The 65,522-nt window shown below is 52.0% G+C and overlaps 2 protein-coding genes across 4 annotated transcripts; both read left to right on the forward strand.

Annotated features, from left to right (window-relative positions):
• The first annotated feature begins 12,717 nt into the window (after nucleotides 1-12,717).
• Nucleotides 12,718-38,504, forward strand: CDK18 (cyclin dependent kinase 18). Of its 3 annotated transcripts, none has more exons than XM_030872784.2 (16): nucleotides 12,718-12,946; nucleotides 29,432-29,582; nucleotides 29,771-29,910; nucleotides 30,474-30,599; nucleotides 31,432-31,488; nucleotides 32,323-32,437; nucleotides 32,635-32,729; nucleotides 32,955-33,017; nucleotides 33,492-33,615; nucleotides 33,734-33,854; nucleotides 34,835-34,932; nucleotides 35,159-35,264; nucleotides 35,394-35,436; nucleotides 36,074-36,164; nucleotides 36,491-36,568; nucleotides 37,249-38,504. In XM_030872784.2, the coding sequence occupies exons 2-16, from the start codon at nucleotides 29,459-29,461 to the stop codon at nucleotides 37,281-37,283; spliced, it is 1,416 nt and encodes a 471-aa protein (XP_030728644.1). In that variant the 5' UTR covers nucleotides 12,718-12,946; nucleotides 29,432-29,458; the 3' UTR covers nucleotides 37,284-38,504. The 3 variants fall into 3 exon arrangements, with proteins under 3 accessions (XP_030728644.1, XP_060149537.1, XP_060149540.1); XM_060293554.2 differs by lacking the exon at nucleotides 12,718-12,946 and adding an exon at nucleotides 23,010-23,154; XM_060293557.1 differs by lacking the exons at nucleotides 12,718-12,946; nucleotides 29,771-29,910 and having other exon boundaries at nucleotides 29,443-29,582.
• Nucleotides 38,505-59,700: 21,196 nt separating this feature from the next.
• LOC115861869 (large ribosomal subunit protein eL21-like) lies at nucleotides 59,701-60,186 on the forward strand. The gene has a single exon (XM_060285454.1). The coding sequence runs from the start codon at nucleotides 59,704-59,706 to the stop codon at nucleotides 60,184-60,186; it is 483 nt and encodes a 160-aa protein (XP_060141437.1). The 5' UTR covers nucleotides 59,701-59,703.
• The last annotated feature ends 5,336 nt before the right edge of the window (nucleotides 60,187-65,522 follow it).

The following is a 65,522-nucleotide window of genomic DNA, read 5'->3' on the forward strand; positions in this document are numbered from 1 at the left end:
GGAAACCAAAGTGAGACACGGTTCTGTCTGCTCTCTCTGAATTTCTTGTAAGCAACAGCACGGGCAGAAAGGGTAGGCAGAGAAATACTTTCCGGGGCCTAGAAAACCATGAAATGATGAAACGGAATCTTTTTCCAGAGCATGGGATCCAGGAAACTGAACCCAGACCAATAAGCAGGATTGGGGGACCCAATAAAACATGAAAATGCTGGGCCCCTTATTCAAAAAGTATTAAAAATTTCAAGAAGGCAACAATGAAGCATTAAACCAAGCCTCCTAAGCGCGGGGCCATTCTGAGCACGGGGCCCCGGGTGATGCATGATTACATGCCCGAGAAGTCAGCCCTGCCAGAAACTCTACCATTTATTAAGCACCTACTATGTGCTAGACTCCTTATAGCCAGTATCTCATTTAAATCTCAAATAGCCCTATGAGGTAGCCATGATTAGGTCCTCTTCATGGATGAGAAAATCTAGGCTCGGAGAAGTTAAACCACTTGCCCAAGGGCACAGAGGCTAATGAGTGGTATCTGAATCAAGATTTTTCTGAGCTGAGGCCGGAACCTGTGTTCTTCTCCTGAGTGGTGCTGCCTCTGACGCACAGTCTCTGGGGGCTGCTGGGGTCACGACCTCTGCGTGTGGGCACTCTGAGGTGTGGCAGAGGCTCCCTCCCCTGGTTTGACCTGCCCTGTCCTGGGCTGTGTTATCTGGAGGGGGCCTGGAGCCTGGCTTGAGCATCAGGGCATTGTAGAAAGCACACATGCTCTGGACTCAGTCAGACCTGGATTTGTATTCAGCTATGCCTCTCACTAGGTAACTAGGAAAGTCACTCGAACTCTCGTAAGCTTCAGTTTCCTCACCTGTAAAACGGGATAACAATATCGACTTAATGTTATCATGACGATTAACTATGATCTACATGAAGTGCCTGACACACAACAGGCACCCAGTAAAGTCAGCTCCCGTCAGGAAAACACACCGGCTGCCACCCCTACCCCACCTTTTCTTCCTTCAGCAAGCCCCCCCCCCACCTCGCCCTCCTCCTTGCCCTCTTTTTTTTTTTCCTTTGAATCATCTTCAGTTTCCTTTATTAGTGTTTTTTTTTTTTAACATCTTTATTGGGGTATAATAGCTTTACAATGGTGTGTTAGTTTCTGCTTTATAACAAAGTGAATCAGCTATACGTAAACATATGTTCCCTCCTTGCCCTCTTTGAAGCAGCCTAAATTCACTCTTATCTCTAGGGCTTCTCCTCCAGGCCTGGCCAGTGAGGGAGATCTCTGGCTCCTCTTCCTTAAAGAACGTGGAGTTTCGAGGTTTCTTGCTAATCATGCCAGGGAGAATTACAATGCCTAATGTGGGGAAATTACCAAGTTTCTGGATGCTTACAGAGTCTCGGTGGGGCTGACTCCTTTCTGGGGCGGCCCAGCCCTGTTGCTCAGGCACCACCTACTTTCATTCTTCAGAGGGGCCTCACCCCAGTTCCCCGCTTTCCTCTTCCCCGCCTCCTTTCAGGGAAAAGCAGGACCTTTCCTCCTTCCATGGAAGCCTCCCACTGGGTCCTGGGCAGGACCTGGGGGCTTTCTTATCTCAAGGGAGAGGTTTGGGTTTCTGACAGCTCCTGGCTGAGGTCCCTCATCTACTCGACTTTCACCCTCTTAGGGACAATTCCCTGGGGACAAAGTCCCCTTCCAGTCCTTCCCAGCCCATGCCAGGAAGAGGAAGGAGATGGTTGCCTGGGGGCACACCTGAGGTCTGAGAAGCCCTCTGGTACCCAAGAAAAGAGAGCACATCCTCCCTTCCCCTCCCCTTCCCTCCCCCAGAACCCAGCCAACTGCAGCTTCAGCTGCCTAGGGTGACGCCTGCCCTTTTGCCCTCTCTCCAGGAATAAATATTGAATCAGGTTCAGTCATCAGCGGTTTAAGAGCGCAGCCGTGGGTTCATAAATCGCTGGGATCCTGAGGAAGAAATGCTGAGTGCTATTAACGTCTCAGAGGGACCAGGGGCAAGCTCACTGGGGCAAACTGTAGGCCTGGGGGTCCAGACTGTTCCCAATCCCTTCCTTCCCCTGGCTGCACCAGACACTGCCAGGTACCAACCTATGAGTCTGGGCTGTCACCTGGAGTAGCCGGTTCCCTGGAATAGGTCTTTCTTGCCAGGTCATTTGGCACTCAGGTCTGATTTGGGGGAGCCTGGTATATTCAGGTATTGTACCCAGTCACACCTGTTCACAAGGAGACACTTACCACCACTGCCTGGCCACTCAGGTGCATTTTCACCTGGTAGTACCTGGCACAGTCAGGTGTATTTTGATCAGACATTCCCATTCATTCAGTTGTAGGGGCCCTGGACCTAGCTGATCATTCAGGTATACCTGAGCTGAGCAGGCCTAGTACCTGCTCCATCACTCAGACAGGGAGTGTTCCTGGGAGGCCCTGCTAATCCATACCATTCTGGTCATGGGCTCACCCCAGAGAAAAAGGGATTGTGGGTATAACTCCCTACTTCTTCCTCACTCCTCTAGGTGTGCCCCCAACCCGGGGCCTGTCCAGATTGCTTCTGGTTCCTGACCCATGGTGACCCTTCCTCTCTGCCTGGCTCCCCTCCCACCCCTCAGGCCACACCTGGCTTCTCTGGAGCCCCAGCCCCTCCCAGGCTTCAAGAAAAGGGGAAGCTGGCCTGGGAGGAGCCCCCAGGAAAATGAGCTGTGGCTCCAGGGAACAATGGTCACCGGGCTGGGTTCACAAGGTGTGGTGGCAAAGGGCTCCCAGCTGGTCCCGGCAGCATAGGCTGGGTTGGGAAACGCGGTTCCTCCAGGCTGAGGTGGGAATGGGGCAGCTGCTTTCCCTCTGCCCTGGGCACCTGCCCCAAGCCTGACCCAGGGCTGCTGATGTGCTGGGATTCTGAGAGGGGGTGAGAGGAGCACGGCCTGCCTTGGCATTTCTCTGGGCTGTGCCAGCCTCAGAGGCCAGCACTGTGCGTCACCACTGCAAGGCTGTCCTCACCCTCCTGCCGTCCCCAGACTGGGGAGGGCTGGAGGGGCAGCAGCCTTGGTCTGGGGCCAGTCAGCGCCAGGAGGACCACCACGGGGGAGGGGCTGGCCCGGGGTTTCTGTGCACTCTTCTGATTCTCAGCAGAGTTAGCTCCCTGGGCTCTAGCTGGGCACTGGCCACCAATCCAGCTGCCCAGTTTAACATGAAATGCCTTGCAGATGTATGCCAAGCGGCATCTACCTCTATTCGTGCCCCAGTTTCAGCAGCTCTGGCCTCTGGGTCTCCCTGTCTCTGGCCCCAGTGAGCTGGCCATCTTGCCCGTGCTGAATGTTTTCTCCATGGCGCTGTCCTTCTCCATCAGGATCCAGCTGCCAGAGCTGGAGCTTGGAACGTCACACCATCCAGGCCCAAGCCGCTCAGGCAGGGGGAGAGGGGAGAGGACTCTGGGGGGCGTGGTGCCTCCTCTCCAGTCTCCTCTCTCCGGCCCCATCCTCACTCCGGGCCCTGCGCGGCAGCGCGGGAAGAAGGGCTACAGGAGCCTTGCAGCGTCTTCTCCGTCCTTCGGCTGGTGGCCGTGGTTGGCTGGAGACGTGTGGGCGTCCAGGGCAGGCCGGTGACCTGGCACCCCTTCATGAGGATATCTCTTCACTTGTTCAAAGTGGATTTAGAAGAGAAGCCAGGGGCTCCGTGGGGGTGGGAAGAGAAGAACTGCTGGGACCACCCTTGGCCCCTCTTGCCTTCCCAGTTGGCCTGTGCTCCCCACTCAGCATAGCAAAAGCTCTGCTGTTTAGCCCACCCCACTCTCTTGTCACTAGAGCCTTCCTGACGGTGAAGGGTGCTCACCTGTGCCCTAAGTGGCTTGTCAAATGATTTCTCCTACACATATCTTGTTATATTTCCATCTTGTGCACCTGTCTGCTGGCCCAGCCCTTACTCCAGTTCTGGCTACAAGGGCCTCTGGGGGCTGTATTGTCCCACCCCCTGAGTCCTCCCCTGCCCAGCTACCATCCCCATCAGTCCCTGGATGACTGAGAGCCAATGGTGTGTGTGTGTGTGTGTGTGTGTGTGTGTGTGGTGTGTGTGGGTGGTGTGTGTGTGTGGTGTGTGTGTGGTGCGTGTGTGTGGTGCGTGTGTGGTGTGTGTGTGTGGTGCGTGTGTGTGGTGCGTGTGTGGTGCGTGTGTGTGGTGCGTGTGTGTGTGGTGTGTGTGGTGTGTGTGTGGTGCGTGTGTGGTGTGTGTGTGGTGCGTGTGTGAGTGGTGCGTGTGTGTGTGGTGCGTGTGTGGTGCGTGTGTGTGTGTGGTGTGTGTGTGGTGTGTGTGTGTTGGGTGGTGGGGTGCTTAGATGTTTTCAGACACCTGGAGCAAAGACCTCACGGCCACCCCCCACTCCCCACCTTTCCCAGACTTCCTTTCCAGAAGTCCAACTCAGAATCTCCTGGGAAGCCAGTTTGGCCCATTTGCTCTTGGTCCTGGGTGTCCAGGTAGAAGGTGGGGTCCCTTCCCTTGTTCCATGCCCTTTCACTTCCTTTCCCTGAGGACTTCCCAGATCTCCTCCCAAGGTCATGGGAGTGACTGGGACTCCCCACTCACAACTCACGCCCCTCTAGTTTCCCTTCCCCTGAGCAGGGCCTATAGCCAAGCCTTGCCCTGCCCTGTCCACTGCCTCCCTGTCCCCCAGAAGGGGCGGGCGGGTGCCTTGAAGAAACTGGGATTTTGTGTTTAATTATGGAGCAGGCACTTGGCAATGAGTCGGCTCCCGGCAGGGCGTGCAGCGTCTCTGGCACCCTGGCCAATGACATAGTGCCGAGCCAGCTGACAGAGGAACCCCTGTAATTTACGGGGCCCTAATTGCCGTGGAGGTATTGCTTTTTAATGTGATCGGGAGCAAAGGCCTTCTTTTTTTTTCCCCCTTTAATCCGTCCAACTGGGAGAAAGGAGTTCTGGTCTCTCCTCACATGTTGTTCCCACCTGAACATGCTACTCAACGGCCACAAGGGGGTCCATTCAAAGTCTTTACTCCTGAGCCGTTGTTTAGAGCAGGGTCCTGAGCCGCTTGGTGCTCCGGAGATTCAGAGAGGAAGTTCAAGGTGCCATGACTGCCCTTCAGACTAATGCCCCTTTAGCACCCGTTACAGCATGCCCCACACAGGTCAGCACACAGGTCAGCCTCACCCACTGGACCACTCGCTCTTGGTCTTTTCTGGATCATAGAACCCTTTGAGAGTCTCACAAATGCTTCTCTTGCTCTCTTTCAAAAAGAATAATAGCTAACACTAATTGTCCTCTTATTTTGTGCTAAGCTATTTACATACATTTCCCATTAAACCCTCAGTATGACCCTATGAGAAAGGTACTCTCTGATCACCACCTCACAGATTAGGGAATTGAGGCACAGAGTGGAGAATAATTTGCCATATCCCACAGTTAAGACTTGAATCCAGCAGATTGACTCCACTTGAATACGTTTGTTTGTAGAGTCTCTCTCATTAAAACCGTGCAGTCTTTGTCTCTGACACACACACACAGAGTCAGTATCAGCCTATAACAGTATGGATTTTCAGATTCTCTGAAGCTCTCCTCTGCTCCAGGGTATAAAATTCCCCACATTCAGGAGCCCCGAACCCAGACTGTGAGACACCTGAGAGCAGGAACTGTACCCATCGTCACGACTGCTGGATAGGCAGCACTTAATTAGCGTTTACTGAAGGAAGGAAAGGGGGAGGCGGGGGAGGCAGGGAGGGAGGACGTGATCCCTGCCTCCGAGAAGTTCAGGATCTAGTTAGTTGGACAAGATACCCAAGCTCAAAGAAGACTTTTAAATAACAACTCAGAAGAAGAGAGGAGCCCCGACCCATCTGTGCAGGACCCATTGTGCTCACTGGACAAAATACACAGACACAGAGAATGGAAAGCTGCTGGTGCTGCGCGGATCTCAGGGTGGTGGGAGGAACAGCTGGGTGACAGAGGTGGCAGGTTCGGAGCCGCTCAGGAAGAAGTCACCCAGATGCCCACAGTGCTCCTGACACCAGCTCTGTTTGCTTTCTCTCCAGAGTGGCGGCACCAGGAGAGCCCCCCAGGCTTCTCCTGCTCCCCACTCCTGCACAGCCTAACAGCCCAGCAGTCGCCAGTACCCCCAATCTCCCTTCCCTACCTTCCAGTCACCCCTCGGCCCTCCACATAAGGCTTCTGCCCACCCCACCCTCCAGAACTGCCCTCGTCAAGGTCACCAATGTTGGGTGACCAACCACCTCCATTTGCCCAGGACTTTTCATCCTAGAACTAGACGAGTCCCAGGAAAACTGGGACTGTTCACTTCCTAGTTGCCAAATTCAATGATGCCTTTCAGTCCTTAACTACCTTGACCTCCAGGCTCCTCCTGATGCCTCTTTCCTTCTCGACACCCTCTCTGCTCCTGACTCCTGGCTCGTTCTCCACCTCCTTTGTCAGCTCTGTTTCCTCTGCCAATTCGGTCCCACCGTTTTGGTTCTCCAGGCTTATTATACACTAGGTACTGGGAATACAAAGGCTAAAGATGTGATCCTTGGCCTCAGGAAGCTCATACCCCAGTAAAGAAGACAGACACAGAGTCCCCATGTATTGGGGGACACTCAACGAGAGAAGTGTGTAGAGAGAACAGAAGCGCTTCACAATGCTGAGTGATTAAGGCTATCTGGACAGCATCGAGGACCCTGTCAAGGAGGTGGTGACTCCTGAGCTGGGCTTTGAAGAATGAATAGGAGTTAACTAGATAGCAGGAGGAAGCCCCTGTAGTTGGTGAGAACAACATATGAAAGTCATGAAGCAGTGAAACACAGTAGGTGTGCAAGGGAAGCACATGCAGTTTGATGTGACCGAAATCAGTGGGGGAGGTCGAGATGAGCTGACGAGGCAGGCAGAGGCCAGGTCACAGGGGCCTCATAGCCCATGCCTCCACAAGCAACTCCATGAATGAGACTGAAGAGGCCCAGAGCTCCCAAAAATGAATGAAAAATAGTGTGCATGTGTGTTTTTGATTCTAGGAAGGAAGTTCTTCGGCGTTCGTCAGATTTCGAAGGAGGTCTTAGGGGCCCAAAGGCCCACTGTTGGGGCGCTATCAGATGCAGCTGGGCAGAGGAGCCCATTGTCAGCTTTACCTTTTTAACTAAGATAAACGCTCTGGTAGCTGAAAGGAGGATTCTGGGGTATGGAAGCGAGAAGCCAGTTTAGCAGTGGGGCACACAGTGTTCAAGCCTCAGCTTTCTCGTTGGCCCTGAGCAGAGTCTCCCGAAGGCGGTCTGCCATCCCTACCAGCACCTGCCTCCAGGTCCACCCAACGGGTCTCCTGGACTTCCAGACTTCTCCACCAACACGTTCTGCAGGCCTCTCAAAGTCCACCTGGCCATAGCCAAAGTCAGCATCTGTGCCTGGCAAACGGTAGATACCAAGTAAGGTTTTCAAGTTGAACTGAGTTCCAACTCTATAATCTACTCATGAGCTGAATTTTAGTGTTTGATTTTAGATCTTTCTGGGGACCAATCAACTTTCTTTTTCTCAGAAGATTCAAAATTCTTCAGGTTTTCTGAAAAGAAAATCTAATGTTCCCATCCTTATTTATTAGTTGAAAAGTAATTACATGCTCTGAGCACATACTATAATACAAGCAGGAGCCTCTGACCCCATCTATAGATGAGCAAACTGAGGCCCATGTCTAAAAAAAAGCTATTTAGAAAGCCTAGGTGGACCAGCTGCCTCTCTTCTCCCTCATCCTGCATGGGGACCCTATTCAATGACCTAACCCCAGCCAGGGTTGCCTGCATTCTCACCCCAGTGACTGTCAGTCTCGTTGCTGAGGGCCACTTTCCCATTTTCTCAGCTCTGTGTGGTGGTTTCGTTGTTGTGGTAATGCAGCGACCTGAAGGCTGTGTGTGTGTGTGTGTGTGTGTGTGTGTGTGTGTGTGTGTGTGTGTGTGGTCTGTTTGGGAGGCACTGCTGGATACAGGGGTGGGGTTCTAATTGGTTTGATGGTTGCTAGGGTCAACAGGGCTGTGATTGGCTGACTCTGTTTGTGTGTCCGCCCTGTCCTAGAACCCTCTAGGGATGCAGCTGTTGCCCGATCTGAGGTCTGGAGTGGTCGTGCATGGGGGGCGCTGTGTGTGTGTACATGTGTACACACATGCACAAGTACACATGTGCCTGTACACTTGGCACAAACAGTGAGGAGAGGATGCTTGGTGCAGTGATAAAGTGCAAACTTCCAGGCTCTCTACCGGAATTACAATGGAATCAGGTAAATGATATTTTTCCCCACTCTCCACATATCATTGGAAAACAATGGCCTGGGTTTCTTCAGTGGAGGAGTAAGAACTGGCTGAGTCCAGCCACATCCTGCTTTTCCAACTGACTAGTACAGCCTAAGGAGCTAGGCCATAGGGGATTGGTACATGGGCTCAGGTCTCTGCTGCCACTTTCCCCCCTCCCTGTCAAGGACATACATGCCCTTGGGGAGAATTTCTCTCTGTTTTTACTTAGTTTCTCATTTCTCTTGTCTTCCCTTGTCTCCTAGAACCCTAAGAAGGGCTCTTTGGTCAAACACTAATGATCTCACCCACATGCAGATCTTTTTATAGTTTACAAAGCACTTTGACATTCACACTCTCATTGAATCCTCCTGAGAGGCAGGCATTCACGTTATTCCCATTTTGCAGAGGAGTAAAACTGAGGCCCAGATAAAGAAATGACTCCTGCACCTTAGGGGCAGAGTCAGGTCTCTGGATCTTCCAAGGGTTCCTGCAGTGCTTCTGGAGACCATGCCTGCCTGGGTGAGGGAGGGACCAGAAAGGAGGAGAGACTGCAGCAGTGTCGCAGGAAGGAGATTCTCTGTTGGCTGAACTCTCCGTCTGGATGCTGCGCCTCCCAGGAGAAAGTGGGGCGGGCTTGAACTTTGGTTTTTCAGAAGCTATTCAAATGCGCTGCCCACACAGTCTGTGAGGGAGAGCTGTTTCCAGCTTCCCCACTCAGCCCTCAGGCACCCAGGGATGCCTGTCCTAACTGCAGAGCAGCAGCGTGTCACTGGCAGTGGGGAGGAGGGACAGGATCAGAAGGAAGAGTGGGTTGGGCTGCCCCTGGGGCCCCCATGGTCATGCTGCTCAGGCCTGCCAGCCTGTTGTGCTAGGGCCACCAGAGCCTCCCAGGAATGCAGCAGACCCTTTAGGCTAGCAGAGGGGAGGGGCCTGCAGGGGAGAGGCCCCAGGAGCTGGAGCACCAGGGGAAACCCCCAGCTGAGAGAGTCTCGTCTGACCCTCTGCAAGGAGCCAGTTATTGGGCTGCAGAGAAGGGAAACAAGCATTGATAGGCGCTAGATTTACATCTCATGAAAACCTCACAACAGCCCCGAGAGAGAGACTATTACCATCTCCATGTTACAGACGGGCAAACCAGAGATGTGAGTAACTGCCCAAGGTTATACCGTCTATGTGACTTTAGAGCCTGAGGTTTTGGTTCGTGGGGCAGCAGCGTGGGAGTCCCTCCTTAGTGAAGGACACAGGTAGCGCTGCTTCTACTAAGCTGGGCTTATTGAGAGACGTATGGAAAGAAAATTGGCCTGGGAGAAGCGGGGGGTCACCAGAGGATTTGGAGGTAATTTTCCGAAGGGCAGAGAAAGGGAGCCGAAAAATTAGGCTGAGCCAAACACACACACACACACACACACACACACACACACACACACACAGGCTCTTTATCCTGCTAGCAAGCTCCACCCACATGCCTATGGTCACTCTTACCTGGCTCCCCCTTCTACCTGTGCATTTGCTCATGCCCTTCCCTGGGGCTGCCAAGGCTCCATTTGCCATACAGACTGCATATAGACACCCATCTGCAGCCCCTCCCCCTCCCCCAACCCCAAGGAGCAAGGCGTTGCCTTCAAAACTGAAGATTTCAAAGATTCTGAAATGCAATCCCATGTCAGGGGGTGGGGGGGCTGATGTGATAGTCTCTGAGCAGGTAGCTGACCCTACATCATTTAAGGTGTCACCTCTCCTCTGTGAAGCTGTCCCTGATTCTCCTGGGCACAGTTAAGGGATTCCTCCTGGAAGTTACCTTTGCCTTGCTAAGGACCTCTTCCTCTGCACATCTCTCTCCCTGGGATGCTGACCTGCATAAGAATGGGGACTGAGATTTAAATCCCAAGGATCCATCCGGTACAGACCCTGGCATGTAGCAGGTGCTCAGTAAATGTTTGTTGAATAGATAAACAACAGTAATTACATCTCCTATTTATTGAGTTCCTGTTACGAGCCAAGCCCTGTGCCTTGGCATACATTATCTTTAACATGCACAACAAGCACACACATCGATTTTAGCATCTTTGATTACAGATTGCAAAACTTGGCTCAGAAAGTTTAAGTCACTTGCCCAAGGGCACACAGCCAATACAAGGAAGTCCTGGGAATTGAGGCATCCCTAAGGAGCTCCCAGCTTAGCCTATCACACCAGTGGTTCCAACCTTGACACTCTCCACTCCCTTAACTTCTAGGTGCGAAGTTCCATGACCCTGTCTCCTAACTATCTCCCCTCCTCTCCTCCCTGCTGCCACTGCACTAGTCTAAGCTTGCATGATGTTTCACCAGATTCAGCCTTGAAATTGGGGTCCGCATGTTCAGATCTGACCCCACCATCAATCCTCCACTTGACTGCCAGAAGGATCGTCCTAAATCACAGACCTGGTGATACCTCTTTCCTCTGAAATGCTCCAGGTCGCCTTGTATTGTCAGGGGAGGGTCCTGGCTTGTTAGCCATGGTGTACGTAGAAGGGTCTTCAGAATCCAGCACCTGCCTCCCTTTACGAAGTCACCTCCAGCCCTACCAACTCTAAGCTCTGGCCTCACAGAGCTGTGTAGCTGTATTTTCTCACCCCTGCACTGTGTACATCTTATCCCTGCTGGAAAAACAGAAAAGCCCTTCCTCCCCTCCATTGTCCCCTCATCCTGTAACCCTCAGTTCAACCAGCAGAACCACCCCTCCAGGCAGCCACAGCTCTAACCTTGCCCCTCCACCCCAGAATTGGTCACTTACTGCCCCATGAGACGGTGAGCTTTCTGAGGGGGAGGGCTGCATTTCATTCTTCTTTCGTGCCCAGTAAATTGGCCGTTATTTGGCATATAAGAGATGTTCAGAAAACTTTGTTGAAACCTCTTGACCTCATCCATGCCCCTGGTTCCTTTGGCTTCATTCTCTCTAATCCTCTAAAATACAGTTGCTTAGCATAGCTCCTTCCCTGCCTCTGCATGGACTCCTCCCTGCAACCCTAGTATTCTTATCACACACGTGGATTACGGAGCCAAGAAGGTTGCTTCCTTTCCTGAAAGCCTGGAGACTCTGGATCCATCCGCTCTTTGCAACCCTTCAACACTCGGCAGTTTTATTCTTAGAGTGCATGTGCCCGGGAAATCTGCATGCCCCGGCAGGGAAAACATTAGGTAGCAAAGAGTTGGGAGGCCCTTTGCCAGGTGGCCCTGCAGACTCCCCACTAGTCACTCTCCTGATGGGCCCAGTGTCTTCTTCTCCCTCCTGAGTCCAAGCCCTGTGGAGTTGCGAGAGATCTTGTGCTACAGGTTGGATGCAGGTTGACGTTGGAGGGCAAAACTCAGGCCCATGTCTTCCAGAAAGAAAATTTTCCTATCCTCAACAACTCATTCTCTCTAGGGAAAGGGCCCCAGGCTCAAAGCCTAGGACTTAAGTGGCATTCACTTTTGATCAATCGTCAGAAAGTGTTCAACAGAAACACATCCCCACTGCAGACTTCCTTCCTCAAGAGACCCCTGACAGGGCCCCCAGACTGCGGAGGCCATGCCCACCAGCAGGACAGAGGACACAGACCTCCCTGATGTGGTGCCCATCTCTTCTTCAGGAGGAAGCAGGGCTGGGAGGGGCCCAGATGGGGCCGCTTCATTCCATCCCAGTTTCCTTCGATCCCTGAAGTCTGATGGTGGAGGGAGAGGAGGAGAGGCCACTGGCCTGGATCCTAATCATGGCTTGCCACTAACCTTGTGGGACTTTGGGCCAATCCAATATCCTTTCTGGGTCTCAGTTTCTCCTTCTCTAAAATGAAAGCTGGACTAGAACTAGCTATTCTGTAAGGCTTCTTAGATGATTCTCAGTTGGCCTGCGGGGTTTAATTCCAAAAGGACAAACTGCATTCCTCATCAGGGGAGGAAGTGGGAGCGATGATTACCTTTACTTACCTAAAGGTAAGTGACAAGTTCCACTGGACAGGACAGAGGGACAGCCCTGCCAGGAATACTGTTGTCAAGAACTCTAAGGGCGAAAATGACCAACAGGACCTGGCCATGCACATTGGCTCCTGCGGTGCCAGGTGCTGGGATCCAGGTTCAGACTCAGAAGTTTGTAAGGGCTACACCTAGGGGTGGACACTCAGCAAATCACCCCGTGCCCTGGCCCCAGTCCTGGGTGAGTCCGGAGGGCCTCATCCCCTAGTGTAGGCTCTCAAGGCCAGTCCCACAGGGCTGGTAGAAGCCAGGCCTAGGAACGAAACCGGAAGAGGCACTTGGACCCTGGTTCCCAGAGTGGGAGAAAGGGGTGGGCACCCGGGCAGAGGGAGCCCTGGGGATTGGCAGCGGCAGTGGGCAGGGCGGGAGGGACGGGGGAGGAGTCAACTTGTACGTGTGAAAAACTCTGGCGGGGGCCGGGCTCTTCCCTTCCTCTTCCTCCTCCCCCTCCCTCCTCTTCCCCACCTTCCTCCACCCCTTCCCTTCCCCTCCCCTTCTCCCTCCTCCTCCTCCTCTTCTAGCTCAGGTTGCAGCTTCTCTGGGGAGCCGCTCACCTTTCCGGAGCTGAGGAAGCCGCCCCGAGCCCGGGCAGGGACCCCAGCAGGGCGCAGGGCACGACGCCCAGACCCGCCGCACCCCGGCCGTCGCGGGCTGGAGCTGGCGCGCCGCGGACCCCAGGACACGCGCGGTGAGTCCCGCGGGCGGCGCGCTGTGTCCGGCCGGTTGGGCGGGCGGCGTGCCGGGGGAGGAAGGGGAGGTCGGAGGAGGGGGCACCGCGGCGCCGGGTGAACGAAGCAAAGGTAAGCGGAGCGGCTCTTAAAGGCGCCGTTCTGCTTTTGCCCTGGGGAGAGAGGTTGGAGGGAAATACCGGAGCGACATGGAGAGGTCCGAGATCACGAGGCGAGTGGACAAGAGTGTTGGGGGGTGGGCGATGCCCTGCAAAGGCCAGTCCCAGGTTCCAGGTGCTTAGGAGGGAGGACTGTTTTGCCTTCTCAGATCCTCCGCCCACCCCACCCCCACCCCCCCACTCCCGGGAGTCTCCGCCGGTACTCACTTTGGCCCCCGGGCTCCTAGGAAGCAAAGTTTTCCACCCCATCGGGAACCAGGCGCTTTCTCAGTTCCCTTCCTTGTGGGAAGGGCAAGCGTCAGGAGTCTCCGGTAACGGGAGAATCCGCCAGTGTGGGACCACATCCCGCCTTGAAGGCCTTTCTGGGCTCCGGTGAACTTTCCAGAGAGGCAGGCTGTGGCTGGGTGGGAGGCCAGGGCCCTGGGGTGAAGGTGGAAGGACAGGACACGTGAAGCCCTGCAGGTTCCAGCGCTGAGGGGTGTGTGGGGGGCTGAGTGGGGGCCTCTGGGGTTTACTGTGCCTCTTCTCTCCCTGCCCACCCGGGAGCCCAAAGGGGCAGTACCACCTCCCCACCCAGCAGCAGCGGGCAAAGGGTTAACGCAGCGGTGGGAAAGGGTGGGTGGCCTGTTGGGAGATGTGGCTTGAGGATTCTTCTGTCTCAGGGGAGATGATCAGGAATCAGAAATCTGAGGTCCGCCTTGCTGGAGGCCTCTGTTCTCTCCCTGTTAGGGGCAGGGGGTTTCTGGAGCTGTCTGCAGGCCTTGTGGTGGGAGTCCGGTTGTTGAGACAGTAACTGATCTTCTGTGCTTGGGGTGAACACCCTGCTAGGCACCAGTGACCTCTTTCTCATTCTCTCTGAGCCCCTTCCCGACAGCAAGGGTGGGATAGTTGGGGCTGTGAGGAGTGGGGGTCAGCTTCCCAGAACCTCAGCCCCACCCCCAGCCCAGCCCTCAGCAGTTCCCCAACTGTGTCCTGGGCCCTGTGACTCACTGACACCACCAGCCTGCCCCTCCTGTGTCAGCGCCCGCTGAGATTCGGCATGTTCGTGTGACGTTTTCCACTGGGCATGGGCACACAGCACATTCCCGGACACTGGACTGAGGGAGTAGAATCCTCGAGGACGAGGATGCCTGGAATGTCTGGCTGACAGAAATGTCCTCAGAGATCCCCTACCTTTCCTCTGCCTTGGCCAGGGCGCTGGGACCACCTTGCTTAGGGTTGGGGGAAGGCGAAGATGGTCCCAGGCAACACTGGCTCCTGGGTTTGGGTCTGCATCTTGAAGGTGTTCTGGAGAGAGGGTCACCTTGCTACAGCCGAGCTACTGTCTCGGGTTACCCTGCCCCAGTCAACCTCCTGTGCAGCTGATGAGCCTGTGAGGCTGACCTCCCCCCAGCCCTGCAACCCCATTGCCCACTGGGACTCTCCCCGCTGGCTGCCCACGCCCCACCAGGAGCCTTCATTCTTCCCAAACTTACTGGGGTTTCCAGAGCCAGAGTAGACTTCAGTAAGTTGCATCCGATTTCTGAATGCCTCAGTGGCTACCATTTTTTGATTTTAGTTTTGACTGGGCATTTATTATTGATTGGGTGCCAAGTAGTGTGCCACACAGCTTTATGAAGTAGGTATTATTATCTTCATTTTATGGTGAGGAAACAAAGACTCTGAGATACCAACCTTCCCGAAATCCACAAAGGTGGGATCCAGCCCACTTCATCTGACCTCAAGCCCCCTGGCTCTTAGTTCCTGCCCCATCAGGGGAGATGCCAGCCTACTCTGGAGTTGTCTGATTCTATAGCAGTCCTTGGAGAAGCAAGGATGGGGCTGGCGCTGTGAGTAAGGAGGCTCCCCCTTATCCTGTGCCAGGCAGAACCCAGCTTCTCCATGGATCGCAGGAGAGAGGGTACCTGGTCTGAGGAACAAGTGGGTTTTTGGTCTAAGATCTCATGGGACTGATGGAGCTGCCTGCCTTGGAAGCCTTCCCATCGGGCCTTGAGGAGATGAAGCTGCCTTTATGGCTGCATTTGTTTTCTCGACAGACCCAGACTGTCCTCTGCCAAGCTGGCCTTCCTGTGCCCACGCAGACAAGCCCCACACTGTAGGGCAGAGCCTCGCCTGGCTTCTCCCAGCTCCTACTCCAGCTGTGCCTCTACTTTCTGGGCTCACCCTGTTCTGGACTTTTGTCCAGCATCTCCATCCATCCCCCCGTGGATTTCTTCTTTCCTTCCCTGAGTTTGAGGCCTGAAGGAGAGGGCCAGCCCAGCTCCTGCAAGTATCAATACCAGCTGTGTGACTTCTCTCTCCCCAGCAAACTCTTGAGCTTCTCCCAGCCTCAGTTTCCTCGTCTGTGAAATGGGGATCATAATAAGGAGGTGTGTTGCATGAATTAAATGAAGTAATGCATTGGCACACGGCAAATGCTAAACAACCGGTCGCTGTATTTGTTATTTGGAAGGGAATTCCTAGTTATCACACTGTGCCTGGCTTTCAGGAGAGACGGAGGCAGGCTTTCTTAATCCCATCAGGCCGGGCCCTTAGAGAGTATCTTTCCTGTTCCTCCAGGTTGGGGAGGAGGGCTCTGTGTAAGAGAATGGCGGGTGGGGTGGGATACCAATTGGATGAGAACCTGCCAGGAGAGGACCAGGAGTCTGTGCTATGGGACTGTACCTTACCCTCTATCCCAGTTTCTAGGATGAGTGAGGTAGGCACTGGGACCTGGAAACCCAACAGCTCCCTTCTCTGAGGGCCTCTGGCAGGGCCTCCTTTCCCTGGGGTAAGAAGACCCTCCCCCAGTACTTAATTAATTGCAGTCCCTGTTCTGCTCTGTTGTCCAGAAGGGAGTGGCTGGCCTGGATCCAGACTCACCTGATTAGCTTCACCCTGTTGGGTGTGAGTCACATTTCTCTTCCCCCGTCCACCCTGGACCCTTCGCCCTCCTGGCATTAGCTGTTGAGTAGGCATTTTCCCATCTCCAGGGGGTGGGAGCAAACCGAGGTCTTGTCCTGGTCCCCACAGCGCATTTGTGCGCACACACGGAACCCAGCTCTGAGGCTGGACTCCTGGCAGCTCAGGCAGAGGGTCTGGGACCCAGGATCATGACAGAGCCAGTGGCTGGGCCTGGCAGGAGCTGGCCAGTGGCGCAGCAGCAGATCAGGAAGAGGGAAAGCTGTAGGCGCATCTCAGCCAGACCTCCTGTCTGAAGGAGAGCGCATCTGTTCCTGAAATCTCCACGGTTCTGTCTGCAGAGGAGGAGCAATGAGGAGGCGGGTGTGAGAATTGCCTTTGAACTGAAAAGGGTCTTGAGGCTTCCTGACAGCATGAATTACCCTGGTGAGACAGGACACCCTGGTCTTGGAGACATTGGCCCAAACTTTTGAAGGGACAGTGGTGAGACCCTCTTTCTTGGAACTCTGGATAATGGTTTTACCCTGTGCTCCCACCCCACTCTTCAAACATTAAATAAAGTCTTCCCTGGAAATAGAGGGGTCAGTATAGACAGCATGACCCGACAATGGCCAGCTGGTGCGTTCATCAAGGGTTTTTTTTTTTTTTTTTTTTTTTTGCGGTACGCAGGCCTCTCACCGCTGTGGCCTCTCCCATTGCGGAGCACAGGCTCCGGACGCGCAGGCTCAGCGGCCATGGCTTACGGGCCCAGCCGCTCCGCGGCATGTGGGATCTTCCCGGACTGGGGCACGAACCCGTGTCCCCTGCATCGGCAGGCGGACTCTCAACCACTGCGCCACCAGGGAAGCCCCTCATTCATCATTTTTGTGTGTGGAGTGTGTGTCTCCTGCTCACCGTGGGTGGGGGCAGTGTATGGACTCCAGGGTCAGTGCAGATCCTGCCGCTGTCGCTCAGTAAGTGGTTGCCTTAGGTGGAGGAACTTGCTCACCCAAGTTTCAGTTTCCTCATTTAGAAAATGGAGAGAGTAATAGTATTACCTCATATGGTTGTGAGATTCCAATGAGATAATGTCCACAATATTCCTTGAATTTTGCCCTGCCTGGTGTCATTATCCAGGGTGGTGGCAGATGGATTTAGTGGCCACATTTGGCAGTTCTCAGGACCCTGGCCTCTCCTTGATCCCTGTAGAAACCAGGGCTCAGGCCCTCAGTTGGGCAGGAAACTCTGTTCTTAAAGCATTTCTACCCTCCCTTACCCTGAGCGCCCTCTCCATTTTATCATTATTGTGGGAAACTCTGGCAAAGTTCCAGAATGATTTTTGTCCTCACACCTTGCTCCCCTAAAGGAGCCTCCCCTTTCCTGCCTTTGGGGATCCCCTCAGGAACTGGGGCTCCTTCTCTCCTCTGGCCCTAGCCACCCAGCAAAGGAGATTCTTGCTGGGTGACCAGGCCCAGGAGGGGACGTGGCTGTCCTTCCTCACATCCTGGCAGGATCCAGTGCCTGGAAGCAGGTAGGTGGTAGGTCCTGCACTGGAGGGCATCACACTCATGACATCAGCAGTGCTGGGTCTCTAGACCCCCTCTGCTAGCAGGGCATAGGCTGAGGCCAGGAAAGGGGGCCCTGAGCCCCTCCCTGTTCGTGGCACGGAGCCCAGCTGGCAGCACCCCTTGCCACGGCTGGGCTGGGTGCCACATTCTGGGCTGACGCCAGACCTGCCTGGCTCCTTCCCTGTGCAAGGCAGCCCTCCAGTGGGCTGCTGATTTCCCTGATAATGGTGCCCGGTGCGGAGAATGCCGTCTCCGGCCAGGTCCTTGCCATCCTTTCCAACCCTGGGGGAGCAGAAAAGGCATGGAACTCAAAGTCACGAGCCCTCAGTTCTAGTCTCGGCTCTTCCCCATCAACCCAGTGGCCTTGGGCAGCTCGCTCCCCTTTCTGAGTCTTTCGTTCTTCACCCGAAAAACAAGGACACAGACTAGGGCATTTCTAGAGCTCCATCCAGGATGGCTGGTTTGTGGTTCCAGCTTTTGCCAATCCTGCTGGCAAGGTGAGCTGTGCTCGGAGACCCCAGGAGGGACTCTGCCTCTGATCCCCCAAACTCTGCAGCACAGGGCCTTCCCCCAGCTGAGGCCAGGGCAGCTGGTCCTTGCCACAGCTTCAGTGGATGAGAAAGGCCTGGAAGACCTCCTCCTTGTCAGATAAGAGGAAAATAAGTACTTCCCAAAGGAGTGGGCGCCGGATTCAAACGCCATCCAGGCACTGATGCCCAAGGGCAAGGCTTGGCGAACCATGGCTCTTGGCCAAATCCAGCCTATATTACTCGACCCGTGAGCTAAGAATGATTTTTATAGTTTTAAGTAGTGGGGAAAAATTCAAAAGTTGAAAGTAATATTTTGTGACACTTGAAAATTACATAAAATGTGAAGTTTCGTGTCCACAGTGAAGGTTTACTGGAACACAGCCACACATTCATGTACATCTTGTCTGTGGGTCCCTTATGGGGATAGAGCTGTGTAATGGCAGAGACCATATGGCCACAAAGCCTAAAATACTGACAGTCTGGCCTTTTACAGAAAAGTTTGCCGACCCTGCTCAAGAAAACCATAGTTCTCCCAAGGTTTGCACTAAATAGTTCTGGAATCTACCTAAAAATACTTTTTTTCATTTAAAAAGAAGCGTTACTTCTTCTTCTTTTTTTTTTTTTTTGTGGTATGCGGGCCTCTCACTGCTGTGGCCTCTCCCATTGTGGAGCACAGGCTCCAGACGTGCAGGCTCAGCGGCCATGGCTCACGGGCCCAGCTGCTCCGCAGCATGTGGGATCCTCCCGGACCGGGGCACGAACCCTCATCCCCTGCATCGGCAGGCGGACTCCCAACCACTGCGCCACCAGGGAAGCCCCGTTACTTCTTCTTTTAACATTAGCAGTGAATGTTCATTATGGAAATATTAGAAGATGCAAATAAGCGAAAAGAAGGTATTAAAATCACCCATAATTCTGCCACCCTATTACATAACCACTGTTAGCATTTAACTTAGATCCTTCTGGAATATATATATGTGTGTGGGGGGGGTATATATACACACACACACATATTTATATCCTTCTGGATTATATACAGTGTATTTACATATATTTATATAGTGCACATGTATGACACATGTATATCTAGCACACATACAGCTTTTACAAGTTGTACACAAATGCCCTTTTCATTTAAATACACATCTCAGGGCTTCCCTGGTGGCGCAGTGGTTGAGAGTCCACCTGCCGATGCAGGGGACACGGGTTCGTGCCCCGGTCCGGGAAGATCCCACATGCCGCGGAGCGGCTGGGCCCGTGAGCCATGGCTGCTGAGCCTGCGCGTCCGGCGCCTGTGCTCCGCAACGGGAGAGGCCACAACAGTGAGAGGCCCGCGTACCACACACACACACACAAAAAACAATAAATACCCATCTCAAACTATTTGCTGTCTTGGGGACTGTCCTAGGCCCAGTGGGGTAATTCTAGGATCTCAGACCCTAGGGGAAGATCTAGACCGAAATGCCCAGCAGGCAGTTGGGCCTGTGTGTGTGAGGCTCAGGGGCTTGGTGGGGCCAGAGCTGTGGATCTGGGAGTCATCAGCACATGGGTGGTGGTTTCCACTGCAGGAGAGCATGAGGTCACCAGGATGAGTGTAGATGAGGAGAAACAAAGGGCCAAAGAGGGAACTCTCAGGAACACTGACATTCAGGGACAGGTAGAGGAAGTAAGTCCACCAGACAAGGGAGGGAGAAAGAAGCAGGAGAACCAGAAGGCTGGGGGAGGGGAAGACAAGCCAAGAGCCTGGGACAGTGCCTGGTTGAGTGGATACTTGTGAAGTGAGAGAGGGTCTAGGAGAAACCAGCGCCACCCCCGAGCTCTGGGCGGTGGGTGCCGCTGATGGGACGTTTAAAGAACAGGTGAGCAACTGCAGGATGTTCAGAGGCATCCCAGAGGGGGCCTTGGAGACAGAGAGGAGCAGGGAGGTGGTCCAGGCCGAGGTGGCCGCCTGGGCCCAGCCTGGTGAGAGGGCGGCCATGCTGAGTGTGAGGAAGCCCGCTTGCCCTAAAGGATGGAGAATGTTGGCCAGGGTCCTCCAGAATGTGGGCCTGGCGTTGTTGGGCCAAACTGGTGGCGGTGGAGGCCTGGGAGTGCAGTATAAATAGAAATGTGGTCTGGAGGTGCTGGGAAACCCTTCCCTCCTGCCCTCCCTGTCATGTGACTGAGCAGTCCCCCGGGATGCCAGAGCTTGAAGGCCCCTGCCGTTCTGTTGCTAAAGTTGGGCATGGTGAGAAAACCAAGAGATGTTAACAAAGATCCCATGACAGGTTCTTCAGTCTGGACAAGGGAAGGCTGAAGGAGAGGTGACCTGGACGCTCTTTACTTCTCCCCCTACTGATTGTATAGAGGATGGCGGGCATCAGCATCTGTCCTTAAGCAAACAGAGAGGAAACGGTTGTGAGCTGCTTCCATTGGGATTTAGGAAGAAAGACCTAAGAAGAGGTTCCAGACTCTGGAATTTTAAAAACACTGGGTAGTAGGTGAGGGACCTTCCTTGAGGGTCTTTCATGGATGCTGCTAAGAGGAGTGGAAAAGGGTCTTCTCTGTCTGGGAGGTGAGGCAGGCCTGGTCTGGAAGCAGACATGGGAGACAGAGATCTTGCCTGCGCTGGCTCCTTGCTCCAGCCTCTGGTCTGGGATGTCATGCACGGCCAGGACCAGAGCTGACAGAAGGGCACCTTGTCCCGTCATATCACTTAGAAATCCAGAGCCTCCACAAAGATTACAGGCCAGCCTTAGCTGGGTCTCCAGAAAAGGCTAAAAAGAAAATACCAGAAGATGATATATGTGGCTTCATTCCTTGAGCCTCAGGAAGCCAAAAAGAACAGAGTATCAGCAGGGCTGATGTGGGGCCCACACCAATGGGGCAGGGGGGTCAGGAGGGGTCATCTGTAGGGGTCGAGGCCAAGGTCTGAGCCTGGGTAGTGCACCTGACCTGTGAGGCCCTGGAAATCTGCCCCTAGGGGATGGGAGCCCATGAGGAGGGCCCCAAGGTCTGCCAAGCCCCTCTCCACAAGCCCTGGAGGCCCCAGCCCGGTGCGTGTTCAGTTGGAACCTCTCTTTAGGATCGTTTCCATCCCCTGTCCATCCCTCACTGTGCTGTGGCACCTGCCAACCCTGAGGCCTCCACAGACCTCACTGGGGGAGTTGCTGCTGGCCAGGAAGCTGCCCCCTCTGCCCCAGCCCACGCTCCCCCCACTACCATGGGGAAGAGTTGGCTGGAGAAGGAGGGCTAGGCTACAGATGAGGCTTGGAGTCCCGTGGGCAACTGACAGTCTCCTGGCAGCCCTCTTACCTCCAAACAGCTCCCAGAACCAGGAATTTTCAGCTTTTATAGATTTGCTCACTGATCATTTGAGGGTTTGCTTGGTGCCAGGCCCCATGTCAGGCACATGGGGGTGTAATGATGAGTCAGACCCAATTTTTGCCCTTAACAAGCCCGCAGGCAAACTAGGGAAACAGACAAGCAAGCATTTACAGTACAGGGAGCCAAGGGTGCTACTTGGGGACGTCCAGAATGCCGTGGGAGCACAGATGAGGGGCCCCCACCTGGCTGGGCCAGCAGGGTTTCAGGCTAGAGAGGACATGAGGGGCATCGTAGAAGGTGTCCAGGAAGAGGTCATGCCTGACTGGAGCCTTGAAGATGGGAACACTTTGCTGGCTTTCCCCTTGTCCCTGGCCCACAGGTCCCTGGGTTCCAGTTCCCACTGAGAGCCAGGAGAACCGAGGAGGAAAGATGTCCCAGAGAGTCCAGGGCTGGTTGGCGGACCCCCGGGCTTGCTCTAGTGTGCCCAGAAAGAGGGCAGGACCAGGCCATCCCGGTGGGCTCAAGTCCCACCTGCTGAGAGTGGGGCTGGCCTGACAAGGAGAAGATAAACATAGAAACAGGTCCCTGGCCTGCCTGAGAGTGGAAGGGTCTGCAGACAGACAGACAGAGTGTTCTGGAGGTTCAAGGTGCCAGAAGGTCTTTGTCTTCAATGGCCCTAATGTTTAAATGTGTATAGAGGAAAGAGGCTTGAACGAGTCATTATGGTGCACTGGCTGCGGTCTAATTCAGCCATGTGTTCATTCATTCCACAAACACTGGCTGAGCACCTGGTAGGTTCCTTCCACCGTGAGGCGCTGGGGAAGCAGAGCTGCCTGAGACCATGCTCTTGCCATGAAGACATCACCATCTAGTTACGAATGTGCACAGGCCGCTCTGGAAGCATCTCATCTTACCTCGAGGGAGGAGGGGTGGCCGCGTGCGGCTTCCCAGGGGAAGCAACACTTGAGTTGCGCTTGGCAGTGGTTTTTACCTAGGGAAAAACGAGGAAGGGCATCCCAGGCCGAGTGAAGGTTCATGTGGGCCGTGAGTGTGGTTTACCCTGAGAACGCCAAGTACATTTCATAAAGCTGGACCCCCCAGGGAGGGGTGAGAGCTGAGACAAGGAGGAGACAGGGGTCAAAACACAGGAGGCCTAGTCTTCTGGCCACTGGAGTTTGGACTTTTTCCTGAGGGTGGTGTTAATATTGAAGGATTTAAAATAGGGAAGTGACATCATCAGAAAGCAACTGAGAAAGTTAGGTCTCGCAGCCAGTGGCAATTGGATAGGAGGTTAGGCATTATCCCCATTTAGCAGAAAAGGAAACTGAAGCATGGGTGTCTTCCCAGGTCATAGTGCTAGTAGGTGGGAGAGCTGGGACTTCTGCCAGGACTCCACACTGCAGAGGATTTTGGAGAGCAGGGCTGGGCAGCACGTGGCCCTCACTGCGGGACTTTTGCATCAGGTAGGACGCCGTGGAGGCTAGTAGTGCATTTGTCCAGGGCAGGGGCCACCCTGAGCCCCAGACGCTTCGCCTCCTGACCGGCTTCTTGCAGGTTAGTCCTGCCTGCTCCTGGAAGGCCTTCCCCGCCTGCTTCCCGCATTCCAACAGGGGCTGTGAGAATCTTCTCTGAGCTCTGTCCCTGTGTCCAGAGCATCTGTTCGCTGGCAGAGTGACCACAGGCCTGTCTGTCCCCTTGATTCTGACCACTCAGAAGGCCCCAGGCTGACAGCCTCTCTCATCCAGGCAAGAGCTCGCGGAATGAGGTGAGTGATGAGGGCTCCAGGGCTTCTGCTTCTGCTTCTGCCACTGCCTCTCAGCTCCAGCCAGTCATGTGGTGACTGGCTTCTCCTGAGGTTTGTCGCAAACTAGGGAAACTAAAGCCTCAAGCTGTGCAAAGCAGGGTCAGCTAGAAGATGAAGGAAGAGATGGTATCTGCCGGCTCCCTGCAGGCACACTTCTCCTGCAAGGAGGGAGTGGCTCTGAAGTCTCAGCTCATGACGTCTGCAGACTTGGTCAGCCGTGGCCTCTAGTTGTTTTGAAACCTGCCCAAAGGCCCAGAGTGGCTGAGTGGCTGAGGTGGGGGCAGGAAATGGGCAGCAGAGAATGTCATAAGGATCCTAGCTGGTGGTCAGCCTTTGGGACCAAGGGTCAGACCCTCTGGGCTTCAGAAAGTGGGCAGTTGGAAGTTACTTCCTTCCTCCCCTGTCCCTGAACTCACAGAGACTGAGCGCTAAAAGAAAAGAAAACACAGCCAAAAGAGGGACTTGGAAAAGTATCTGACATGTGCCTGGAATGCAGTAGGTGCTCTATGCGCTGGTGACACAGCCAGCCAGGCCTGCTGTGTGTGGCCAGCATTAGGCACTGGAATCAAAGCGCCCCCGGTGAGGGAGGCCCATCAGATGGGCTCCCTGCGGTCCTAGGGGCTCTGGGAAGCTTCTGAAGACCCAGGACCTGAACTGCATGCTGTGCTGGGGAGTGGGGAGAGCAGAGCCCGAGAGGAACGGGGGGGCAGGTCTTGAAGGACCTTGGGTTGCAGGCTTGTGAATGGGACTTTATTTAGGAGGAAGGCAAAGGGGCTTCTCATAAGGGTTCCCTGAGGAATCTCAGAGCCTGGCTCCCTGGAGGTTAGGAAGTGAAGCTGCCCTCCTCCCTCTGCACCAGTCTGCAGCCAAACTTCTGTGAGAGGGAGGCTGTGACCCAGCTTCCCTGGATGCTCTGTCAATCTCCTTTTCTGCCTCCGTGGTCTCCCGGTCTGGGTCGCCCAGGTGTCCCAGCCTAGAGGCAGGTGTCAGTTCTGGGGCCTGGCAGAGGTCGTCCAGGGGGTGGAGAGCGGCAGGCCACCTCTGCACTACCTGGATGATGGGCCCGTGGGCCGGCCTGGCCTGCCCCGTGGATAAGAGCAGTCAGCTAGGAGGCCCAGGTCCCCTGCCCGGCGTGGCCTTGCCGAGTTGCGTCAATAATTGGGGGGACCCCTCCTACCTGGCCTTTCCGTCTCCATCTGGTGGCTCAGGCCTGCTGATTGCCAACCATGTTCCCTGTTCCCTGGTCCTCTTGCATCCCAAGGCTTCAAAGTGCCTTATGGGCTCTAAGAACGTCTGTGAGGGATGTGTTTGGTGAGCTTTATATGGGCCTCTTTTCTGGTACATTTTTACATCTGTGCAGGAAGTCGAGAGAAAAAGAAAAGGAGAAAAGAGAGCTAACATTTTCTGGGTGTCTTCCTTGTGTCAGCTCGCTCAGCATCCCCACTCAGACATCCACTGGACATGAAACACATGCCTAAAACCCAGACCTCCAGTCCTAGCATCCCTCATCCCCACTATGGCCACCCATCCTTCCAGTTGCTCAGGCCAAACCCTTCAGAGTCCTGCTTGACTCCTTTCTCACACACCATATACAATCTGTCCGCAAATCCCTCTGGCTCCACTTTCAAAATATACCCAGAATCCAGCCACTTCTCCCCACCTCCACTGCTCTACGCTTCCCCCAGCCATCACCTCCTGACTGAGCTCCCTGCTGCAGCCAGAGGGAGCCAATTAAAACCTAAATGGGATCAAATCACTCATCCCCGCAAACCCTCCCAAATCCCGAGGGGCCCCAACATGATCAGCTCTCTTCTCCAGCCACACTGCTGTTCCCAGACCGTACCAAACTCACTTCTGCCTCAGGACGTTTGCACCTACCGTTCCCTTGCTGACATGCTTCCCCCAGATTCTGTATGACTAGCTCCCTCCCCGGTGCCTACTCAGAATTTTTCCCAGAAGATGTCACCTTCTCAGGGAAGACTTCCTGAACACCCTATTTAAAACTGCAACATCCCACCTGTCACACCCCATCCCTCTTTCCTGTTTTATTTTTCTCTGTTGCGCTTGTCACCATCTAACATACCATATATTTTATTTACTTATTTTCTTTGTTGCCTCTCCCCACCCCTTTTAGAGTGTCAGGATTAATGAGGGCAGGATTAATGTCTGTTTTGTTCACAAGTGGATTCTCAGGGTCAACAACAGTGCCTGACACATAGTAGATGTTCAATAAATAATTGTTGAATGAAAAGCTACGAGCGATGGTGTCACTGAATCGCCGTCATCAGCCTGCTAGTGGTGGCACGGGATTGGAAGCTGGGGTTGTCTGACTTTAATTCAGGGTGGCGGTGGAGGAGACCTGGAAGGTAGAAAACCGCGCTTACAGCCTAGGCCGCAGGGAGGGGCAGGGTGGGAGAGTTCCAGTTAGGAGAAGAAAGGAGCAATGTGGTCACTTGAGTCTGTGTACTTGGCGACAGTCAGGAAATTGCTGCATGATTTTGAGCAAGTCAGTTCCCCTCTGGGAGCCGCGTTGTCCTCCACAGGCGAGCCAGGGAGGATTAGAATGGTGGCTCTGTGAGTGCCCGTTCCTGCTAACACTCCAGGAGTCCAGCCCTTTCTTGCGGGGCGCACGGTGGCCTCGGGGCAAGTGTCAGTTTCCTCTCGGTCTGGCTCCTCCTTCCTCCTGAGCTACCTGCTTCTCTGGCACCAGCAGGAATTGCTGGGCTGGCTGGTGTGTGCCCAGGAGGAGGTGATGGGAGGTAGGCCGAGAACTCTATGGACTCACCTGGGCAGGAGGGAAGGCCTGGTTGGGGGTCTGCCTGCCCACCCCTGCAGCTCCTGAGGGGGACTTCTCCTTCAGCATCCCCCCATCCCACCCGGCCAGGCCAGCGTCCTTGGGCGCCCGTCTCCCTCTTCCCCTGGCACCAGTTGCACGGGGACAGCCCCAGATGGCTCCCTGGCCCTGGGGACAAAGGCCACACTGTGCCCAGCCCTGGGCTGGCTTCAGGCCGGGTCACACTGAGCCCTTCTGTCCCCAGATGGGGGTGAGGGGCAGACGGCACGAAGGTAACAGGCCTTTTTCCTGTCGCCCTTCCCCCCTGACCCTCAAATCTGAGGAACTGACTCTCCCAAGAAAGAAGTCACAGAGGCATCTTGTGTCCTGAGGTGGGGAACAACAGACCATTCACTGCCCAGCCTGCCCTGTCACACCCGGACCCTGCCGGGTTCAAGGCCCCGATTGTCCCCGTCCGAGAGCAGCGTCCACTCTCTGCGTGGTCACCACCCTTGCCGCCTGCTCCCCTGCCACCATCAGGAAGCCCATCCCTACATCTGACCGCCATCGCTCCTGCTACAGTGACAGCCACTTCCTCCTGGTCTCTTCTCAGGCCGGGTGCAGAGCAGCTGGTTCCCATCGTCCGCGTTGCTTGGTCCCCCATTCCCGCTCAAGTGAGCCGTCCCCAGTTTCACCGTCCACATGCTTGCTGGTCCCACTGGTGTCTCCTTGCTGCTAACAAGGAGGGCAGGTGCAGTTCAGGCTGCTTCTCCTTTGTCTTGTAGAGATTGGGGGCCTCCCTCCCAGAAGGCTTTTGATGAGCTCCCCTCTCCCTCCCCTACAGGCAAATGCAAGGGCATGAGATATATGGCCGCTACTGGTGGATTCCTGAGCCGCAAACCCTATGTGCCATCCCATAAATCCCAGATGGCTTTGTGGGGAGGCCTGTGTTTAGAAGAGGGCGTGACTGGCCCCTCTTGGCAGAGCCCAGACCTCAGGGAGCCAAGTGCCCAGTCGCCCCGCCCCCTAGAATGAGCATGACTGAGCTTGGGGCATCGGTTTGTGCAGGGCAGACATTGTCTCCCCTTCTGGTGGGTCTTCTGCTCCACTCAGCATTCCTCCACCTTCCTGTGCCTCCGCAGCTTCGAGGATTCCTCATCTCAGCACACGAGTGCAATCTGGAAACCTGGGCAGACCTAGACCTCAGATGCTTCCCAACCGTGGCTCTAGTGTTCAGATCATTGGGCGTGGGTTTTTTTTTTTCATTTGTCTGTTTGGTTTTGGCCACCCCATGCAACTTGTGGGATGGGGGATGATTTTTAAAAGTGCATTTTCCCAGGCACCGTTCTCAGAGCCTCAGTTCCGGAATCTGAGGGCGAAGCCCAGGAATCTGAATGTTTCCCAGTACTCCCTGCTGATGCTCGTGTTCAGCCAACTTGTAAACAGTTCATCTGTACAATGGGGACATCTCCACTCTCCTGTCGTGTGGGAAATATGAGTCAGGCAGGGCGTGTCGAGGTCCTCCTGTCACTGGAGCCTACACGCTGCCACCGTCATGAAGCCCCCCTTATGCCCCCCCCATCCCCGGCTGGCTGCACACAAGAGTGAGGTGGGTGGCAGCCTCTGGGAGCTTCCTGTCCATGAGAATCCTGCAGACGACAGGCCCGGACATCACACAGAGCCAGGAGGAGTGGCTGAGGTTGGCTGGCAGGAATGAGCTTGGAGATGGAGAAGTAAGAAAGTTCCAGGCTGGTGGGCTTTGCAAGGAAGCTGGAAGAAGAAGACCTTTCAGCTACCTTCTCATCAAAGGAGGCCTCACAGCCCCCAGGTTCCTTGAGAAGAGGGACCAGGCTTGACTCACCACTAACCCCAGTGCCTAGTGTAATGCTTGGTACTTCATTTGTTGAGCCGGACGGAGGGAGACTTCACGGCCCACTGACAGAGACAGGCTCGGCTGGCAGTGCAGACCCAACGCCGGTACTCTGAGGGGTGCCGGCCTGAGGAAGGAGTGCCTGGCCATTCCCAGTCTCTGGGCTCAGAGGAGCTGGAGGGCCACAACTTAGCTGCATTTGGGGGTAGCCAGGGAAAGGACCCTTTCCAGGCTGGCTGAGTACAGAAGGATGTGATCCTTAAGCAAAGTAAACATGCTACTGACCCATAATCCCTTAAACCAGGATTCAGGAGGGGCCTGGTCGCCTTGGCAACTGGTTACTGGCCGGTGACAGTGCTGAGAGCATCCTCTGGAAATGGGCTATGCTTGGTGCAGGCTGGCCCCCTCCCATCACAGGGCTAGCCCTGATGGCTTCACGGCAGGCGTGGGTGGGGGCCCTTGTGAGGCCTCTTGATCCCAGCCCCACTGTAGCTGAGGGAGAAGGAGGCAGAGTAGAAATGAGGGGGTGGCCACACTGGAAGCTTATGAAACCATGGAGGGGAGGGGAGGGGAAGGGGGGAAAGGGAAGGGAAAGCGTGACAGCCCCACTCTGAGTTTTCAGGGCAGAACAGAGAAGGGAGGGTCTATGGGAAGAAGCAGTTGCACAAGTCTCATTGGGAGGCCAGTGGGTGTCCCCTCACTCGGGGCAAGAGGAGCCGCAGGGAGGGAACCTCTTCTCGCTGGGGAGGGGGCCCTGGAGTGAGCAGAGCAGCCCACCCCTCTCCTGCATCATGTTCTCTGCAGTAGGCACCCTGCCTGCTGGGGTTCTGGCATGGGAGGGGCCAGCAGTGCTCAGCCTCTCCTCCCTGGGGGCCTTGTCTGTTTCCGGTAAATTTCTGTCTTTCCCTTGAGACATACAACGGCTCCTGACCTCCCTTATTTCAGCAGGAGGGAATGGGGCTGGGCCAGCTCATTTCTACTCTGCCTCCTTCTCCCTCAGCTACAGTGGGGCTGGGATCAAGAGGCCTCAGCTTGTCCCTTTCCTCTCTTTTCCTGTCTCCTGGGGACCCAGGACAAGCCAGAGAGGGACTCCCAGGTGTCAATATTAGGATGAAATGGGGTTGGGACCAGACTGCGTTACAAGGGTGTAGGCTAAGCTATGTTCAGCTTATGGGCATCAGTCAGTAAGGCTTACTGGCTGTTGACATTCAGCCTCTTCCGTGCAAGTTGGTAAAGAGCTGCTGGCCCTAGGGCCACCCGGTTCTGGTGTCTTCCCTGCCACCCCTGGCCTCCTTCCAGAACTCTCTAGACCTCCAGCAGCTGAAAGGTTACCATCTGGCCCTGGGGAGGCCTTCAGGATCCTATTGGCACATCCAGCTGCTGTTATGAGCAGTACTTTGCTGTGCTTCTTAATATTCCCTGTGAATATCTCCCCAGGGACAGGGAATCCTGGGGGGATGAGATTCCCAGGGAGGAAGAGGGTTAGGAAGCTGCGACCCTGGCCCCTGAGTGCGGGGTGACAGAGCTTGATGGGAAGCTGGTGTCGACCGGACCCATTGCCGTGTTCTCACCTGCTCTTCTCACTTCTGTCCCAGGACCCTGCGGCCTGCTGCCTGCTGATCATGAACAAAATGAAGAACTTTAAGCGCCGCTTCTCCCTGTCAGTGCCCCGCACCGAGACCATCGAGGAGTCCTTGGTCGAGTTCACAGAGCAGTTCAACCAGCTCCACAGCCGGCACAATGAGGGTGAGGGGTCTGGGGCCCTTCCCCCACCCCTCCCCACCCGGCATCCCCCCTGCCCCTCCCCACCCTCCCTGACACACCGTGACACACAGCAGGGCTGGCCTTGCTCGGGGAAGGGCAGAGTGAAGTCTCCTCCCCACCCCCATGCCGGGGCAGAGGCAGGGAGGGTGGCTGATGTCTCTCCCTCTCAGACCTGCAGCTCCATCCTCTGGGCAGAGACCCCCAGCCAGAGTCCAGCACCTTCTCCCCCGCAGACAGAGGGGAGGACCCCGGGCAGCTGTCCCCTGGCATGCAGTACCGGCGGCAGAACCAGCGCCGCTTCTCCATGGAGGTGAGGGGCTCCAGGCTCTACGACACATCCACAGATGTATGCCCGGGAAGGTGGTTGCCTTGGAGCCAGACTTCATGGGTTCAAATCCCGACTCTGCCATTGATTAGCTCTGTGACCTTGAGCAGGCTACGCAACCTCTGTGTACCACAGTCTCCTTGTGTTAAAATGGTCATCGAGAAGATTAAATGAGAATATATGCCACGTGCTCTGAACATTCCTGGTACATAGCAAGGGCGAGACAATTTGACTGTTGGTCTTATGACCCACATACATGTGCCCAAGTGTATGAAAAATGTGCTTACAGAATCGCAGTGTCTGCAGGAATCTCATTCTACAGATGGTGACTCTGGTCCAGAGAGGGGACGCCACCTCCTAAGGTCACACAGCAACCCCTGGATGTTCATATATGTCTCAGCACATCTTTGAAGCCTCACAGCCCATGGTTCAGTCCTGCTGGGGTTGTTCACAGGGAAAGCCAGGCCCAGGGCCAGAGGCGAGGGTCCCACAGCCCTGGCTACCCTGGAGCAAACACTGGCGCCCCTGTCTCATCCTGGCCACTGCAGGACATCAGTAAGAGGCTCTCTCTGCCCATGGACATCCGACTGCCCCAGGAATTCCTCCAGAAGCTGCAGCTGGAGAGCCCAGACCTGCCCAAACCGCTCACCCGAATGTCCCGCCGTGCCTCCCTGGTGAGTCCCAAGAGGGTCAGAGGTCGCCTGGGTGGAACACCCTCTCCCCTGCAAGACATCAGTCCTAGTTTTGCCTGTCCCGGCTGAGGCCTGCAGCAGTTTCCGAGGAGGTTTCTGGGCCTCTGGCGCCACCTTCTGGCCGAGAGGATTCCCACAGCTGGTCCTCTTGGTCAACCTCCATTCCCTAGTTGAGTCCCACCCGTGCTGGAGCTGAGCTCCAAGCCCCCTCTGGGTTCCAGAGTCTTCACTGGCGTGAGGTCAATAAACCAGCTGGCCCGTGTTTCCAAGTCTTGGCTGCCTATCAGATTTCCCTGGGAGTATCCTACAAAACACAGATTCTGGTCCCCAGTCCAGATACCTACAGAATCAAACTCTGGGTGGTGAGGCCCAGGAGTCCGTATTGTTAAGGGTTGGGTACTACTGAGCTGGAGCAAGTGTGCTGACGAGAGAGGCTGTAGCGAGGTGGGTTCTGAACTGGACCCCCAAGGTACAGTGGAGAAAAAGGCACAGTTCCTGCCCTTGAGGGGCTTCTGAGCAGGATGGAGACAGACAGGTGATAAAGGCGTGTGGCAATCCCAGGACTACAACCCTGGGCTCTGCACCCACCACTGCCACGGGAGAAAGAAACTCACACTTCCAAGGCCTCCCTCCTTTATCACAGGGACAGAGAGAAGTGGAGAGGGAGGATTTGGGGCTGCCCTCACCCTGCTAGCCTCAGACCCCCTGGGGGTCTCATTCCCTTTCCACCTGGAGGCTGGGGGTGAGGAGGTGTACTCTATGTGGGACTGCTGGGACCTTCAAGCTCACAGGACCCTATGTCTCTCCCTCGCAGTCAGATATCGGCTTTGGGAAACTGGAAACATACGTGAAACTGGACAAACTGGGGGAGGTAAGAGGCTGGGTTGGATTTTCTCCAGGCCGCCGGGCGGGATGGCTAGGAGGAGGAACAGGGTCTTCCCCAGCCTTCCCCAGTCTGCGGTCCCACTACCCCTGTCCCACAGATCTTGCCATGCAGTCTGGCCCAGCCTTTGGCAGGTGTTAAGGTGGGCCCAGGTCCTGGAGGAGGGCATGAGGATGGGGTGGCTGATGGGCTCTGGGGCAGAATCCAGTCTTTTTTTTCCTGCTAATATTTCTTGTCTGGGATCAAATCCCAACTCCTCCATTTACCAGCTCTGTGGCCTGGTGTGAGCTATATGACCTCCCTCTGTGCCCTTGGTTTCTTCCTCTGTCAGATGGAGATCCTAATTGTTCTACCTCGTAGGGTGTTGTGAGGCCCGAGTAGGTCACTGTAAGCTTTTGCGCCGTGTAATTATTAGCTATTTCCGTAAACACTGTGCTGGGCTTTGTGTTCCAGGCGGGGGGGTGGGCCGTGGTTTACAGAGAGGAGGAGGATGTGGCCGTTTCCTTCCAGGAACCCAGAGGAGACCTACACGTAAACATCAACAGAACATAAGGAAGAACAAAACTGGTGTTATAATAGAGGGACACCTTGCCTGCTGGGGGCTTATAGGAAAGGCAGTTCCTTCTGAGCAGGAAGGAGTTAGGGACAGCTTCACAGAGAAGTGGGCTTTGGAAGAAACAGAATTTCAGTGAAGGGGTCGGGGGGGTAGGGAAGGGCGGTCCTGCCAAAGTCACGGCCCAAGCAGAGGCACAAAGAGGAGGACGTTGGACAGAGGAGAGCGGGGCCTGAATGTGGCTGGGCTGCTGGGGTTCTTGTTCCCAGGGAACCTATGCCACGGTCTTCAAAGGGCGCAGCAAACTGACAGAGAACCTCGTGGCCCTGAAGGAGATCCGGCTGGAACATGAAGAAGGCGCGCCCTGCACTGCCATCCGAGAGGGTACAGCATCCTAGGGCCCTGTAGTCTTGGGGCTCCTGGGAGGAGGGGTTCCTGGCCTGAGCCCTGGTGGCAGCCTGGGGGCCAAGAGCCATTGCTGGAATGGGGACTCCTGAGGCTGGTCCCAGGAGGAGAGGGTATGAGGGGCATAGAGGGGCATGTGGGGCCTAAGGGACACAGGCAGGCCTGTCTCCCCATAGTGTCTTTACTGAGGAACCTGAAACATGCCAATATTGTGACCCTGCATGACCTCATCCACACGGAGCGCTCCCTCACTCTGGTGTTTGAGTACCTGGTGAGTTGGGGTAGGGGTGTGGGGGGGAGAGGGTGGGGGTGGCCCAGGCCTTGTTCTGGAATCAGGTTCTCAGATGCTCCCATTCAGGAATGGCCCAAGGGCCCAGGCTTAGGGGCAGCTCGGAGCCAGGGACCTGTCCCACTCCTCGGCTTGGGCCCTGCCCAGGGAAGGGCGCCTGGCCAGGCGTCAGGTCAGGGCGAGGGCTGAGCCAGGCCTGTGTTCCAGGACAGTGACCTGAAGCAGTATCTGGACCACTGTGGAAACCTCATGAGCATGCACAACGTCAAGGTGAGAGCCTCCGTGGCATGGACCTCCCCGCTCTCACGCTGAGCGTCAGGTTCCCTCTCTGTCAGACGGGAGCGTGAGTTACCTGCCAGGATGAAGAGAGGCTTCGGGGAAATTCAGAGGGATGAATGAGCTCTTCTGTGTGCGTAGGACCCCACACAGGCAGGCTTCCTGGCCCAGTGTGGCGTCTCTCAGCTCCCCGGCTGGGGTACTCTCTCCTCCCCCACCCTCCTGCCTCCTCTGTACACCTGGTGCCCTGCCCTCTGGATGGCATTCCCTGGGGTGTTTGGGGCCCAGGATGTGGCTTCCACGCGGGCAGGAGAACCAGGTAGCTCTCCAAGTACCTCACCTCCACCCAGTCTTGTCCCCATCCCCGTCCCAGCCACGGGGAAGAGGCGCAGGGTTCCTCCCTTCCCCCCTCCCCTCCATGGGACATGCTCCCACCTTGCACTGCTTCCTTGCTTTTCCCTCCCCCAGATTTTCATGTTCCAGCTGCTCCGGGGCCTTGCCTACTGCCACCGACGCAAGATCCTGCACCGGGACCTGAAACCCCAGAACCTGCTCATCAACGAGAGAGGGGAGCTGAAGCTGGCCGACTTCGGTGAGGGCCAGAGCCCACAGGGCTGGGGCGGGGTAGTGGAGGAATCGGACACAGTCTCCTCAGGATGTGGGCACTGTCGGGGGGGGGGGGCGCGGTTCAGTGACGGGTCTGTCCCTAGGACTGGCCCGGGCCAAGTCAGTGCCCACGAAGACCTACTCCAATGAGGTGGTGACCCTGTGGTACAGGCCCCCCGACGTGCTGCTGGGGTCCACGGAGTACTCCACCCCCATCGATATGTGGTAAGCAAGCGCTGTGGGACTGGGCGTGGGGTTGAGGGCGTGGGGCAGGGGCTTCCGCACCTGCGACTCGCTTTTGCTGCCCCAAAGGCCTCTGTGAAGGACTGTCTAATCTCTTTTGAATAAAAGCCATGTGGCATCCTGCTGAACTGGATGTTAAAGAATTGAGGGCTTCCCTGGTGGTCCAGTGGTTAAGACTCTGTGCTTCCAATGCAGGGGATGCGGGTTTGATCCCTGGTGGGCAGACTAAGACCCCACATGCTACATTGTGTGGCCAAAAAATAAAGAGAAGCAAGTTTAGGGGGAAAATAAATAAAAGATGCATTTAAACAAAAAATAAAGTTAAGTCAGAGCTACACTGGGGTTTCCCTGGCTCTAAATAGACTCTCCTAGGCTGTGCTTCTGAAATATTCGCCCAGGGTTACATAGGGGGTTACCAGAGGGCACAGGAGGGCGCCCACAGTAAATATGATGAATCTTACCCAAGCATCAGTTCTACTGAAAAATTTAGAAGGGATACTTTTTTCCTTAAAATTAACACACATATGATTCAGTGTAGAAGAAAAAGATTGCCGAACTTTAAAGGTAAAACACAGTTTTCTGATGCATGGCTGCTGTGCCCTACACCAGGGGTTTTCTTGGAGAGTGGATTTGTGGACTTCTCTCTTCCAGAGGGGCACATGATGGGAAGTTGGAGACAACACTGCTTGAAGAGCTGCCTCATGGGTGCTGGCTATGCAGACCCAAATCCTACAGAGTGAAAGGGGAGAGATCAAAGCGTCCTAGAGCCCTGAGAAGCCCCCAGAGGGAGGCTGTAGTGGGTGGCTGTGCTGTGCTAGGAGCCTCTGCAGCTCTGGGCCACCCACCCCGGTGCCATGACCCATTTGAGTCACCGTGGCAGGGCATCGTGGTGGAGCAGCGCTAGGAAGCGCGGGTGCAAGGAGGTCCAGCCTAACGCCGCCCCTGCCCATTGCTCCCTGCAGGGGCGTGGGTTGCATCCATTACGAGATGGCCACAGGGAGGCCCCTCTTCCCCGGCTCCACGGTTAAGGAGGAGCTGCACCTCATCTTCCGACTCCTCGGTCAGTGTCCTGCCGCTCCTCCCTCTCACCACTAGGGGGCGCCGGAACTCTGTCCAGCCCGGGCGCATATCCGGACTGGGAAGAGCAGCTCCCACCGGATCTCTACAGGGCGGCGGGGGGGGGGGTGGACTCAGTCATTCTATGACCCCACCTCCTACCTTGCACCCCTCCAAGTCGCCCTCGGTCCTGGCCTCTCACCCCTCGCCACCCCTTCTCATCTCCCCAGGGACCCCCACGGAAGAGACGTGGCCTGGTGTGATGGCCCTGTCCGAGTTCCGAGCGTACAACTTCCCCCAGTACCTGCCCCAGCCGCTCATCAGTCATGCTCCCAGGTAGCCCTTCCTCCCCACTCCTCCTCTCTGCCTGTGGGCCTGGCTGTCCCTCCCGGAGGTGGCTGTGAGCCCCACCCGTCCCACCCCGCCCCCATAGACCAGACTTGTGCCAGCTCCTTCCTCCCGCAGGTTGGACACTGATGGCATCAACCTCCTGACCGGCCTCCTCCTGGTGAGTGCTCCCACGCCGACCAGGGCCAGGCAGTCAGAGAGCTGAAGCCCCAAGATCCCTGCCCAGCCCTCCGTCCCACCTGCGTGCTGGCGTTCCCCACGTACCCTCCACCCACTGGGCCCGAGGGGAGTGCTGGCTTCCACAGACTTAAGAGTGGGTGCACTCCCGACTCAAACCCCAATTCAGACCCTAGCTGTGTAGCTGTGGGCAAGTTACAGAGCTTTTCTGTGCCTCAGTTTCCTCAACTGCAAAGTAGAATGAGTCATTCCCATTTTGTAAGATGGTCTTGAGGATAAATTGAGGTTGTGGAATACACTTAGAAGGGTGCCTGTCTTGAATAAGCACACGATAAAGGGTAGTTGTTAATGTTACTATTAAAGTTGTGATCTTAGATGCTTCAGCATCTGTATTTCCATCCCAAGAGGAGATCATTCTCTGAAAGCCCCCCTTCTGGTTTTCTCCTGGTGGCTGGAGATCTGAGACCCTGAGTTCTGAGACTGCCTTGGCTTGAGTGGGCAGCTGACCCCAGGGGCTTCTCAGGTTAGACTCTGGCCCTTCCCTTCCTCGTCATATAACTTAGCATGGGAATAGCATTGCCCAGAGGGGTCCCTGCAGTCCCCCACCCTCTGCTTTTCAGTACGAATCCAAGAGTCGCGTGTCAGCAGAGGCGGCCCTGAGGCACCCCTACTTCCGGTCTCTGGGGGAGCGTGTGCACCAGCTCGAAGACAGTGAGTGTGTAGGGGAGGTTGGGGGAAGGGGGCAGGGCCACCCCAGAACCAGAGAAAGGGAGCAGCTGGTGTGAGTGGAGGAGCCGGAACGAAGAGGCCAGAGGCCCTGGGTCTAGCTGAGCAGCCTGGCTGCCCCTCCTTGGGTTTTCGTTTGCAACGAGGGGAGGAAACCCTGTGGATCCAAGGTGCTGCCCGAAAGGCCCAGTTAGGTGCTCCTGGGCCAGTCCTAACTAAGGGGGTGCTCGATGGGTGTGGGGGCCTTAGGCTGCAGGAGCAGGGCCAGCTCCACTCAGCTCTCTCCTGGCCTTTTCTCTCTCTCACCCCAGCTACTTCCATCTTCTCCCTGAAGGAGATCCAGCTCCAGAAGGACCCAGGCTACCGGGGCCTGGCCTTTCAGCAGCCAGGTAGGGGCTCATGCCTCCCCCACCTCCTCCTCTTATTAGAGGAGGCCAGGACAGGCGGCTCCACCCTCTTGAGGAACAGAGATAGGGCCCAGAAGCCCCTCCTGCCGTGGGAATCAGCGTGGCCTCCCTGACATTGGCCTGTCTTCCGGGGGCCCGTGGGGAGCAGGGAAGGGACTGGTTTCCCTATCTCCTTGCCAGGCTTCCTCCTCCTGCGTTTCCCTCCTCAACCCCCACCCTAGACAGAACGCTGTCTCTGACAGTAGCCCTGAGGAAGGTGCACGTTTTTCCTGGTTCATTCTCTCTGCAAATTCTGAGCTCTCTGGCCTCCATCCTGGGAGAACTATACTTCGTTTCTAGACTAGCTGATGGCCTCAGACATGATAAGTGCTTTCTATGCAGTATCTCATTTAATCCTAAAATACCCCTTGAAATTGGTACTATTAGTTAATGCTCCCCATTTCACAGGCAGTGAGACTGAGGCTTTGGGAGGCTAAGGTGCAATTTCACATAGCTAGTAAGTAGCAGGGATGGGATTTTAACCCAGGGCTGACCAGCTCCCAAGCACGTGCTCTTGATGGTTCTATCAGAGTAGCTCTGGAGGACGCCCGTCCCTCCTGATCTCAGGTGACCTTCGGCCCAGACTTCTCCCTGCAGTCCACATCTTTCCTTCCATTCTCCAGGGCGAGGGAAGAGCCGGCGGCAGAGCATCTTCTGAGCTATGCCCACCCTGCTGTGGCCCAAGGGACGAGAGGTCACACTGAGCACAATTGCGGCAGGATGGGGCCCGTGTGGCCTCGGAGGACTGAGGAGTGAGGGCTAACGGCCGGTCCAGAAGACCTCTCGGCAGCCCTGCTGGCCACGGCTGTTTCCTCTCCCTTCTTCCCACATGCCTCCCCAGTGGCCTTGGCCTGGACACCAACCCCTCCATCACCTTCCCTGGGGCTGGGCATGAGCTGCTTCCCTGGGAGGAGGTGAGGGGACAGGGAGCGATCTCAGACACTTTCCCACCCTAAAGTGCTCAGACACCAGCATGGAACCCACATGGACAGAAGAATCTAGAGGCCGGGCAGAGCGCTATGCCTTGAACATGGGCACCACCATGCCTCCCCAGCCGGGGTACCTGCCTGCCTCACCAGTTTGGTCGAGTCCCTTTCAGGCCCCTTGGAGCCCACACGTCTTTCCCCTTTTTCCCCCCCTGAGAGCAGGAAGCAACATGGCACCTTGTCTGGGACTCTGGAATCCTGGGTGCCAACATGTGTGCCAAAGCCCACCCCCACCTGAGGGGCGGGTGTCCCCTGAGCAACAGAGGGAGTTGTAGCCCCACCCCCTCTTCTCATCATCCCCCACTTGTTCCCATTCCCCACTCCTCGCCAGAGGCCCCGTATGCTGCTGGACGCCCAGTTAAATCCAGTGGTGGCCTGGTCCTGCCAGCTGCACTCCTGCCAGCTTAGCCAGGCCTGCCCGCCTCCCCAGTCCGAATGGGATTGCCTTAAATTGGCAGGTGGTAGAGCACGCACTGCCCTTGGAGCTCTGACCCAAGCTGCTACCTCCCCGCCCTTTCCCGAGAGTGGTTCCCGCTTATCATTCCTGAGCGCTGGTAAGCCAGCCCCGGGCCAGGGTCCCGAGGACGGTCCCCAGATATGCAGGGTCACCCTGACGCTGCCGCCAGCTCCCTGGGGCTGGCACAGCCTCCCTCGTCCCCTCCTTCCCGGCCCCCGTGGCTCTGTCCTTGCTCCACCCTATCTGGGCACCAGCCTCCCCATGCCCCTGGCCTCCCCAGAGGGCGGTCACCAGAGAAAGGATCAGCACCGCAGCCTGAGGTACAGGAAGGTGGGACAGGACGGGATAGACTTTGATCCCGAGCCCTGAGCCCCAGGCCCCAGGGGACTGGGAGTGTTAGGGCCGTGGCCCCGCGAGAAGGCCCCGCCCCCACCCCTGTGGAGCACACCTGTCCTATTCCCAAAGTCTCCTCAGCACTTGGCTGAATCTCGGATGGCGAGGCCAAGGGGAGGCCAGGTCCCCTGCGCACCCCCCTCAGCCTGAGGAGCAGCCCTGGAGGGTCTTGGCTTCCCCACAAGTCCCTCCCCTCCTCCCCCACTGTACTGTGAATGTCCTGTGACTCAGCGCAAAGACAGATAATATATTTAATTCATGTTGTACAGAAAGGAGTGAGCAGTCTCATGCTGAAAAGCTGGTTTTGACAGATTGATGCCGAAGATGGAGGACAGAAGGCCCCCTCCGGGCCTCTGAGTGCAAGTGGGGCTTGCTTGTATGTGTACGTGAAGTGGAGAGAGAGTTCGGTTTGTGTGTGTCCCTGAACCCACCCTGGGCTACGGGCATGGTGCCCTGCACCCTCCCTGCTGTATTCCGGATGCTGCTGCATTCACAGCTGGATGTCAGCTCTGGGTGACCTGGGGTGGGAGCAGAAGAGGCCTGGGACTCTGCTTGGGGTCCCAGCCGTGGCCCAAGCTGGTGCCTGAGGGGTGGGGCCAGCCAGGAGTCCTGGGGAAGGGTCTGGGGTTCTGGCTACTGTCGCTGACCCTGTGCTCCCCCAACCAAGTGGCTCTCTGACTTAGGGGGGCAAGGAGCAAAGTTCAAGAGAGGGTTGACATGGGGGATGGTCAAGGCCAGGGCAGCAGAACTAGGATACAAACCTCCCTATAACTCTGGCCCAGCAGTAACTGCACAGACCTGACTCCCCTTCCCGCTGCCCAGATGGCCTCTTACCTTGGGTCTGACCATACCTCCTTTCACACACATCTCCCAGAGTTCTCAGCATCCTGCTGCATTTTCCATTTCAGTGTCCAGGTTTGTTCTCCCCAAGACCACCCTGAGAACGTCAGGCCCCAAACCTCCTGGCCTTACCTGACCAGTGGCCTTATGTCTGGCCGTAAGAACCTTCCAGTTTGCCAGCACAATTGAGGAGGCTCATGCTGAGAGGTTGGGTGATGTCCCCCAAGATCATGGAAGTAAAGAGTGATTCTCAGCATGGATTCTGCCAGCCTAGACCTCCTCACCTCTTAAAGGCAGCCAGTCGCTAAACTGGAGGACAGTAAGGGCAGGGGCCAGGAGACACATTGGTGGGCATCTGAGTCCGGCCTTTTAGTTGAATGTGGGAGGAGGCTAGCCAAGACCTAAGGTTTGCTAAGCTCCCTACTGTGTGCCAGGCACTATGCCTCTCATTGAATCCTCACAACAAGCCCCTTTCTCCCCACTTTGCAGTTGAGGACAGTAAGATTCTCAGGGGTTAGAGGACTTGCCTGGGGTCATGTAGCAAATTAGAATCCCAGGTCTGTCTGCCACTCCAGCCCGTGGTCTTCAAAGAGGAGAAGGAGTGAGGAGGGGAGGTGCAGACCAGGCAGAGCCCCAGGAGCCAGAGAAACACACAGCAGGGAAGGCCCCAGAGCAGACGCTGCTTTGCTGGAGTGCCTCTTGACACCAGAGACCACCGTTGTATCATAGCAGCGCCCACCAGTTTACAGAGGCTTCTGCCCCTTTAAGAGCCCACTCCCCAGGGAGGCTCACCTGGGTGGGGGGACTTTGGAGGTCTCTGTGGAGACATTAAGGCACTCTGAGCTTCTGCCCTAGAAAGCTTGGGGGTGTTCAGCTGGTCAGGCTTCTACCAGCCCTTGTATGTAGTTAGTGCTCAAGGAAAAATGATGTTTCTGGAGAAGGAAGCTGGAGGGGCGGAGTAACTAGTTATGAGCTGCTGGGGCAGAAGGGCTTCGAGGGTTGCCGTCGGGCTCTCCGGTGGCCAGACTGCCGCCACACAGGGCACGTGTCCTGGAGCCCTCTGTTTCCTGGGCACCCCCAGCTTCCTTATGGCTGGCTCTCACAGACAGCAGCCTGCCCCCTGTGCTGGAGTCCCTGGGCAAACCCCCCAGCCAGTCATCTCCCCCTCTGGCCTCACTTTTGCCATGGGCTCCTGGGATGGGTCAGGAGTGCCTGGGGCCCCCGACTGGGCCCACTCGGCGGGGTCGTTTATGCTTTGCAGCAGCCCTGCAGCTACCGGACAAAAGGTCCTATTTGAGGGCGACAGCAGCTCTCATGCTGGGCTCTGCCCCAGTCCTCTCCCGCCCTGGTGGGACCTGGGGCTGGCTCTCCCCTGCCCCACCCTTCCTGTGGGCTCTCAGTCACCCTGTCCCTCTGGTCTGGGCCCAGTGGTCAGGGCTGATGCCCCACAGGCCACCGCTCTTTGCCCTGCTAGGCTACGTGGGCCAGCCCGGTGTGGGACACTTGCCAGACCACCTTTCCTTCCTCCTCGAAGCAGCTCAGCTCCTTTTGGGCCACCTTTCCACCTTCGTCTTTGCTTAGACCCCTGCTTCCAGTCTTGACTCTCCACAGCACCCCTTGAGCCCCTGTCTCCAGAGCAAATCATCAGCCCCGTGAACTGGTCCCAGCCTGGCCCTGTGCTGGGTGCCAGGACGCCGAGGTGCAAGACTCCCCACCCTTGCTCTCCGGCAGTGGGAGCTCAGACCTCCTGGCGTTGACGGCCTTCCTCTCAGCAGATTTTTATCAAGCACCCACTGTGTGCCAGGCACTGTGCTGGGCAGTGAGGATGAGGTAAGATCGCCATGTCCCTGCTCTCACAGAGCTTGCATTCTAGTGAAGGAGGAAGCACAACGCACATAAATGTGACACGTCAGGGGTCAAATGTGATGACACAGAAGCAAGCAGAGTCAGGGGAGATGTGAGGGCACAGGGTGGGGGCCTGGCACACGGTATGGTCAGGGGCCTCACTGATAAGATTGGGGAGCAGTGACTTGTAAGGGGGGAGCCATGTGGACCCCCAAGGACAGAGTATTCCAGCAGAGGTCCTGAAAGGAGGGTGTTTGAGGATGAACAAGGAGGCAGCCAGGTTGGAGCACAGCACCTGGGCGGGGTGACAGGAAGGCTGGCTCACGTGGAGTGGAGCAGTGGTCCTGCGCGTTAGATCCGCCAGGGAGCGTTTAAGAAGTACGGACGCCCAGCTCCAGCTCCAGTGATTCACACGGATTTTCCAGCGGTGAGGCTAGGCATCAGTAGTTTCTTAAAAGCTCTGCAGGTGACCCCAACCGCATAGCCAGGGTTGAGAAGCACTCACATGAGGTGCTGTGGGGCATGGAAGGGACTCTGGATCTCGTTCTGAATGGCGAAGCCACTGACCTCTGTTTTTAAAGGCTCAGAGAGACGAATAGGAGAAGGCAGCCCCCGAGAGGAGGGTGCTATGGGCGGAGGAGGGAAGGACCCGCCCCGCACACACACACACATACAGGCAGTAGGACGAGGCTGCAGCTGAGGGGCGCAGGAGGGGAGGAGGAGCCTCTTCTCGGGGGCGGTGCCCTGAGGTGGGGGCTGTCCCCGCACTCACCGTGAGGCACCTGAAACTCTGGGCAAGGTAGCTTGCTGGGCCACACAGAGCAAGGGAGAGTGTCAGAGTTCAAACCCAAGTCTGCCTACCTGAGCAGTGCAGTGCTTGCACGATACCGTCTGCCTCCCAGGTGGCTGTGGGCGGGCACAGGAGTCTCCACCTTACTGTCTGCTGGGTTCCCGGGAACTGGGAACAGCAGCCTCCGCTCACCTACAGGCATGGCTGAGAGGTGACCAGTAGGTCCCAGTGAGTTAGCTGAAAGTCACTGTGCCCACCCCACCACATGTGCCCTGCCATCACCCAGCCCCTCCTCGGGACCCTCCGAACCTCCCCACCGCTTCAAAAGGCAGTGTTGACCACCAGGGGCCCCAGTTCCTGTGCCAGAGCTGTGACCGGCGTCCTTTCTGATGGTCGGTGCCCAGCTCCGGAGAGCCAGCGCCAGCTCTCCTCAACGGGATGGACAGGGTGGGTGGGCGGCTCCAGAGGGACCGCAGATGCCACTTAGCCACTTCCTTCTCTCTCCTGTCCCCGCTTTCCCTCTGCTACCCCCTCTTTCTGCCCCTCACCTGTCCCTTTCTCTTGCTGGGGTTGCCCTGAGTAACACAAATGCAGAGATCGATCATCTGGCCGGGCCTCTTCCCGAGGGAAGCCTCTCCTAGCTGTCCACCCCAGCCCCAAATCCCTGAGAAGCTCTCTCGATGCCAGGCGGCATCTCTGTCCTCCTGCACGCTTGTCCGTCTCATCCTGGTGATGTCAACACGAGGCATGGCGGTGCTCTGGCCGCAGCTGTGTGAGCAAGCAGATCCAGCCAGAGCGGCGGATACAGGGCTCGGTCCTCTGGGACGCAGTCAGCGCTCCTCCCTGCTCAAAGCTTCTAGCCCAGCCCCTCATCTTCCTGTCTCCTTCTGAGTTCCTCCCTCCCACATTCACTCATTATTCACCTGAGACTTCCTGACTACATGCCAGGCTCTGTTTCCAGTATCTGGGATACAAACTTGACCCTTAGACCCCACTTGCAGGAGCTCAGAGCCTCAACGTCGGATAGGATGCGATCTTTGCTTCCCTCTCATGAGGTCTCAGTTTCTTGGGGGAAGGGGAGTTGTCCATTAGTCATTTTTTTCAAATTTACCAAGGATTTTTGTCTTTTACTTTTTTTTTTTTTGCAGACACAACAAAGACTTTTTATACCATCCATGTTTTCCCTGGAGGAGAGATCAGCTGGGTCCTGGGTCCCTGGGGAGGCATCTTGCACATCCAAGCCTCCAAAATCCATGAATCTGGATTCAAATCCTAGCTCTGCTGTTTGCAAGCTGTGTCACCTTGGGCATGTTTCTTAACCTCTCTGTGCCTCAGTTTCCTTCTCTGTAAAATGGAGTTGGTGACAACACCTTTTCCATGGGATTGTAAGGATTCATGAGAGAATTCCCGTGAGGGGCCTGACACGAGTGCTCAGTGAGCGGTAGCATGAATATCACTCTGCACATGCCCAGTCCCTTCTCCACCAGCAGAAATTCCATCGCCCGCCTTCCCCCAGGGATCCTAGTCCTGGCATTTAAATTAGATCATATTTTTTCTTGTCTTGTATTCTTCACCCTTGATAAGATCTCAATTAGCAAGAATGTATTAAGCATATTCTACCTAAAAGATTTTGCAAGACTTTAAGATTACCTCATCCCAGAGCTTTGTTTCCACAGAGTTTAAAATGTAGCTGGGGAAGTAAACATGGAAAGAGAGTTTAGGATAAAAGGCACTGGGTCACAGGTATCACTCAGTGGATCAGCTGCCTTCTGAAGCAGTGAGCTCTCTGTCCCTAGAAGCATCCAAGCAGAGGCTGGGAGACCACTTGTTGGGAATTCCAGGGGCATGCACTGTTTCTGGTAAGTCCTACCAGGTTGCAGAGGAAGGAGCCGTCTTGGGATAGGCCAGATCTGCCCCTGGTCTGACCATGTTCCTTGGGTCTCTACTTTGCCAAGCAGGGCGGCAAGATACAGCCCACAGGTAAGAAGCATTCCTCAGAGATGCCGAGAGGACTGTGGCCAACAGTGGTTGCAGGCTTGCAAACACCCTTCCACCTGGGTTGCAGGATGCCTGGAGCATCCGACTGGGCCATTTGCTTTGAGGCCAGACTGCCTTGGCCTTTCAAGACCTGGGGCTGACTCTCGGGTGTGGGAATTCCTAAAGCTGGAGCTGATGAGGACAGGAGGGAGGGCTGCCTTGGAGCAGGGGGATGGGCCCAGTACCGTTTCATGACTTGAGGTGATGACTTGAAGTTTACCCTCCACCACCTGTGACTCTACACCTCTGGCTGTAATGGAATTGACTGCCCAGCTTTAGGGTACCAGAGGAGGGGGAAAGGTTGGAATTTCCAAGCAATAGAGGCAGTGCCGTGTGGAGGTCAAGAGCAGAGCTCTAGTGCCTTGGCTCGAATCCTGGCTCCGTCACTTCCTAATTGTGGGATCACATAAAATGGCTTCTCCGTGCCTCAGTTTCTGCATAGGTAGAATGGGGTGATCATAGGATTAGTGTGAAGATTAGATGAGTTAATACATGGAAAGCGCTCAGAATTTATTGGCCACGTAGAAAAGCACCGCCTGAGTGTTGGCTGTTGTTTTGTTGCCTGTCCTCTAGGGTGGAAGCAGGCATCACTCTCTCAACGGGGGAAGGGTTGTAGGGGACACAACAGTGAATAAAACCCCTCTGTCCAGGGGAACCCACCCATCCTGCCAAACTGTCACCAGAGTTTCAGAATTCTGATGTCCCTTATCCTAACAGATGTATGTTAGGCAAGGTACTGTGAACTTAACAAACATTATTTAAATTAAAACAATTTTTTTTTAATTTAACAGACTTTTTTGTTTTAATGAACACACCATTTTACTCCAAATTACTTAAGAAATAGTAAGAGGTTTACAACAGTTGGGGACAGAGATTGTCACAGTGGCACTGTTATACACAGTAAAAAGATGGAAGCAACATAAATATCTCACAAGAGAAGTATAAATACATGTTTTTCCACCCATTACATAGCTAGTATGGAAAATTTGTATCTCACTTTCTTCTCAAAGCCTATTTCAACTCATGGGAAACTGCTTATGACATTCTTATGAAAATTATTTACAACATAATTATGTTATGACATAGGTGAAATACACTGGCTGTAAAAATACGCAGTATGTAAAATATATAGTCCTAATTTTGTATTTATACAAGTATTCATGACAAAACAACTAGAAGTGTGTATACAGATGAGTGAATATCACTTTCTCCATCATGAATTTCTCCATTATCTCAATTTTTCACAATGAACATGGGTTATCTTTATGGTCAATGAAAAGGACAACAAAAGCCATTATTATGATTATATTGTCTCTATCAGTTGGGTTTCCATGGCTCTAGAGTGTTTACTCCCATTTCCCCTGATGTACATGTCTGGAGAGATGCTCACAGAGAGGATGGCTCTGTGTTCCCATGACCAGGGCTGGCCCCTCCTGGTCACTGCCCACTGCGAGGAGGATCCATGGGGACCACATTGGCTCTGGGCTTGGAGGGGCCCCTAACAGACGTTTATTAAAAATCTCCTTGGTCCAAATCACTCTGTGAAGCACTAAAGATTCAGAATTAAGTAAACAGTTCTCTTTCCTCAAGGAACTCACTGGCTGGTCTGGGAGAGAGAAGCCGATTGCAGAAATGTTGACAGTAATGGGCTGTTATCTGCACCTGCGAGATGCAGCTAATCCCAGAGGGTGTGAGCGGCCTGCCCAGGGGGCTTGTCACTTGCCTGCCTCCCTGCCCCTTCCTCAACCTCTGCCTACCTATCAGTCTTGCAAGCCTCAGAAAGTGAGTTGGACCTCTAGGCTTCATAGTTCATATTAGTGAATGAAAATGAATTAACATAGAAATGAAACCTCTGATACGTTAGGAACCTGCTGGAACCCACCTCTGCAAGTCCTTCCCTTCCTTGCCTGCATCAGTGAGCACCCCCAGGTGATGCTCTACTTTGAGCTTAGACCTCTCTAGACACAGTGCCATTTAGTCACGTGGTAAAGCCGGTCTTGTTTCTAGGTGTTTCCATACTCCTCCAACCCCCATTCCGACCCCCCAAATATTCAAAACAATGTGGCCCTGGGCTGCAGAGGAGCTCCTAGAGGACTCAAGACATGCTGTTGACTGTCCCACTGTCATCTCTCAGGGGCTGTGCCCATCCCCAGCAAGTGCCCCAGCCCTCTGTGTCCCAGCCCTGACCCTCCTCTCTCTCTGGTCCCGTACCTGATCACCCACTGCACACTCCTCGCTCCTGCTAGCAGACCCAGGACCACCTTTCCCCGAAGGTGCCTCTTCCTTCAAGCCTTCGTACGTCTGCCCGGACATCCCCTCCCACCTCCTGCAGCAGCTCAGTCAGACTCTGGGCCTCGGGCAGGTGGTGGGACTCAGTGCTCCTGTCCCTACAGTGATGGGGTTGGGGGGTGCAGATGCCCTCAGAGTGTCCTCCCTGCTCCTGATTTTACATCAACCTGTCTGTTCTCACTTTAGGGTTTTGTGGGAGCCATTTTCCTCTCTCCTCCTTTTAAGCATGCCTCAAACCCTCCTCCAGGAAGCCTTCCCTGATCAACTCCTTGAGTACTATGTGCTCAGTTCTGCTGGCACCAAATAGGCTGACGCAAGGCTTCATGGGGCCTTAGCCCCTCATAACCTCCATTTCCCAAGAGGCTACCCAAATATACACAACCTAAGGAAAAACAGAGAGCCTAGTATGGAAGTGTGACCTCCAGGTAAGTTTTCCAATAACCGCCCCCCCACCGGCCGCACTTCACCCCATCCTAGCCACCACCACCACCCCCAGCCCGACTGCCTAGAAATTCTCACAGCCTGTGGTCTGCGCTCATGTATCCAGGTTTCCAACGTGTTAGGTCTCTCCTCTGGGTTCAGGTTGCAAGCTGCCTGGGTTGAAGAGGGCAGTGTCCTCTTGAGTGTGCCTCCCCCAGGCATGCCATCCCACTCCCCAATTGCTTTGTTAGGATAATGACACCAGTTGGTGACCAAGTAATGTATTTATAGTTATTGAGGTGCTTTCATGCATGGTAGCCCATTTTGCTCTGAAAACACCCTGTGTGGTAGACAGGGCATGTGGGATGACCCCATTCAACGGATGTGGAAACTGAGCCCCTGGGAGGTTTAACACCTTGCACATAGTTAATTAAGTGACAAAGCAAGGCCTCCCACCAGGTATGCCTGCCTGCCTCACTGCCCTGTGAACTGCTTTGCTTGCCAGCTCAGGTTTTAATCCGTTCCAGTGTCAGGGCTGTTGAGCAGGGACCCCCAGGGCTGACGGCGGAGCCAGAAGAAGCAGATTTGACTTCTAATCTGACTCACCCAGCTGGTTCAGAATGCAGCCAAAATGGGGGCATTTGCTCCTGCTTCCACTCCCCTTCCCCTCTTCCACAGCTGCTTTGGCATCCTCTTGCCGCCCTCTGCACCCCTCCCTCCCCACCCCCAACTTTGGGAGCCGTGGGGTGGGGTCCCAGGAGGATGTGAGCCTATGGACAGGCGGGATGTTTTTCCTACTCTGTATTGTTCTGCCCATGCCCATTGTGTGGGCTGAGAGCAGGACGTCACCAAGTCGCCTGGCAAACTTTCAGCAGAGCTGGGGAACATTTCCGGAGGGAACTGACCCATTATGAATGGCTGAAGCTTTTTACAAGCTTTGGTATTTCTTTGGATCGGCCGGACTGGGGGAGCCAGGGAAAGGAAAGACTTGAAGACTTCCGGTTCCTGGCAGCCAACGGCAAGGCTGAAGGTCCCAGGGACCTTGGCAGACCTGAGGTTTGCCAACACCTAACCCCAACTTGGGATGGCTCACACCTGAGGGTAGGAATGGACCCAGTCACCTTGAAAAGCTTCCCTGTGCTCACCCAAGGGGAAATGCAAGGTCAGAATTGTTTTAAAGCTGTCCCGTGTTTGCTGTGGGGTGAGTAATGCTCAGTGTTTTCAACTCACAGCTCTTCCTTCCCAGGGGAGGCATTTATTTATGCATCTCTCTTTACCACTAGACTGGCTGTGCCTTCAGAGCGGTTCCTGGATGCCAGGTGCTTTGCATCAGTTTTCTCATGGTTTGATTGAATCCTGGCAGCAAGAGGATTATAGGCAGGTATAGTACGCCGTTTCTTATAGATGCGGAAACTGAGTCTCACAAAGGTTAGGAATTAGTTCCAGCCCACACAGTTACTTCATGGCAGAGCTGGGATTTGAACTCAGGTCTGTGACAGTCCACGATCTGCAGCAGGATTTCTCAAACATTCACTTGCATAAGAGTTGACTGGAGTGCTAGCTAAGAATGCAGATTTTGGGGCCCTGCATTCTCCCCAATTCTAATTCAATAAATCAGGGTGGGGCAGGAAATCTGCATTTTTGCCAAATAACAGGGGATTCTGAAGCACTTGAGCCACAGGTCGAGAAACACTGCCTTGGGGGTTGGTCTCCGTTGTATGATTTTAGCCAAGAGAGCAGCATCCTGGACTAAAAACAGAGGCGCAGCCCCAGGCCCCTGCTGAGACCTCAGGAGGTGGCCCTGTCCCCTCATTTGTCCCTGCCTATGTGTGAAACCCAGGAGAAGCAGCCTGGAGCCTCAGAAGACAAAGGGAACCCGTCTGCAGCATAGAAAATTCTCCCATCACCCTTTATAATATTTGAAACACACAAGATAGGAAACTGAGCAACAAAGTCAGAGTAAAGGGGCCCTCGTTCACCCCTCAGACTTTTATGGACCCCTGCTATGGGAAAGGGCTTGGGACAGACTCCTCTGAAGTTCTGAGGTGGCAAGTACAGCTGGATACATCAGGAACCTCCTGCTTCAGAGTTACCTGGGGGTTTGCTAAGATGCAGAGTCCTGGGGCCCATCCCAGACTTCCATAGCCAGAATCCCTGGGGGGTAAACTCTAGGTGAACTCATTTTGCTTTAAATGTGTTTCCCAGACAATTCTGAAGCAAATAGAGGTTTGAGAACTGGTGGCCAGAGGGCCTGGGAAGGAAAGGAATTCCCGAAGCTGAGGACCCCAGGAGGGCCCCAAAGCTACAGCCTGGGTGGGAATCCCTGGGGTGCAGCTGCGGACTAGTGAAAGAGGCGCCACACTTAGTGTGTGGAATTCTGGGTTTGAACGCTGGCTTGGCCACTCTGCACTCCTGGGCAAGTGACAACCTCCCTGAGCTCAACTCCTCACAGGTCAAATGAGGATAATCCGTCCACCTCTGCGCCTGGCTATGAAGACCCAGTGAGCACACAGTGGGCGCTGAACGGACAGCAGCAGGTGAGCGGTGGAAGAAGCCGATTCTAAGTTTTCAGGCAATGCTGTCAGGGCTCCCAACAGCATCCAGCTGCCACAGACCCACTTCACTCTGTTGGAGAACCAAGGGCTGGGTTGGGCGATGGGGGTTAGAATTCAGAATCATGACTTGTGGACTCTGATGGAGTGGCCTGGGACACCCTCAGAGGGTCAGAAGCCCTGAAGCCCTGAAGCCCTGTGGTCTGAAGGACCCTGAAGCCCAGGTCGTGTCTGGAGGGCTGTTTCCACCACTCCACTCCCCTGTCCATCCACTTCCCAAACCCTCAACTTCACACCAAGAATCACACCATAAGCATGGGCTCCGAGAGGTCAGCCCAGGGGCCCTTCCCCGTATGGCCCTCACTGCTACTCAGTCTTGTTTCCCTGGAGTTGTCTCTGTTGAGCTGGGGGAACTAACTGTTCCTCTCCTCCTTCCCATCACCCTTGGGTGCCTCGAAGGACCCCTATCCCCTCTTCCTTGACCATTATGCCCTCTTTAGAGGCTCCTTTTCCCCCTTTCCCTCTCAGGAAGCCCAGGGGTCATCCTCAGGCCAACTGCTAACTTCCTCCGGGGAAAAGATCTGAGAAACCAGTTCATACCCCGTGGGTACACTAAGCAGGCCAGAGGCCCTCCCCTGGAATAGGTGCACTTTACAAGCAGCTGTAAGAAAGCAGTCCAGGGGGACCTGAAGAGGGCCTCTCCCCTGGCAGTACCGCCTTGAGGTTAAGAGTACAAGCTCCGGAGGCAGAGGGTTCATCCTGGCTAGACCATGCATTAGCTGAGTGACCTTGTGCCACCTGCTTCAGTTTCCTTATGTATCAAACAGAGAAATAGCAAACGTATCCACTTCTTTAATGCAGGCACATGTTAAGTCTCAACATGTCTGGCACATATTAAGTACTCAATAAATGTTAGTCATTATTGCTCATTAGTGGAAGGATTTGGAACATTTACTAGTCTGGATTTCATAGGTAAATGCCTGTGTCCATCCAGGGCTGTGTGCCCACCAAGCCCAAGCTTAGCCCTAGCTGTCATCTAAAGGGAATGCTGCACATGGGGCCAAGTGTCTGAGTTCTTGAGCTGGGATTCATCCTCTTGGTAAATCTCCTTGGGAATAAGGATAAGGATGAGGGCAACAGCGGCCTGATTAGGGGAGAGTCTCTATTAGTATCTCTTAAGCCAGGGCTTAAGGGAAAGCATAGGTGGATATGAAGGGAATTTGACATCTGCTTCTCTCTTAAGGTTCAGTTGCCTGTGAACTGGGGGTAGGGCTTCGTAAATCACTGGGTTTCTGCACTCTGAGATCCTGGGAAGGAGTGGGATTCTCTGACAGCTTTGTGCTTCTGTAACAGTCTGTGAGTCTGCGAAAAGGCAAGTAACAGGCTCAAATCCTCCAAGAAAGGGGATGGAGGGTGGGGCCTGTTCTTCCTGCTCCTATCATCTCCTTCCCTTCTGCCTAATTTCCCTCTCGATAGGAGCAGGCAAGAAGACTCAGAAGGCTTCTAGAAGAGATTGGAAGTCTTCAGGGCAAATGTCACCTCATCTCCCAGCCCCACTTTTTCCAACAGACATGAGAAAATACCTCCTCTCCCTTGGGCAGACCAGCCACCCTGGGGAGAGCCCTTTCTCCTCAAACTGGACCACTGGGGACTGATCCTTGCCCACCATTGGTTTGGAAGATGCAGTTCTCTGTGAAGAATGCCGCTAGGTAGAGGGCCCCACCAGGATGGGAGCAAAGACTGCGGCCAGGTCAGGCAGGACAGCAAGATCACGCCCCAGAAACCCACGAACAGAAAGGAGACACCAAAGCGAAGTGAGCACTGCAGCCAACAGTAACTCTCTTAGCACCTCCATCTCACAGAAGGTGGAGGAAACCACAAGAGAGCCGTTGGGCCCACACTCTCCCTACGTTCATCCTGAGTCAGCACCTGGGCTGCTCCCGGAGGCTCAGTGACTCATAAGACAAGGGCCACAAGCATGAGGAATCCAGTCCAGAGGGAGACAGCGTGTCACCTGGGCATAGAGGAGGGCGCCACTGATTCTCTCTAGGCGGGAGAACATTGAAGCTGGACGCTGAAGGCTAGGTTGCATTTCTACAGGACAGTGGGGAACAGCAAAGGGGACTTGTTCAGGGGTCACAAAGCCTCCTGTGGGGGGCAGGGGGAGGGGTGATAGGAGAGGATGGAAATGTAGGCAGGGCCTCGAAAGACATATTGAAGACACTGACCTTTACCCTGTGGACTGAGGGGAGTGGAAACACACATAATTTTTTCCCTGATTATTAGGAGCAATATACCTTTGGCATAAAAACCAGAGAAACAGGGCTTCCCTGGTGGCGCAGTGGTTGAGAGTCCACCTGCCGATGCAGGGGACATGGGTTTGTGCCCCGGTCTGGGAAGATCCCACATGCTGCGGAGCAGCTGGGCCCGTGAGCCATGGCCGCTGAGCCTGCGCGTCCGGAGCCTGTGCTCCACAACGGGAGAGGCCACAACAGTGAGAGGCCCGCGTACCGCAAAAAAAAAAAAAAAAAAGAAAAAAACACAAAACACAAAAAACCAGAGAAACAGAAAAAGTATAAAGAAGAAAATTAAAATCACTCATATGTCAACTACCCAGAAATAACCACTGAGGTTTTCCTTTCAGACTCTTTCTTATAAATAAGAGACCTTTAAAAAGGGCATATGTAGGATAGATACAACATGTAATATATAGTCATATTAATATAGCAAAATGCATATTTCATATTAAAAGATTATGTTATGTTAGAACATAATCTGAATTCAGAGAATATATCAATTAACATACAAGTTATTATATAATAACTTAGTATAATATAGTTCATTTTAAAGAAAACTAAATTGAGATGTTATAAAGAGGGAGTTTTCATTTTTATTTGTTTATTTTTAATAGACAACATATTCGTGTGCTCCATAATTCAGAAGGCACAAGAGGTTATATAGTGAAAATGTCCCTATTGCTCCATCCCCTACCATCTAGCTCTCCTCCTTGGACTCAATAAATGTTGTTGTAACCTTCCAGGGGTTTTATGCATAGACAAGAAGATAAACATATTATTTTCTCCCCCTTTACACAAATGTTACACAATTGTTAGCCACTTATTCTGCATCCTTCAGTTTTTACTTAGTATATCTTGGATACCATTTCCTATGAATGTATAAAAACTCCTCTCATTTTTTATGGCTACATACTTTTCCATCATACGAATGTATTCTAATTTATTCAGCAAGTCTCTACTAATGGTCATTTGGGTTTTCTCTAATCTTTTGCATTTATAAACAGTGCTGCCATAAATAACTCTACATATGTCGTCTTGCACAAGTAAAACTCCATATGCAGCATAGCTTCCTAGAAGTGCAGTTACAGGTCAAGGGTCAGGTGCAGTTATAATTTTGATGCATATTTCTTAACAGCCCTCTGTAGAGGTGATACTAATTGCTTTAAAATGTCCCTCTTTTGGTGTAAATGAGGGATAAAATCAGGTCTGAACTTAGAGTATAAGGAGGCTGGATTAGAAGTGGGCAGGCAGGAACCAGTTTGGAGGCCACTGCAATAGTGCAGGAGAAACCTGCCTAGAACTGAACTATGGGTCAGGACCATTGGACAGAGGAGCCGGAGCCCTGAATTCAAGAAACATTCTGGACTTAGAACTGATAGGATAGAGACACAAACTGGCATTTGGATGTGAGGGTGCAAAGGTCTCTAACAGAGTGACTGGGTGGGTCTGGAAATAGCATCTGAAGTAAAAAGGTGAAACAAAAGCTGCAAACAGAGAAGGAAGGAGCCCCCTGGAGCCTCGTTTCTCGAAGTGTAGAGACATTTATTATAATGATAATGCTCTTACTTTGTTTCTCCTACATCAAGGAAAATGACCTTCACTCTGGAAAAGGTAAAACAGACACATTAAGAGGGAACTGAAGATTCCCCTTTAAAAAGACATTATTGGTCACATGTGTTCGACACTTCTCTTTCCTGACCCCACGAAAATGATTATAAAGCAATGAGCAAATGTTACCCTCCCAGTGATGAAGAGAACAGGAGGGAGGCCACTGCGGATAAACGTTCTCAGCAAATATATAGGAGCTGAGAAATGGAGAAGAGAGTGGTCATTGATGAAGTGGGTGGAGGACAGTGAACCCAGAGGAGCAGGCAGCGAGAGAGAGAGACGGCTGCACGTTACCGCAGCAGAACCACAGTGGAGCTCAGGCCTCTGAGATGCTATGAGGGTGGACGGTGTAGAGGAAGCAGGAGACATAGCCACCACTGAAGTGAGGAGGACTGGCCAACGGTACATGGAACAGTCAATTCCCAAGCAACACACAGGGCAGCCAGGGATCCATCTCCAGTCGGAGGCTTCAGTTCAATGGTCCCAAAGCAGGGGCTTCCACCTCTAATACTGGAGTCCTCGTGTGATGCAGGCTCACTGCCGAAATGAAATGAAATCTGCCACCTGACCAGCCCAGCCTCACTCTTAAATATGAAAAGACAAAGATCATCAGACATTTGAAAAAAAGCCTCTGGCATGAAAAAAAATAAAGATAAATGGTGTGGGGGGGTAACATAATGTCCATAATGGACATATTCCATTATTTCTCTTTAGAGAAATAATTTAGGAAACAGAAGACTAAAGAAATTTTCAGTAACTAATAGGTAATCAGGGCGATTTGAGGAGGTGTTGCATCCCTAAACAAGTATAGGATGCTATGAAAGGAAGACCAGAAAATAAATGTGAGCTCCTGGAAATAAAAGATAGGATTATGGAAATTGAAATTTCAATAGAAAGTATTGGGATGTAAGAGAATTAGAGAAGTAGTTTCATGTCTGGATAAGAGAAACATCCAGAAAAAAAGTAAAGAGAAAAGCAGAAGAGAAGAAATTCTCAGATAAGAAAATAAAATAATTCCCCAAAGCTGAAGGACAACTTGTAAAGGGGACACCAAGAATACAGCGCAATGAGTGAATAAGGGACCCACATATGAGCACCATCATGGTGAAATTTTAGAATAACGGTGATAAAGACAGGATCCTAAAATTTCCCTAGAGGAGAAGAAAATTTACCTCTAAAAGTATAAGAATCAGACTGGTCTCAGGGCTCTCATTAGCAAAGGCTACACTGATGCCTTCAACATTCTGTGAAAAAAGCCATTTTCAACAAAGAAGTCTATATCCATCCAAATTATCATTCAAGTGTGAGGGTGGAGCTGTAACACTTTGAGAAGCTAGGGACTCAGAAAATCTATGACATACCGCCCACTCCTTTTTTTCTTTCTTTCTATTTTAATAACAATTTTTTAAATTGAAGTATAGTAAATTTACAATGTTGTGTTAGCTTCAGGTGTACTGCAAATTGATTCAGTTACATATATATATATATATATATATATATTCTTTTTCAAATTCTTTTCCATTATAGGTTATTACAAGACACTGAGTATAGTTCCCTGTGCTATATGATAGGTCTTTGTTGTTTATTTTATACATAGTAGTATATATACATTAATTCCAAACTCCTAATTTATCTCTCCCCACACACATACACTCCTTTTTAAGAAATTACCTGAGATGTGGTGCAGCAAAATGATAGCCTAAACAAAAACAAAAACCAAGGGAGGGAGGGAGGAAGAGAAGAAGGAAGGAAGGAAGGAAGGAAGGAAGGAAGGAAGGAAGGAGGGAAGGAAGGGAGGGAGGGAGGGAGGGAGGGAGGGGAGAGAAAACAGTGGGACCCGTCAAGGGCATCAGTGAAAAGAAGTCCCCGACCAACAACTATGTAAGAGAAAAGCAACACGCCCAAATTAGAGCATATAATGGAGAGGGCCCCGTGTGAGGTCCCTGGGAAAAAGAGGAACCTCAGAAATAGAATACTCGATAGGCTGAAAAGTAGGAAACAAACATGAAGAAATAATCATGGCAAGTAAAGAGAAGAAGAGGAGGGGTAAGGGGAAGGAGAAGAAAGGCAATCTGAAACTATGAAATACTAAAACAAATAAAAGAAAGAAACATAATTATAGGACATTGCTGGCTCTGCAATAAACAACATTTACATTGTTACAAATGTAAACATTATTTATTGGTTTTAAACTTTTAGAACCAACTAATAGGCAAAGCACAGAAGACTTAATTATGGTTAGAAAATTATATATACAGGTAATCAACTTTGAGCATTTAAAGTAAATGTTCAGAAGACAGAAGCTGGGAAGGGGAGCTAAAAGGGAAAGGTAGGAGTGATATCCTTATCCTTCAAAATAGTGAGTCAAAACTACTATCCATAGCTGATGGTATGAGAAATAAAGATATAAATATGTTACTTAAAGCAACATACGTAATCAACAGATTTATTTTTATTTTATTTAGAGGAATTAAATAAAAACAGTTATACAACCATGTTGTGAGTAGGGTGGGGGAGAGTTATTTGGATGATATATATATGAACTAAATCCTTATTTTTCATAGTTATAAATAAAGAAAGGATGTTTTAAACTGAGAAATCCAGAAACGGCCACATAAGCGCATTATTTAGAGATATAGAAGTCATTCCCAGAATAAAGAGCTAAAAGATTTAGAAGCAGTTGCCTCTGGGAGCAGGACTAGAGGGGGAAGGAATGAGGTGGGACTGTTCCTTGCAGGCTCTTCTGTTCTACTTTATTTTTAACCATGTACATGAATTACTTGGATATAAAAATTTAAGTACATCACAAGATAGATGAGAGCTTATGTGGCTGCAGATGAATTCTGGGGGCCAGATTCAGATGAATTAGACACAGGGCCATGAAATACCTTGCAGGTAGGACTAAAAAACAACCTGGGTAAATGATGAGGACATTGGAGATAAGAAAATGTTCATTTTCACAAAGAGACAGAAGGTATTTCTGGAAACCATATACCAAATGGCTCAATATAGAATCCTGGCAAAATTCTAGCACAGATTATTAAACAGATGGCTTGGGAGTGCTTTGTGATTTATTTATTTATTTATTTATTTATACTCTGCCTCCTTCCAAAAAGAAGGATTTGTAGTGGCTTATAGAGAGACGTACAATACAATAAGATTAAAAAAAAATTTTAATGAGAAAAGAGTCTCAAAAAGTTAAACTTAAAAGTACTATATGATCCAACAAACCCACCTGTAGGTATATACCCAAAAGAACTGAAACATGTTCACATAAGAACTTGTAAATGAATGTTTGTAGCAACATTTTTCATGATAGCCAAAAAGTGGAAACCCAAATGTCCATGGAAAAACAAAATGTGGTACATCCATTTTGAACAATAGAATATTATTAGGCTATGAAAAGGAATAAAGTATTGATACATGCTACCATGTGAGTGAACCTTGAAAACATTATGCTAAATTAATGAAGCCAGACATAAAGGGCCACATAATTATATGACTCCGTTTATACAAAATGTCCAGAATACACAAATCCATAGACAGAAAGTAGATCATTGATTGCCAGGTTGAGGGGAAGAGGGATTGAGCATGGGTAATGGGGTGATGAAAAGGTTTTGGAATTAGGTAGTGGTGATGTGAATATACTAAAATCCACGAACTGTACACTTTAAAAGAGTGGATTTTATAGTATGTGAATTATATCTCAGTTAAAAAGCATTATTATGGGGAAGATTGAGGAAAGGAGGATGAAGAGAAAAGGACAGAAAATAAAGAGGAATCAAGTCAGTATACAACACATATACCGTAAAATTCCATATAGGTGATAAAGGTGGATCATGACTTTGACCGTGAGCTTCCCAGCAGCTACTACAAGCTTGGAAAGTAGTGATAATTAAATGATTCCCAGCATCATCTTATAAACATGAAATGGTTGCTCAGGAGAATCACAGCTTTTCCTGGTGCAGATGCCCAATAGGAATTTCTGTGCGTCTTTGTATAATGGTCCATTGGCAACAACATCCCTACCATAACTCCAGTCACATATCTTCAAGTTGCTCAAACTAGGCATAAAGTCCAAGGATAATTCAGTAAAGGCACTTTAATGAGGGGCCTAAATGGTGCAGGATATGCGAGCGGCTCCTGTTGATAAAATGTGGATCCTCTGGAGCAGTGGTTTCCAACCTTGGCTGTGCGTTAGAAAGCCCTGGGGAGCTTTTGCAAACTACCAACCCACGACTCCATCAACCAGAAAGTCTGACTTTTCTGAGATTCCAACATACATACTGTCCCCAACTTACGATGGTTCGACTCCTGATATTTTGACTTTACAATGATGTGAAAGTGATAGGCACTCAGTAGGAGCCGTACCTGGAGTTTCGAATTTTGATTTCTGGGCTGTCGATCTGCAGTACAATATTCTCTCATGATCCTGGGCAGTGGCAGTGAGCCAGAGCTCCCAGTCAGCCAGGGGCCATAGAAGTAAACAACCAATACAGTTACAACCATGCCTTACCTGTAAGACCTTTTTGTTTTTCACTTTCAGTACAACTTTCGATCAATTACATGAGATATTCAACACTTAATTATCAAATAGGCTTTCTGTTAGATGATTTTGCCTAATGGCTAATGTAAGTGTTCTGAACACGTTTATGGTAGGCTAACCTAAGCTATGATATTTGGTAAGTTAAGTGTATTAAATATGTTATTGGGGGGGGCGGGGGGGCTTGCAGGATATCAGTTCCCCGACCAGGGATTGAACCTGGGCCATGGCAGTGAAAACCCGGAATCCTAACCGCTAGGCCTCCAGGGATCTCCCTATTAAATGCATTTTTGACTTAATGATATTTTCAACTTACAATGGGCTTATGGGGACGTAACTCCATGGTAAGACAAGAAGCCAAGTCTGAGAACTACCGACTAAATACAATAGATGAGTTGTACATCCCTCATGGAATCCTCTATGAATATTATTTCTTCCTCAGTTTTTCATAAGTTCAAGGTTATGACAGTTAAACATATATTCGCATGGCTAATATTTTCTGAATGCCTGCTAAGTGCCAGGAAGGTGCTGTATAGTGCCCCTGAGCATTAACGTGTGACTCAACTTCCGTCCTCGAGGAGCTGACGTTTGATCCACACTATGAACACCCCAGCTGGTGACCACAAGAAAGGGAGGTAAGTGAGGAGACGGGGGGAACACAAGGCAGGCAAAACAGGCAGCCCTGAGTTGGTGGGGAGCTCCCGGTAGAACGTATAGCTCATCTGAGCCCTGAGGAAAGGTTCATCAGGAAAGAGGAGGGTGGAGAATGGTGCAGTGCGTTCAATACTTTTCTCAGTGATTTGGGTGAGTACAGTCATCCCGTGGTATCGCAGAGGACTGGTTCCAGTACCCACCATGGATACCCAAATCTGTGGATGCGCAAGTCCCATAGTCAGCCCTCCATATCCCAGGTTCTGCACCTGAGGATTCAACCAACCTCAATACTGTATTTACTGAAAAAAAGCTGCCTATAAGTGTACCCGCGCAATTCAAACCCATGTTGCTCAAGAGTCAATTGTATTAGTAAATATACATTATGCATGTGAGGTATCATCCTTCTCTGGAACAGCTGGAGGGGTAGCCTTTCTGCTGCATGGCTGAATTGGAACCCGAAGCATGCTGGCAGGGAAGGGGAACCCAAAACAAAACTAAATGAGACACGGGAGCAGGGGAAGGCAAAGGAGAAGTGTGAACAACACCGAAGAGTGTCTACCAGCGGCTTTGCATATGCTCTAATTTCATCCCACCATAACACTGTAAGAATTTGACATTTTACAATTGAAGAAAATTAGGTTTATCATGTCAAGCCCTGAGTTGTCATGGCCAAGTGTGGGCCCAGAACATAGTCCAGGCCTGACCCACTCCCAGGTCCAGATTCTTTCCATTATTCAACGTACACCAAGGCTTATACTTGGATTCAATACATCGACTGCTCATAAATGAGATGGGAAGACTTGGTTCAACAGCAGCTCTTGTGGGGGAAAATGTTAATAGCTATAAGCTCAAGCACAAGTCTTAGGTGTGTAAGTAGGAGTGTGAGAGGCAGATGGTGTCGTGGGAAGGATCCAGTGTTTGGAATCGGGATACCTGGGCTCAAAATTCAGCTTCAATACTTACTAGGTGTGAGATTTTGGGCAAGATACTGTGCATTCCTGAGTCAGTTTCCTAATCTATAAAAAGGGGATAATAAGGCCTATATCACAGGATCATTGTGAAGATTACAGATAATGTAGGTACAGACAAGAAGCAGATATTTACATTACTCAGTTATTACACATAACTGAGACAAGACATATCCGGAATATATCAAAAACTCCTAAATAAGTTTTTAAAAGACAGACAATCCAATTTTTAAAGTAGTCAGAAGACTTGAAGGGGCATTTCACAAAAGATGATAGGCAAGTGGCCAATAAGCACACGATAAGATACTGAGCAGTATTTATTGTGAGGGAAATGCAAATTAAAACCACTGAGATAGCTTCTTTTCGGCTGGAACCACCATCTTCCAGTAATTCGCCAAAATGACCAACACAAAGACAAAGAGGAGGGGCACCTGCTACATGTTCTCTAGGCCTTTTAGGAAACACAGAGTTGTTCTTTTGGCCACATACATGCGAATCTACAAGAAAGGTGATATTGTAGATATCAAGGGAACGGGCACTGTTCATAAAGGAATGCCCCACAAATGTTACCATGGCAAAACTGGGAGTGTCTACAATGTTACCCAGCATGCTGTTGGCATCCTTGTAAACAAACAAGTTAAGGGCAAGATTCTTGCCAAGAGAATTAATGTGCATATCAAGCATATTAAGCACTCTGAGAGTCGAGATAGCTTCCTGAAACAGGTGAAGGAAAATGATCAGAAAAAGAAGGAAGCCAAAGAGAAAGGTACTTGGGTTCAACTGAAGCTCCAGCCTGCTCCACCCAAAGAAGCACACTTCATGAGAACCAATGGAAAAGAGCCTAAACTGTTGGAGCCCATTCCCTATGAATTCATGGCATGATGGGTGTAAAGAAAATAAAAGACCTGGACTGTAAAAACAAACAAACAAACAAACAAAAAACCACTGAGATACTGGTATACTACCAACACAATGATTAAATGAACATGGCTGCCAATGCCAAGTGTTGGCAAGGAAGTGGAGCAACTGGAACTCTAGTAAGTTTGTACTCTGATACAATCACTTTGGGTAACTGGTAGCATCTACTAAAGTTAAACCAACCCCACAACCTAGCAATTTCACTTCTGGGCACTATCTCAATAGTACATGAATGTCCACAGCAGCTTTATTTATAATAGCTCCAAACTGGACACAACCTGAATGTCCATCGATAGTAGACAGGATAAATAAATTGTGGTGTATGCATATAATGTTCTCCTATATAGCAATGAAAAATAATGAACTACTACTCTCATAGACATAACATTGAGCAAGTACGGTACTCTTTCTGGGGTGGGTGCTGGAAGTGCTCTATATTTTGATCTGGGTGGGAGTCACCTGGCTATGTAAATACATATGTAAAAATTCAACGTGTTCACTTAAGGCTCATGCACGTTAATGTATGTAAGTTTAACCTCGATTAAAAAAAGTAAACAAAAAGTTATTGTATGTCATGTGCTTGGCACACAGTGGGCACTCAATAAATAGCTGTCAAAACTCTCCTTTTCTAGAGAAGAGGAGGCAGCAAACTCATTGCACTGTGTGCCGATTAGGCCACTTGGGAGCCCTCGGTGTGGTGCTGGGAGCCTCCCTTTTTAAGAGGGTCACTGACAATCAGAGCATGATATGATGGGGAGATAAGGATGGCAAGGGGTCTGGAACACATAGTAAATGAGGAATGGCTGAAGGAAGTGGAGAGAATGTTGGGGACAATAAAACTTAGGAAGAACATGAAGAATGTCTTCGAGTAGTCAATGGCACTCTGTAGAATGGGATTTAGACATTTCCTTTGTGGTTCTAGGGCAGTGATTCTCAAACTGAAGCTGCCACTGAATCCCCTGGAGGACTTATTAAAACAAATTACTGAGCTGCATCCCCAGAATTTCTGATTCAGCAGGACCAAGAATCTGCTTTTCTAGCAAGTTCCCAGGCCAAGCTGCTGCTGGTCCAGGGACACACTTTGCTAGTGTAACTGAGCAGGGCAGAACTCTCACAGCAAGTGTTTGCAGCAAAGTAAGGGTTCGTTGCAGGGCACCAAGCAAGGAAGTGGAAGACAAGCCTAAGATCCACTCCCACTTAGTCCTTGAGTTAGGGGTTTTTAAAAGGGAAAGACAAAGAAGCTGGGGTTAATCACCATCTTGTGACAGTTCTTACTCATAGTTCTGGGAGTCAGGATGCCTAAGGCTTATGAATCTCTTGTCCGGTGGTCCATGACCCAGGGGCCTTTTAGCTCATCTTGCCCAGGAGAAACAATCTGAGTCTGTACATTAATGATGTTATAGACAACAGCAATTTTAGTCATCTGACTCTGGGTGATAAGTGTTTAGTTTGCACAGGATAGAGGCCAGAGGGGATAAGATGGGGAATAAAGTTTTGGATAGAGAGGTTAATCATAAACTCAGCAGGGGAACTTGGTTTGAGGGGACTCAGTTTCAATCCCTACTCCTGTTTTGACTTTCTCCAAATCTTTGAGGGAATGGGGCAATGACTGCTCTGGCTACTTTCTGCTGAAAAGAGGCATAGTCCTGCCTCAGTTTGGGGAATGGAAATATTGTACACCGAGTTGGAAATATTCCCACATTCCAGGTTTTGGATCTAAATCTTGCATAATTAAATTCTTAGTGCCTTGGTCTACCCATTTTGGTGCAATAGTTTATAGCACATTTTATGCTCAGGTACCCAATTAGGAGTAGGAGGAAGAGTGACAACCTGAACTTTTTTTCCTTTTTTGTAACTTGAACTTTAAGAAATCTTGGAAAATAGATCTCCTTCCCTGAGAAATTCAAGAAAATAAGCCTGAAAACCAGTCTGAACCTGGCACTTCTGGAGAGACTTATAGTAAAGAGTTGCCTAATTTTATCTAAGTAGGTTTTAACTTCAGTTGTAGTATTAATATACAAATAACAGGAGCTATTGGCCACTACACATATGACTCCCTTTTCTACTAAAATCTAATCTAAAGCAATTTTATTGTCTAGTACTATTCTGGCTAAAGAATCTAGTGCCTTCTGCTGGGAGGCTATGACTTGAGCTGTTTCATTTGTTACTATTCTCAAAGATATAAGAGGAGATTTTGAGACCATAAGATTGCAGTTGCAGTTGCTAGAAGATATTGTTTTTGAGAATAGCTGATGATGTCCTTGAGTCTGATACAGTTCAGAAAATTCAAGTTTCAATAATACAGGAAAGTGTCTAAAACCATATCCACAATGGCCATCCAGCTCTACTTTGGATGCCTGAACCAATGTTAGTCTATTTTTTTTTTTTTTTTTTGCAGTACACGGGCCTCTCACTGTTGTGGCCTCTCCCATTGTGGAGCACAGGCTCCGGACGCGCAGGCTCAGCTGCCATGGCTCACGGGCCCAGCCACTCCGCGGCATGTGGGATCTTCCCGGACCGGGTCACGAACCCGTGTCCCCTGCATCAGCAGGCGGACTCTCAATCACTGCGCCACCAGGGAAGCCCTGTTAGTCTATTTTTTATTTCAAAATGCATTCTTTTCCTTAATGGTTAAAGCAGATGTACAATGCATGTTTGATAGGCCACAACACAGGTGGTTCTAATTAGCATAAAGTTTAAGTTAAATCATGTATAAGCCAGAATGACTTCCCAATTCTTCAATATGTGAAAATTTCTTCTATCATTTCCCCTGTGTTTGCAAATCTTTCAATAGAAAGCATTGATGATCAAAAATACTTGTCCCCCAATGCCAGGGTGGTTGTTGCCTGCCCTAGGTTCACCATGTCCCTTGGTGCCTCCTTTTGTTTGTATATATTTGCCTAGTTATCACGTTGAGAGAAAACTAATCAGACACAGTGAACAAGCTCAGAGGTATGCTAGTGGGGAAACATTTTATAGACTATACATTTTTACCAATTATACCAAATTGTCGCACAAATATCGTACATGTGCTTCTAGCAGTAGACTTAAAGCAAGCAGTGATATATGTCATGGGTAGTTATACTCTGTGACAACTTCACTAGAGAATTTTCTTTCTATTCTGAACAGGGGTCTCCAAACCACAGGCCGTGGACTGGTACCGGTCGGTGGCCTGTTGGAGACTGGGCCACACAGCAGGAGGTGAGCAGTGGGCGAGCGAGCGAGCAAAGCTTCATCTGCCACGCCCCATCTTTCCCCATCATTCACATTACTGCCTGAACCATCCCCCACCCATCCATGGAAAAATTGTCTTCCACGAAACTGGTCCCTGGTGCCAAAATGTTTGGGGACCACTGATCCTGAACATTGGAGGCAATACTATGGTTCCAAGTAAAATAATAGCTTCCACTTTTGATAAGGAGACATACCTTTGGTAAAAAGTTCAACTGAACTAGTAGGATGCGTCTTACAGGTCTGGTCTGGATTCTTGGGTCAGCTGTCTACTACTGCTGTCATCATCATTTTTTTTTTTTTAAGATGTTGGGGGTAGGAGTTTATTAATTAATTTATTTATTTTTGCTGTGTTGGGTCTTCGTTTTTGTGCGAGGGCTTTCTCTAGTTGTGGCAAGCTGGGGCCACTCTTCATCGCGGTGCGCGGGCCTCTCACTATCGCGGCCTCTCTTGTTGCAGAGCACACGCTCCAGACGCGCAGGCTCAGTAGTTGTGGCTCACGGGCCTAGTTGCTCCGCGGCATGTGGGATCCTCCCAGACCAGGGCTTGAACCCGTGTCCCCTGCATTAGCAGGCAGATTCTCAACCACTGCGCCATCAGGGAAGCCCTGTCATCATCATTTTATGCTGATGTCACTTGGGGTTATCAGCCCTTTCTATAGACCTGATCAGGGCAGAGGCCCTTCTTAAAGGAAATATGAAGTCAAAAGTCAATTCCCTTCAGTTTTACTGAGATTGAGCTACTTAGGACGACCTATTACAGGGCCTTTCTTCTAAGTTGGAGCAGTCCTTTCCCATATGCATAATCTCTTGGTTGCAAGTTCTGGGGTATCTGATCCTCATCCAAAGATAGATTGCTGTGATAAGCTTCAGAAACAAACAGAGTATCCTTTTAATAATTCAATTAAACTTTACAATAATGTAACATACCAAGAAGGAGCTGTCTGGGAAGTGAGTCTTAAGCAGTAAACACAGACCTCAATGAACAAAACTAGAATTTAATATCCACTGAAACATAATCTTTTTTTCTAAAATTACCCTAATTTCTACCAAATACAGCCAAATTAAGACCAATTTTTTTTGCAACATAAGTCTGGTTTCAAGCTTGGCCTGATTATTTACATACATGTAATTGATCACAAAGGCTATTTTATTTTATTTTATTTTTTTGGTCACACCACACAGCTTGCGGGATCTTAGTTCCCCGACCAAGGATCGAACCCGGGTCCCTGCAGTGAAAGCACCGAGTTCTTACCACTGGACTGCCAGGGAATTCACAAAGGCTATTTTAAATTAGCTGTGTTGGAATTTTTCATAAGATACCTCAGATTGAACTTTTAAGAAGCCTCTCAAGACTGGGAAAGCTATGCCAAGGACTTGCTGTCAGATTCTGCCTGTGATATCTACAGATTTGGGTGAATTCCTCTCTTCTCAGTTTCCCTAACATATCTTGAGATTCCTGTACCAGTAAGGAGGTGGCCTTTCTTGTTCAACTGTTAAGGCTATTGGGAACTTAAGAGTGTCCAATTTCTAGAGGGATCAGGTAGAGAGAAAAGGTAAATGTTCCGATTCTGCTTACAAATGTATAATTTACCAAAGTGCTGTTAAGTCATGATTAGCTTAAGGGGAATGTTTTCCTTACATTTGGAAAACATAGATTAAAAGCCAGCAGTATTTCAGACCAACAAAACATTAAAAATTATAACCATATTAATCAGATCACTCAGTCCTATGTAACTAATCCTTTTTGTTAACAGTTTTATGAAGCCATCGGGTTTTCCATTAGAATTCTTTAATTTCTTACTCAGTTCAGCAGTATGATCTGAAAGTTATCAGAAATCTGGACTTGTCAGAAAGTCCTTTCTATGAATCTTCTTGAAGATGAAGCATTTTTGCAAAAGCACTAGTGTAAAACAATAACTGTCCATAAATGACAAAAGACTTAAAAAGGCACAAAGATCTGATTACATTGCAATGACAAAGAAATCTGATTATTTTTGTGACATACAATATTAAAGGAATATAACATTATATCAGGACATATTTAAACCTTAGAAATTTCATATAATT

This window comes from Globicephala melas, chromosome 1 (assembly GCF_963455315.2).
Source record: "Globicephala melas chromosome 1, mGloMel1.2, whole genome shotgun sequence".
Lineage (NCBI taxonomy): Eukaryota > Metazoa > Chordata > Mammalia > Artiodactyla > Delphinidae > Globicephala > Globicephala melas.

What these genes read in the sequence shown, in the direction of transcription:
- CDK18 (XM_030872784.2), top strand. Translation starts at nt 29,459, where the DNA reads ATGAACAAAATGAAGAACTTTAAGCGCCGCTTCTCCCTGTCAGTGCCC. An exon ending in AGCGCCGCTTCTCCATGGAG is followed by an intron (nt 29,911 to 30,473) that starts GTGAGGGGCTCC and finishes TGGCCACTGCAG; the next exon opens with GACATCAGTAAGAGGCTCTC. An exon ending in TGTGCACCAGCTCGAAGACA is followed by an intron (nt 36,165 to 36,490) that starts GTGAGTGTGTAG and finishes CTCTCACCCCAG; the next exon opens with CTACTTCCATCTTCTCCCTG.
- LOC115861869 (XM_060285454.1), top strand. Translation starts at nt 59,704, where the DNA reads ATGACCAACACAAAGACAAAGAGGAGGGGCACCTGCTACATGTTCTCT.